The 72089-nt window shown below is 38.9% G+C and overlaps 1 protein-coding gene and 1 pseudogene across 1 annotated transcript; both read left to right on the top strand.

The window, feature by feature from the left end:
• The first annotated feature begins 49012 nt into the window (after positions 1-49012).
• On the top strand, positions 49013-52160 carry LOC145146174 (vacuolar cation/proton exchanger 3-like). The gene is made up of 10 exons (XM_079074984.1): positions 49013-49356; positions 49839-50111; positions 50210-50277; positions 50371-50596; positions 50694-51041; positions 51138-51254; positions 51328-51381; positions 51488-51604; positions 51703-51796; positions 51878-52160. Exons 2-10 carry the CDS (start codon positions 49839-49841, stop codon positions 51886-51888), a joined length of 1308 nt encoding a protein of 435 aa, XP_078931110.1. The 5' UTR covers positions 49013-49356; the 3' UTR covers positions 51889-52160.
• Positions 52161-54372: 2212 nt separating this feature from the next.
• Positions 54373-55770, top strand: LOC145146158 (mitogen-activated protein kinase kinase 5 pseudogene; annotated as a pseudogene).
• Positions 55771-72089: the final 16319 nt, after the last annotated feature.

Below are 72089 nucleotides of genomic sequence, written 5' to 3'. Positions count from 1 at the left end.
GATCCTAACCTTGATATTTTATCTTTGGGTTATTATATTTAGGTATCTTGAAATCTAACTAAAACTTTCTTTCTTTTCAGATGTCTACTCCTGGAAACACTTCTGCTTCATCCTCCTCCAACCAGAACTTCTCTTTGCTCAATATCTGCTCCAAAGTCGTTATGGATGGCTCAAACTATAACGATTGGATGCGCAACATCAAGATGGCTCTTCGTTTTGAGAACAAAGAATATGTTCTTGAAAAGGAGCTCAAAGAGCTTGATGAGTCTGAAGCTACTCCTGAAGATCTTGCTGCATACAAGAAACATTACGATGATGCTACCAAAGTGGCGTGCATCATGGTGGCAACCATGTCCCCAGAACTGCAGAGGTACTATGAGGACTACTGGCCTTTTGAGATGAACAAGGACCTTATGGAAAAGTACCATAAGCGAGCTCGTCAAGAAAAGTTTGAAGTAGTCAAGTCACTCATGGCTTGCAAGATGAAAGAGGGGGAGTCGGTTGTGTCACATGTGCAAAGAATGCAACGCTACATAGAGCGTTTGGTCAAGCTCAACATTCACTTTGATGAGGAATTGGCCATTGACATGGTCTTGAACTCACTACCTGATTGTTATGGTCAGTTTATTCTAACTTACCATTTGAACAATACTGAGCAGACTTTGGCCCAATTGCACAACTTGTTGCAGACAGCTGAAGCAGGGATGAAGGGTAAAAGTATACCCTCCACACCTGCAAGTGCCCCTGTGTTGGCTATTGGACAGGGAAAGGGGAAAAAGAGGAAAGGTCCTCCCAAGCAAAATTGGAAGAGCAAGGCTCAAGCTGGGTCGTCTAGTAATGGCCCAAAGGCTAAGCCCAATGGTTCCACTCCCCATGTTTCTGATCCAAAAGAGGCCGTTTGCTTTTATTGCAATCAAAAGGGGCATTGGAAGAGATCTTGCCCACAATATCTGCAAGATATCAAGGATGGCAAAGTGAAGCCATCTTCGGCAGGTATTTACACTATTTCTGCTAATAACTCATTATCTTCTCGTTCATGGGTCCTTGATACAGGATGTGGTTTTCATATCTGTTCTGATTTGCAGGGACTAAAGGAAAGTGAGGAGATAGAGCGAGGAAGGATAAACTTGATCATGGGAAACAGAAAGTCTTCACCACTGACCAAGATCGGAGTTTATCAGCTTCTGCTTAGCAATGATGTTAGATTAGATTTAATAAATTGTTGCTATTCGTCTGAGATGACTAGAAACATTATTTCATTTCATGCATTGTTCAGACAAGGTTTCAAATATTCTTTTAATGATTTGAATGGTTCAATTTATGTTTATAAGAAAGGTGTTTTTATGTTTGAAGCTTTACCTTGTGATGGTGTGTATGAAACAGTGACTTGTGTTGATAGCTTAGGAAATAGTGTACTTAATATTGACTTGTCTAATAGTGTAGACAAGGCATGCTTGTGGCATTGTCGTCTTGGACACATTAACAAGAAATGCATAGCCCAACTCCAAAAGGATGGAGTGTTGGAATCATTTGACCTAAAATCAGATGATATGTGTGAATCTTGTCTTTTGGGAAAGATGACAAAATCACCATTCACAGGGTCTTGTGAAAGAGGTGAAGGTCTGTTGGATCTCATACACACAGATGTGTGTGGGCCCTTCAGATCAACTACAAGAGATGCTAATCGATTCTATGTGACTTTCACTGACGATTATAGCAGATATGGATATATCTACTTGATCAAGCATAAGTCAGAAACTTTTGAAAAGTTCAAAGAGTTTAAGCATGAAGTCGAAAATCAATTGGGCAGAAAGATAAAGATACTTAGATCTGATAGAGGCGGGGAGTATCTTAGTATCGAGTTTAACGACTATCTGAAAGAATGTGGGATAGTCTCACAATTGACTCCTCCTAGGACACCACAGTTAAATGGTGTAGCTGAGAGGCGTAATCGAACCTTGTTAGACATGGTTCGTTCTATGATGAGTCGGGCTTCGCTTCCCATTCACTTCTGGGGGTATGCCTTAGAGACAGCCGCCCACATCCTCAATCTTGTCCCTACAAAGAAGGTTGCCAAAACACCTCATGAAATGTGGACAGGGAAAGCTCCCTCGTTAGCACATATTAAAGTCTGGGGTTGTGAAGCTTTCGTAAGACGAGAGACTCACGACAAGCTAGCAGCTAGAAGTGAGAAATGTGTTTTCATTGGTTACCCAAAGCAGTCTTTTGGATATTTGTTCTACAGGCCTAGTGAGAACGTGGTCTTTGTAGCACGAAGAGGAGTCTTTCTTGAAAGAGAGCTCATATTCAAAGAGGACAGTGGGAGCACTATTGACCTTGAAGAAATTCAAGAGTCAGCCAATGAAGGAACCTTAGATGACACTAGCACTCAACCAGAGGAAACAGTTCCTGTTGAACCAATCGATAACTCATTACCTCTTAGAAGATCCACTAGGGTGAGTGTGCCACCTGAGTTGTATGGTTTTCATATTACTTCAGATGGTGACACATTCATAAGTGACAGAACACTGGTAAACTTAGATGAACCAGTCACTTATAAGGAAGCAATGGCAGGCCCAGAGGCTTCCAAGTGGAAAGAGGCAATGGACAGCGAGATTAAGTCCATGTATGACAACCAAGTTTGGAATTTGGTTGATAGTGCACCAGGTCGTAAGACAGTTGGGTGCAAATGGATCTTCAAGAAGAAGACAGACATGGATGGAAATGTGCACACATTCAAGGCTCGACTGGTTGCAAAAGGTTTCACTCAAACCCCATGGGTTGACTATGATGAGACCTTCTCGCCAGTGGCTAAGATTAAATCTATTAGGATATTGCTCGCCATAGCTGCTTTTCATGATTATGAAATCTGGCAGATGGATGTCAAAACTGCTTTCCTTAATGGGAAGTTGGCTGAAGATGTTTACATGAGTCAGCCAGAGGGTTTTGTTGATGCAAAGTTCCCCAATAGAGTGTGCAAGCTTGAGAAATCCATTTATGGATTGAAACAAGCATCTCGCAGTTGGAATCTTTGCTTCCATGAGAAAGTCAAAGAGTTTGGTTTCTCTAGAAGTGAAGATGAGTTATGTGTGTATATCAAGGCTAGTGGGAGTATAGTAACTTTTCTGGTGTTGTATGTCGATGACATATTACTCATTGGTAACGACGTTCCAACCTTCAAAGAAGTTAAGTCTTGGCTTGGAAAGTGTTTTGCCATGAAAGACCTTGGAGAAGCTGCCTATATTCTTGGGATTAGAATATTGAGAGATAGAAAGAAGAGACTAATTGGACTTAGTCAGAGCACATACTTGGATAAGGTACTAAAGAGGTTTAGTATGGAAAATTCCAAGAAGGGAGAGCTACCTATCCAGAGCAATACCAAATTGAGTAAGACTCAATGCCCGAGTACAGATGTTGAAATAGATGACATGAGTCGTGTACCTTATGCTTCCGCTGTCGGATCGATCATGTACGCTATGACATGTACTCGCCCTAATGTGGCATTTGCTTTGAGCATGGTCAGTCGCTATCAGGGAAACCCAGGTAGAGCTCATTGGATAGCAGTTAAGAATATACTCAAGTATTTGCGAAGGACAAAGGACTGGGTCCTTGTGCTTGGTGGCAGTGATACTTTGAGAGTAGATGGTTACAGTGATGCCAGCTTTCAGACGGATAGAGATAACTTCCATTCTCAGTCGGGCTGGGTGTTTTTACTGAATGGAGGAGCAGTTACTTGGAAGAGTTCCAAGCAAAATACGGTGGCTGATTCTACTTGTGAATCAGAGTACATAGCAGCAAGTGAAGCATCGAAAGAAGCAGCTTGGTTGAGGAACTTCATCGGGGATCTCGGAGTTGTTCCAACCATCCAGGAGCCTATGGAACTGTTCTGCGATAATGAAGGAGCGGTTGCCTTGACAAAGGAACCGAGAGATCATGGTAAGACCAGACATATCGACAGAAAGTACCATTTCATCAGACATAGAGTTGAAGAAGGCCATCTTATAGTAAAGAGGGTGTCATCTGAAGATAACCCAGCAGATCCCCTCACAAAGGGTCTGAGTAGGGCTAAGCATATTCAGCATGCTCGGAGCATAGGACTGAAAGATGATATTAGTTTTAGTAGTTAGATTAGTTTTGTTCTGAAACTTGTAACAAAGTAAATGTAATTGACTTTTGGTGATTAAATAATAAAGTATTATTTATAAGTTTGGTTTCTGCCTTTTGTCAATTGTTTATTATTGTGTTTCATTTTTGCATGTTTTACTTCCCGAATAATAAGATTATTCAAACTCCACAGTCGCTCGTACTTTTGGAAGTGAGTAGTGAATTAAGACTGTCATGAACTAGATTGTAGATTGTCTGAGGATAGACATGGCAATAGAATTGCTGCAATGTTCATGAGTACTCAGAAATTCAGATTTGAGTATTGGATAAACCCTCGCTCAGAGTATCACTTCATGGAATTCATCAAGAGTAATACTGAGACGATAATATCTTATAATTTTGAAACGAAGATATATGAGTTGTGATTTACAAGTCGGTCATGCATTGGTGATACGAAAACGCATCAGTAACTTGGTGTTATAAAACGTATTGTCATGCATAATTTGATGAGTAAAAGATACAAGCATATGAGTCAACGTTTATTCGTTCCTTTTGCCCTAACAGGAAAAGTGATATCTGTGGGCCCCTCGATGATTTGGTGTTGACTTATGTGTTGGGCCCAGCCAGGACTAAATTGATGTGTTCAATTAGAAGTCCTACATCATCACAAATCAGGAATCGGGAAACATAGATTCTGGACAAAGAGATTGATTACATTCCATGTCTTTTGTTTAGGGATATCTAGCAGAACGAAGGATTATATGATCACTTATCTTAGGACACGTAACTGACTGGGTCAGAGTTCGGCAGCAGCTTTTGGAAGCTACAATTTGCTGGTCAAATTTAGAAGGCATACTAGCAATTATAGTTACAGACTTATCCAAGTGGGAGACTGTTGGATTAGGTGTCTAAGCCCATAACTATAATTGGTATGTACTTGAATTGATAGCAGCACAGTCCTTTTGGGTTGCCCTCAACCTAGCAACTGGACAAGGAAATTATGAAAGGAGAAATATTAATTTATAAGATTAATGAATTAATATAAATGATTTATTAATATGTTAAAAGATTAATATATTAATTAGAAATCATTATGTTTAATTAATAGTTAGCCAGAAATTAATCAGAATTAATTTTGGGGTTAAAAGAATTAATTATAAAGTGCAGGGACTAGTTTGCAATTAACTAATAGTTGAGTGGAAGATTCCAGAACCCCCTTGGAAGGAGGTGGACGAAATTCTTAGGGGAAACCCTAGAGATTTCGTCCAAGGGGTCCAAATAAGGCCTTTGGATCTTGCTTAGGCCCTAAGCAAAGGAAAACTAGGGTTTTCCTTAAACCCTAGATCCCTCAGCTATTTAAGGAGCCTCCTGGCTCACATTTGAGGTCACTGATTTCTTTGGAAGAAACCCTAAGGCCGAAATTGCATCCTCTCTCCTCCAAGTTTCCTTCTTGCTAGTTCTTGGGTGTGATTCCATTAGAGGCATTACATTTGTGGTGCTAAGCTTCCAAGAAGATCAAGATCAAGATCAAGAGGATTATCAATTGTTTGCTATAACAATTGAAAGGTATGTAACTCCTAAACCCTAGTTTGTTAATTTCGAAATTAGCCTCTCTCCTCTAGGGTTCTTGTTTTGCAATTTAAAGTTATATGTTCAATAGTTAAAACATAGATCCAAAGTAGGTTGCATGTGAACTTAGGAATTGTTTTCTAGTTTATTTGTTTTACCTAAAACCCATCAGTATTGTGATGCGATCAAGCCGACCATTTCCCCTTCGAGCTAGAAGTACCTGAAACCAAAATTGAAAACCGTAAGCACAAAGCTTAGTGAGTTCCCCCATCATACCACATACCATACGACAAATACATTGCCAAGCATATCTGGGTGCCGGCCTCCCCTTCAGTGTATTTCAACCGGCAACTGCCGAGCATATCTGGGTGCTGGCCTCCCCTTCGGTCTATTCCAACCGGATACTGCCGAGCATAACTGGGTGCTGGCCTCCCCTTCGGTCTATTCCAACCGGATACTGTCGAGCATATCTGAGTTCTGGTCTCCCCTTCGGTCTATTCCAACTGGATACTGGCGAGCATATCTGGGTGTTGGCCTCCCCTTCGGTATATTCCAACTGGATACTAGGTCTATTTCACCCCTACCACTACCACATAATATCATAGCAAGTAATCACATAAAACATAACAGATAGTGGTATACCAGAAAATTATCACAAAGACAATCATCTCTACTACAAACAACTACTAGTGGGTCAGAATTGGTGCCTTTGAGTTCGACCCACTCATCTAGGAAGGTAACTCACCTCAACTGTGTATGTTGAAATTGTACTCCTCGGATGGCTCGGGACTCCTCTCCCTAAAGCATAACAAGTCCCCTAGTTAGTTATTGGGTCCAAGTATAACTCTCTTAAGGCCCAACTTCTAATTCATGTCCCAAGGCAAGGTCCCCTAGTCATTTCCCTAATGGGCCTTTTCCCCTAAGGCCCAATCCATAATCAATTAAAGGCCCAAGTCCATTACTTTAAGCTTTAGAGCCTAATTGGGCCCAAAAAGGCCCAATACCATAAATTTCAGTCATAGGCCCAGAGGCCTTACTCCAGAGTGGGCCATGAGGCCCAACAAATCCAGGCCCAATCTTTTAAGGCCCAAAAACCCATGTTAACCACTCTTCATGCGTACGCACGATGTACCTGCCACATACGCCCAACGTAAGCTGGTCTTGACCACTTCGGGGAGGTTGACCTAGTGCGCGCAGCGTACCAGCAGTACGCCCAACGTACTGGCCAGTTTCCTTAGAATTCCTTTTGTGACTTAATCCATTAAGTTCTAACGTCCAAAACATAGATCCAGGTCCTTTAAGATGTTCTAAACCATAAAGTTACAAACTTTATGTCTTTTCATGCATGGATGGGGGTTAAGACATGATTTAAGTGTTGGATTAATGTCTAAGTCCATAACTATAATTGGTAAGACTTGACCCGACCCGGCATGGTCCATTTGGGTTGCATGGCATCATGCATTTGGATAGACTATAATGAGAGAAATAACACTTAAGGTTGGTTAATATATTATAAGTTCTAATATATTAATAAGGTTATTTAATTAGTATTGATCAAGAATTAATTTGGAATTAATTAAGTGATCAAAAGGAGACTAATTAAATATATGGGTTGATTGTGTAAATCATTCATTCTTATATATGTGGGCTTGTGATCCAAGATTTCTTATGTTGGACTAAGTCCATGGGGTGACCCATGGATACTCCATGGAGGTTAAAATCCATGGAGCATAAGGAATGGGTAAAGTTATGAGTTACATGGTGTAACCCTAATAGCCACCATATAAAAGAATCCCATGGCTCAAGAAATCGTGCACTAATGTGTGAATATGAGCGCTAGACGATTTCAAGGAGTGTTCCATTTCTCTCAAGTCATTCCATGTGCATTTGGTGTTGTGTGAACCATTTGAGGTGTCACACTTGGGGCACTAGGCACTCAAGCTTCATGGAGACAAGCTACATCAAACAAAGGTATGTATTCTATCCATTTGATTACCCAAGTATCAAGTATTGTATGCTAGATAGGGTAATACCTTGGAAAGTTCATAATTGCATGTATAATAGAGAAAACATAGATCCAAGGTATTTAGGGTTGCATGTACACTTAGGAGTGTTAGAATGCTCAAAACCCATCAGTGGTATCAGAGACAGGTTTGTTTTCTTGTTATACTTGCAAAATTAGCTGAAAAATCGAATTGTATTAGTTTAAAAGTTATGCTAATTACTTGAAAAAAATTTGATGTGAATTATCTTTGTTCATATGAGTTTATTAGATTAATAGAAAAGTTAATTGATTATGTGTTTTCAATCCATTTTAATCTAAGAGTTGATTCTAAAATGTGTTTTTGTAACTTGTCCTCAAGTTATATGAAAAGTCACATTTAAGTTTCATAAAACTCATAAAAAGTTGGCAATGGTTACAAAAATGAAGAGTCTTGTCCTCATTAAATGGTTTTATGACTCCATAACTTGTCCTCAAGTTATGGAGGTTCAAGAGTCACTTCATTAAATGATAAAATGTGTAACCTTAATTAGTTCCATAAGTTACAAAAATAAAGAAAAGTTACATTCTTTTATTAGTTTAAAGTCTTCCATAACTTGTCCTCAAGTTATGGAACTTGAAGAGTTTTTTTTTTTTTAATTAAAACTACTTTAAACACATAAGTTATGGAATTAATTAGTTTTGAATATTTTCAAAACTTGCCCTCAAGTTTTGGAATTTGTAAAGTTTTCCCCATGAATACTTTAATTCCAAGTTAGCCCTTAGAATTTTAAAAGTTAAAATTCAACCCTTATACTTTATAGTATTATAAGTTAATAATAAATATACGTATAAGAGCAAGTCAGTCTTACCGTTAGTAGGTCTCATTCACGAAGCCGGTCTATAAGGGGGGTATAAGGTTACTGCCTATAAAATGGCAGTTTAATGGGTGTCCACTCTCACCCACCGCTTCCTTGACTGGTGGAGGGTCGTTAGCCGAACGGGTAGGACAAGGACTATAATTCTCCCTTCATTAAAAGTATTAATGATAAATACTAAGTAACTAAACACTTATAAATTCCCAATCTTAGTTACTTAGAAAAATGTGAATAAGGTGCTAATCCATGAAATTACACTTTGCACTTTGTTTAAACCGTTAGTGGAGCGTGTGTGGTTAACCGACACACTAACCTGGATTTAACAAAGTAGGCAAAGGGTAACTTAATATTTATCATAGTATCGGTGGATCTCGTGTGGTTAACCGGCACATCGATTGAGGGGTAAATATTAAGGGTACCAAGTATATTTGCATGGTTACTTCACACCTTGTTTTGTGATCCTCGGCATCCCAGTCACAAAACCTGAAGGGCACACTCGAGATTGAAACATGTCATTGAAACGTTCAATGAATCTCAAAAGAATCTGGGAGTTTCAAATCCAATTAAAAACCTAATTACATTATTTCGTTTTTCATGGTGGAAATTGGTAAATCGTCATTTACCTACCTTCAACTATTTTATAACTCGGATTACGACATCCCTCTTCCAGTTATAAATAGGTTGTTGGATCCTAGCCTTAATATTTCATATTGGGTGTTATATTAAGGAATTTAGATCAACTATCTTGAATATCTCCCAAAAGATGTCTAGTTCAGACATCTATGATCTTCCCAAATCTCTTGGAACTTTACTTCCTCCACCTCCTCTAATTATTCTCCCTAACCCACAAGTTCAAGGTCACTCAAGCCCTAATGGCAAGCAAGTTCTATGTGTGATCACATCTTAGAGATGAAGTCACATATTGACAAGCTGGGAGAGTTGGGTGTCAAAGTCTTGAGAAAGTTAGATGTTCAATCACTTTCTAAGTCACATAGTGAGTTCCTTTGGGACTACTATGAAACAGACTATGACCTGAACCTTAATAATCATATCTATTTGCTTGGTGCTGCTGAATCAGCAATGATTTGGAACGATAGTAAAGCAAATTTGATTACAAGATCAACTTCCCAAAAACTTTATGGACAGTGACAATGGTGACACTGGAAATCCAGAAAAAGCATTCTCTTCCCAATGGAAAGGGATTGGCCATAGTCAACCCGGTTGACCAAATGCTAAAGAGAAAGGCTAAGTCAGAGATAGTCCCATTACCAAAGGGTCCATATGTTTATTTTGCCAAAGGAAGGGGCGTTGATTGCAAAGCTGCCAAATTTACCTAAGGATGTTAAAGTCAATAAGTTTGACTCTACATCAGGTAGAGCCCATTATCTAACTCTGTTAAGTTCTATTCTGAGATCCTCATTACATGATGTGACTGGGTCACATGTTGATGTTTTAAGAATCAAATAATAGAGAGAAATCTTAAAGGAAGTATATGCTGATTCTGATCGCGAAGGTGGATTTCGATCGCATCAGAATTTTGAGCAGTTGCTTAAGAAGTTATGATATATTGCTAAGGAATAGATAACAACAATTTTCCATGTGGATTGTAAGGATAAGTTTTTCCGCAAAGTTTTAAAATAAAAGAAAATTGTTTAATTTTATTTATTTGAAGTATCCTTACAATGGCATTTGTGGAAAATTGTTGCTTATATGATTCCACTGACAGCAATATTGGAAAATGGATTTGATTCTTTCATTTGTGGTAGTGTCTAAATTTACCAAATCAGGAAAGTTCCTCATCACCCAAGTTTCAATTGGACCGAAACTTGGAATCATGCAAGTTGAATAGTATGATGAATGAGAACTTTCAAGCATTGGAAAATCAAGATAATTACTTGTTCACATGGATGTGTGAGTCAAGTGAAGGACTAAAGGGATCGAGTACACATTCTTGTGCACTGGTCATGTCCACCACAAATCTCGTTAAGACTATTTGATTTACTAAAGTTTAGTAAATATGGTTATACTTACAAGTTTAAGTATAATTCTGAAACATTGGAAAAGTCTCAATGTATGGCAGAACGAATGGGAAGAATCAAATTAGGCAGAAAGATAAAAGTTTCTCAAATCTGAAAAGATGGGAGAGTACTTTAGTATCATGTTTGTGATCATCTTAATGATTTAGAAATCATATCACAATTAGTCATCTAAAGGTCATCTTAGTGCATTCTTATGACTAAGAAGAGGAGTCATGAATTGTTGAAATGGTTAGATCAGGAAGATGAGTCATACTTCGTTCCAAAACAATTCTTAGAGTCATACTCCAAGATTGTAACTTGAGTGACATATATTAAAGAAAGGTTTAAAACACTTGTCAAATGTAAGAGTAAAAGTGTCCTACTCTTGTACATTTGAAATTGGTAAGTTGTGATGTTTTGGATAAAACAAAGACCAACTAAGGCCAATTGTGTGAAGTGTTTGTCTTGATAAAGAATCCGCACTATCTCTTGAATATTTGGCAAGATATTCTTATATATCAAGAGGATAGTGGGAGTCTTAAAGATCCTAAAAAGAATTTCAAGAACTAATCAAGAATAAAACCTGAGGTTCTTCACTAGCACACAACTTGAGGTTTATAACCTATCGTGTTGACATATTCTGTGCCCATTCCAGTTAAAGTTGGCTTTGCATAGGAGTTCTGAAAGTTCTCAATTGGTTGCATAACAACTTGGAAGCAATGGCAGAACCTGTACTGCCAGGTGGCAAGAAGTTAAGATTGCATAAGTTCAGTCCATATGAGTTTGGATTTGTCATTATCCTTGTCTTGTGACTATGGTTTTGACGATTCACATGGATAAGAACACATACACCATAAAATCTAAGGGTCATAAGGTTTCTCTCCGATTCATGAAAATGATGGTGAGGAAACACTTCCACCAAGTAGATTTGAAGCAGATGGCAAAAGGTCTAAACAATTGAGACTATGATTACGGCATCCCTTTTCATAGTTCTGAAATTGTTTAGACACACATGCATGTTATCTAAGGAAAGGTGTATGATTTTGATAAAGTTTTATCAAAGCATCTCGTATCAGAAATCTGAACTTTGGTAAGAAAGTCAATAAAGTATTGATTTCTAGAAGTCCAGCTGATTTCTGTGTACATGTCAAAGCTAGTGGGAGCATAAGTGTTATGCTAATAATCATCATGTTAGTGGGAGCATGATAATTATTATTAGTGTTGCAAGTTAGCAATGTTAATTATAGAAAACAAAAATTTCAATTCGTGAGGCTGTAGGGATTGAAAAAGTTGTTTTGCTATAATTAAGGGAGAGGATATACTTCATTTCAGTTCTAAAGGCTTATATATATTTATATGAATTTCATGTTGGATTGGTTCAACTTAAGGAAATTCTATATATTGCGTTCTCAAAATTCGATTATGATTACGGCATCCCTCTTCATAGTCAAATTTTGAAAACATGGCAAATAAAAATATTGTAGCAAAAGACTGGTCTAGAATCATGTCTTTATGTGAGACATCATGAATCGTGTACCATTTGCTTTGGGTACAGGATCGATTGCATGTGCTATAATATTTGTCATTTCTAAATTTTTCCAAATGCCCAGAGGCATTAAGAAGGGAAAAGGTCTAGAATTGGATATGACTAAAATGATTAAGCAATTGTCGAGGACAATCTGAGGTTTACCAAAGATTGGTTGCTCAGGGACAGTTGGAAGTATAGTGCTAATTTTGGAAGGACCATATTGACATATTCTGAAAAGAGGCATCTCTTATTCAGAAGTGATAGTCAAAATGAGAATATGGAGTTGTCTCCATAGGTGGAAGTTATCTGTGTAAGATTAGAAAACTTAATGCAAGAAGCATGTCCAAAGCAATGTACTTTGAATATGAGACTTAGTTTCCATGGAGTTGATCTCCATTGGAATACCTTATAATGACTGTTGACAAGTCTTTGTGACTTTGTACATATTCATTACAGGAGGGTCAGTGCATATAAGTTTAAAATCTAAACAGATTTCGATAAATGATAGGAATTTGAAATTCTCACATTTTTCGATAAGGATTTGGGAGTGTGAAATTAGAATCATTGAAATTATGTTCAATTGGTTTATTTCACAAAGTAAGGATCATAGACAAACATAGAGTGCATACTTGGTGTATGGCAAAGCTATTGTTTAAGAAAAACATAGTGTACATGCTTGGAGCATGGGACAACTAGTGTTTTTAATTCAAGTATAAAGTTGATAAAACCGAAACAATGAATAATGAGTAATCAGTATGGTGATAAATAAAAGTGTTTATTTATATTCATAGGGTTTGATACCATATTTGATTCATTTATTCTTGTGTTTCACTTTGCATGTTTTGACTTCCAGAATAACTAAGTCGCTCTTCCTGAATGATTAAGTTATTCAAACCATCCACAGTCGGTCATATGTTGGAAGTAGATATGAATCAAGACTGTCATGGGTTGGTTTGTAGAGGTCCAAGTTGGTGGACAAAGTGGTGCTACAACACTCATGAGTGCTCATAAGTTCTGAGTATTGGATTCAGCCCGTGCTCATTTGAATCACTTCATGGATTTTATCACGAGTGATCATGAGATGATAATATCTTATATTCTTCAAACCTAGAGATATGAGTTGTTACTATGAGTTGGTTATACATTGATTGCACGAAAACGCATTTGGTAAGTCGATGTTATAAAACGTGCCTTTGTGTATGATTCAACAAGTAGTAGAACAAGCCATATGATTCAAAGTTTATCCATTCCTTTTACCTTCGGGATAAAAGCGATATCTGTGGGCCCCTCGATGATTTAGCGATGACACATGTGAGTGCTTGGCCAAGCCAGGACTGATTTAATTTGTTCAATCAGTCAGCCATCATAAATCGAAAATCGGGAAACAACAAATGGACAGTGAGAATGATTATAATCTATGTCTCAGTCCATATGATATCTAGAATGGAGGAATATATGATCCCTTATCTAATGGACAAGTCATTGACAAAGGTCAGAGTTCATCGACAAGGTCAGATTTCGACAGAAGCTTTTAAGAGCTACGATTGCTGATTGGTTCCTGAAGTCATACGCAATAATAGTTTTAGACTTATCCAAGTGGGAGACTGTTGGATTAATGTCTAAGTCCATAACTATAATTGGTAAGACTTGACCCGACCCGGCATGGTCCATTTGGGTTGCATGGCATCATGCATTTGGATAGACTATAATGAGAGAAATAACACTTAAGGTTGGTTAATATATTATAAGTTCTAATATATTAATAAGGTTATTTAATTAGTATTGATCAAGAATTAATTTGGAATTAATTAAGTGATCAAAAGGAGACTAATTAAATATATGGGTTGATTGTGTAAATCATTCATTCTTATATATGTGGGCTTGTGATCCAAGATTTCTTATGTTGGACTAAGTCCATGGGGTGACCCATGGATACTCCATGGAGGTTAAAATCCATGGAGCATAAGGAATGGGTAAAGTTATGAGTTACATGGTGTAACCCTAATAGCCACCATATAAAAGAATCCCATGGCTCAAGAAATCGTGCACTAATGTGTGAATATGAGGGCTAGACGATTTCAAGGAGTGTTCCATTTCTCTCAAGTCATTCCATGTGCATTTGGTGTTGTGTGAACCATTTGAGGTGTCACACTTGGGGCACTAGGCACTCAAGCTTCATGGAGACAAGCTACATCAAACAAAGGTATGTATTCTATCCATTTGATTACCCAAGTATCAACTATTGTATGCTAGATAGGGTAATACCTTGGAAAGTTCATAATTGCATGTATAATAGAGAAAATATAGATCCAAGGTATTTAGGGTTACATGTACACTTAGGAGTGTTAGAATGCTCAAAACCCATCATTAAGTCCTTAAACACACTTTGTGACTATCTAACACTTGCATGATTGTGGCTTAACGATCAAGGCTCAGTTTTTATGACTTTGAATGCTTCCAAGAGCCCAGAAGGACATCTCTTATGGGCTGGAACTACCAGAACACAATAAATCTCAACTATGGAGTCAAAATGTCACATAAAACACCCCAAAACTACAACTAAATATGAAATGGTCAAGTTTTAAACTTGATACCTCAAAAGAGTCAGAAAAGATGCTAAACTCCTGGATCTACAAGCTCCTCCCACGTTCTTGCTCCTTCTTCTAACTTCTTCTTCTTCAAAACCACCAAAAATCACTCACAAGTGCACCAAATTAGCTCACAAAGCATGCAAGAGGTTTAGGGTTTGATTTTTACTCTTTAGGGACAGTGGAGGCTGAGGGAATGAGGTTTGGGACGAAGTTAATGTCTTTATATATGGTGCAAACCCTAAAATTTAGGGTTTGCAACTAGACAGGTTACGCCCAGCGTACACCTGGGTACGCCCAGCGTATGTAAGGCTTCCCCCCCCCCCCCCCGCTTCGCGCCTCGATCGTGTATGTCGTGCGCACAGTATATACGCTCAGCGTACAGTCTTTCTCACAATTATCGTATATTATGATTAATTAAATCGAATGAAAATACTTGATGACTCGGATGTTACAAATGAAGGCGGGCAGGTTAGCTGCACCTGATCCCACATCCGCTGGGAAGGAGAACTAAGCATTCCTTAAAGGGGTGTGGACACCTTCCCTGTCACAACGCGTTTTAAAGTCGTGAGGGCAGTAGATCCCATAAGAACTCTACAGTTAAGCGTGCCCGGGCGAGAGCAATCCATAAATGGGTGACCTCCTGGGAAGTTTTCATGTCGGGAGCCCAAAGTGGACAATATTGTGATACATGCCAGAGGGGGATGTTACAAATGGTATCAGAGCTGGGGCACGGGTCAATGTGTTCGACGGGAATGTCGAAACCTATAATGGGGGGTCAAGGCGGGCAGGTTAACTGCACCTAATCCCACATCGGCTGGTAAGGAGAACTAAGCATTCCTTAAATGGGTGTGGACACCTTCCCTTTCACAACGCGTTTTAAAGCCGTGAGGGCAACAGATCCCATAAGAACTCTGCAGGTAAGCGTTCCCGGGCGAGAGCAATCAAGGGATGGGTGACCCCCTGGGAAGTTTTTGTGTCGGGAGCCCAAAGAGGACAATATTGTGATACGTGCCAGAGGGGGATGTTACACCTTAATCACCACAACTAACAATGTCATCCTTTTAACATGTATCACACTCATGATATCCAACAAATAATGAAGAATGTTCAGCTTGGATGTAACACTCGAGAATTTGGTATGTTTCCTTTAGCCCCTTAATACAAAAATCATCTCATTTTAGTCCTTAGCTAGTACGCGGGGCGTACTCTGAGTACGCTTAGCGTACTAGCTCATTTCCAGATCGTGGGTTCGCCTACGCACGTGGGGCGTACGCTTGACGTACGTGGTGTAGGGTCAAACCCTAATTTTTAGGGTTTGCACCCTATTTAAACAACTTATAACACATTTGGACATTCTATTGATCAGCCTCCATCACCCTATGCCCTAATATCGAAATCCTAAGTGTATTTGGTGAGATTTGAGCTTGAAAGTAAGTTTGTTGGTGTTTTGTGGTGAAGAAGAAGAAGATGAACACTTGGAGGTTGCTTGGGAGTAGCTTGAGCTTATATATCCAGAGTTATCTTCACCTTAGCAAGTCTTTTGAGGTAAAAATCTCTCATCTTGATGGTCCTTTATGCTAGATCCATTTTATGGTGTTATTTATGCATTTTGGGTCTTTTAAGTCATATATGAACTTATGGTCTACTCCAAAAGCTATGGATGTTAGATCTTTGCTCATGTGAGGTCCCTTGTCCATAAATATACAACCTTTATGGGTTATTTTGGTCCATGCAAGTGTTAGGGTTCTTAATATGGTTCCCTTTTATTTTTGGGTCTTAAGAAGTCATGCATGTTGGTAAAGTTGCGAACTTTATGTGTTAAGTCACCTTTTAGAATCAGATCTGAGAATATGGCATGTTGGTTTAACCAAATAAGTGCTTAATGGATTGGTTTGGTTGCATGCGGAATACGCGGGGCGTACACAGCTTGTACGCGGCGCGTACTAGTCCCGGATGTAGTACGCCAAGCGTAAGCCTGAGTAAACCCAGCGTACTCAGACGTTTGACTTTTGGGTTGACTTTCGCGAGTTTGGGCCATATTTTAGGCTTTTAGGATTTGGGCCTTATTAGGCCATTGGACTTCTGACTTTGGGCCATGGATAGACTATGGACTTTCTTGGAATTAGGTCCATGATGATTTTTGGGCCCAATTTGGAAGTTAGGCCTTTTTGGGCCTAGTAATGCTATTTAGGAATTTGGGTTTTTGAGCAAACGGGTTGGGCCTTGGTTTTGGGCCAAGTAAGAAAAAGGGTAAAATGGTATTTTACCCTGAATATTGGACAAGTAGCTTAGATTCTTGATTATGGTTTGAGATCCAATTATTAATTGGATATTATTTGATGATGTTAGAGTGTGGATTTTCTGGACCAGCCGACCGAGATTCATTTGAGAGATTCAGCAGCTAGAGGTGAGTTTCAACACCGTTTTTAGCGGGTCGAAGGCACCAATTTCAGCCCATGGTTTGATATGTTTAGGATGCTAGTTATTTGCGTGACTCTTGCATGTGATATGTGTTTATATGTTTAACAGGAAGGGCCCGATGACTATCATGTATGCTATGTATCTTTGTGATTATTCCATGTGTTATATAATTATATGTTTATATGTATATCAGGCGGGGCCTGATGACTGATAGATCTGTTCCGAGCGGGGCCCGATAACGGGCGGGGCCAATTATATGTTTGATATGTATGGTATGTGGTATTTTGGGGAAGTAATTAAGCTTTGTGCTTACAGTTTTCAGTTTATGTTTTAGGTACTTCTGTTTCGAAGGGGAAGAGCCCAGGATGATTGCAGTGCACACACCACATCGTTCCGCATTTTTATATTACTCTGATGTACTTGGATGTTATCGATACACTTTGATTCACCATGGTTTCTATGATGATGTTTTGATACTGGTTTTATTAATTTAAAACTCGAAACTTTTAGTCTAAATTTTTGGGACGTTACAAGTTGGTATCAGAGCCTTAGTTTGAGGGATTCAGACATACTCTCGGGTGTGTCTGGACTCAAACCGAGGGTTTGGTAGAATTTTTTTCAAAAAGAAACGTTCTATAAAAAGGGTTTTCAAATTAAAGAAAAAGGGTGTGGTGCATGCAATCGAACGAGCTCAAGTAAGTTTTCCCAAAATACCCATACATATTTTATGGTATGCTTTGATTTGTGAATCTGTGATTCACATGCTAGTTAGGGCTAAGGATCTGCTCGGGGTTTGCATGATAGAATGCTAGGAGAGATGCCTTTATATGCCTACTATATGAGCTTGTAGACTTGCATGCTAGAACTGATCAGTCAGTGATAGGATGTCTTGTTTAGGTTATGATTGTTCCGATTACTCAACACTCGAATGCTGCTTGATTTGTGCTTTTTAGGAGTTCCCATTAGCTTCAGCTAACTAGTAAGAGAATATACTAAGTTACATATTGTTGAGACTAAATAATTTTAGAAGGTTAGGTTTTAACTCTATTCCGCAACTCTTGTTTGAGTCCAACCGTTGTAGTTTAAGACCTTTCATTCGAAAAATTATATGGTGTCGACGATATGTAATTGTGTTCATAAGCTAGTTAGAGGAGGTTAAGCGAAGTTCCTTCTGCAGCTGATGGCGGAGAGTAGTGTGGTGATTTCCCTAGGAAAACCTAGGTAGAGATTTAGTGATGGGAGCCTTATCTTGTTGAGGATTGTATGTGTGGTCAAGGAGTGACTTGGAGGATTCAAAGAGATCCTTGAGAAAAGTACGGATAAATGTGGAAGGTAGTATGGGCCCGTACTACTGGAAGCAGAAGATTCGTGCGTACGAGGTCAACCACCCCCGATGGTGGTCAACATGTGCGTAACGTCCCAAAATACGAAGGTAAAAATTTCATTTTTAAAACAACCAAAACACTCATTTATCATTTACTTAACCACTTTGTAGCACCTGGTTCCTGGTACGTATTTTATTTAAGTAATTTGCATTTTTGGCCTGGGACTCGGCGAGTTGAAGGACCAACTCGTCGAGTAGAAACGTATTTGATTCGGGATTTAAATGACGGACTCGTCGAGTCGGCTGCACACTCGATGAGTAGGCTCTGACTGGACAAAACCCTAATATAAGGGTTTGCACCCTATTTAAACATCTCATCCAGCCACCCTTCGTCCTTATTGCTTCCAGAAAACCCCCATAGCAAACCCTAGCCGTTTGTATAAGAGCTAAGGCTTTTGTGATGCTTTTTGGTGATTTTGAATTCAAAGGAGAAGGAAAAGCCTAGAGGAATCAAGAGGAGACCAAGGGAGTTCAAGTTTGTGCACCATTTGCAGTTCACAGAAGGTATAAAGTCGATACCTTGCTTGTTCTTTTGCTAGATCCATTTTTGGGGAAATTTAGGGCTTTTATAAGCCATTCTTGGTAACCAACCATGATTGCAAGCATGGTTGGGGGTAGAGGCTTCGGATCTAGGTCCATGGAGGAATTACAAGGCAGAAAGGGGCTACTTTTGCACCCATGGAAGCCCCCATGCAACTCAAGAGTCCCTTTTAGAGCCTTATAGGCTCAAAGTCCCATGCATGCACGTAAAGTTCGTAACTTTACGTGCTAGATCGAGTTTAGGGACCCAGATCTACCATTTGGACAAGAGTTGTACGCCAGAAATCGAAGAAATAAGACTTGGAATGTATCGACTCGGCAAGTCGTTCTTGGGACTCGGCGAGTCCGAGGGTAGACTCCCCTTTCCTGTTATGGGTCAAGGAGACCCAGTGGAGTGCTGGAAAGGTGTTAGAGGGTCCGGAGGAATAACCTAACGTTTTGGGATAAGCCATAGTCCTGGAGTTCATAGGACTCGGCGAGTGCATGAGCAGACTCGGCGAGTGCATGAGCAGACTCGGCGAGTCCAAGGCAATCTCGCAACTCTTGAGGATGAACTCGACGAGTTGTTCATACAAATCGGCGAGTCGAGGACAGGACTTGTTCATAGGATGGAGATGGACTCGACGAGTTGTTCATACAACTCGGCGAGTCGGATGAAGGTTCATTCGAGGATTGTATGGAAGGAGAACTCGTCGAGTCATTCCTAAACTCGACGAGTAGAGTCGTAGATGAGGTCAGTTAAAAGGATAAGGACTCGACGAGTTGGCGGCCCAACTCGGCGAGTCAGGTCAACTGGAAGTTGACTTTGGCATTGACTTGGACTTGGTCAGGGGTAAAACATTCATTTTACCCTAAAAGTAGGTATCAAATTCTGACTGAGTGTTTTGTGCGGATTATAGTCGGAGGATTTCCGGAGCAGCCGTAGACAGAGATTTCCCGCGCAGGTTATCAGCAGCTACTCGTACGAGGTGAGTTACCTTCCAGTAGCGGTGGGTCTACGGCCACAATGCCGGCCAACCAGTAGGAGTTGTATGATAGATGATTGTCTTTATGATATTCATCTAGGTTTGCTACTACCTGTTATGTTATGTGCTAGTATGATATGATGTTAGCAGTAGGGGAGATAGTCCCCAAGATTTCCGGTCGATAGGGCCGAAGGGGGTAGTCATACCCAGTCATGCTAGATAGAATATGATTATGTGTTACATGTTATGTGGTAGTAGTAGTGGGGTGAAATAGTCCCTCGTATCCGGTCGAGAGGACCGAAGGGGAGGCCAGCACCCAGGTATGCTAGGCAGTATCCGGTCGAGAGGACTGAAGGGGAGGCCAGCACCCAAGTATGCTAGGCAGTATCCGGTCGAGAGGACAGAAGGGGAGGCCAGCACCCAGATATGCTAGGCAGTATCCGGTCGAGAGGACCGAAGGAGTAGGTCAGGCACCCAGATATGCCTGACAGTATATGTATGTTATGTGATTGTATGGTATGCGGTACGATGGGGGAACTCACTAAGCTTCATGCTTACAATTTATAGTTTTGGTTTCAGGTACCTCTTCAGCGAAGGGGAAGGAGCTGGCGCGGTAGCAGCACATCATACACACTCGCATTGATTTTCCGCACTTGAGATATTCTGGGATTGTACTCTGACATGATGCTATTTTATGACTTGGGTTTTCAGACATGATATATTGATTTATGGAATGATATCTTTAATGTGGTTCTCTTATGAATGTTTTTATAATAAGTTAATTAAATATGAAATTTTTGGACTCGAAATTTTGGGATGTTACTGATAGGTTTTATACAAACAATCCTATGTGTGCATGCAACCCTAATTGGATCTATGTTTTCACTATAAGACATACAACTATATGAACACAAAATAAACCCTGGCATGCTTCTATAATTTTTGAAAATCATATAGAAGTGTAGTAGACATACCTTTGTTGTTATATTGCAATAACAACTAGTTTCCTTGATCTCTTGAACTCTTGAAAGCAAGCACCACAATTGTAGTGCCTCTAATGGTTTACAAACACCTTGAAGCAAGAAGGCAATTAAGAGAGAGGGGGAGGATACTAATTTTCGGCCCTAGGGTTTCTCTTGGAATCAAGTTACCGAAAATTGAAGCATAGGGCATCTATTTATATTGTAGGGTGCTAGGGTTTCAGTCTAAACCCTAATGGATAGCTTAGCCACCAAGCAGCCCAAGGAACCTTCTGGAATGAGGCCCTTGGACGAAAATATGATGATCCCTCATCATAATTTCGTTCCTCCTTATTCCATTAGGTTTCCCAGCCCAAAACTCAACTATCACACATTTGACAGTTTATACCCCTTTATTTAATTAATCTCTTTTAGTCACCAAATTAATTCCTAATTAATTTATGACTAATACTAATTAAATAAATATGATTTCTCCTTTAATATATCATTCTTATAATATATTAATACACCATAATATCTTCTCTCTCATATCAAATTACCTTGTCAAGTTGCTTTGGTGAAGGCAACCCAAAAGGACCATGCACACTCGGATCAAGTACACACCAAATATAGTTACGGACTTAGACACTAATCCAACAGTCTCCCACTTGGATAAGTCTAGTAACTATATCTCACATATGACTTCCGTATCCGATTAGCAATCGTAGCTTTCAATAGCCGCTGTCAACTCTGACCAATAATCTGTCCTTCAGATAAGGGATCGTATAATCCTCTGTTCTAGATATCATGCTAACAATACTTATTGTCCAACATTTTGTTTCTCGATCTCTGATTTGTTCGACATAGAACTCAGTTGAACACATCAACTTCATCCTGACCGGGCCTGGCACATAAGTCAAACCAAATCATCAAGTGGCCAAGATATCGCTTTTATTCTCATAGAATAAAAGGAACAGAAAACGTCGACTTATATGCTTTTATCATTTACTAGCTAAGCCACACACAATAATGCATTTTATAACATCAAGTTACTGATGCGTTTTCGCATTATCAATGTATAATCAACTAGCAAACAATAACCATATCTCTAGGTTTAAAGATTATATGATATTATCATCTTGCGATCACTTGTGATAACATTCATGAAGCGATACCAGCAAGTGCGGGTCTATTCCAATGCTCAATACAAATTTCATAAGCACTCATAAACTTTGCAGCAAACCTTTGCTATGTCTAAAAATTTTCAGACAATCTACAAACAAATTTATGACAATCTTCCTTCATATCTACTTCCAACGTATGAGCGATTGTGGACTGTTCGAATAATCTTATTATTCAGGAAGTCAAAACATGCAAAATTGAAACAATAGATAAATAATCAACACAAGATACAAACTTTCTTATAAATAACACACCTTTATTTAATCATCAAATATTGAATATAAGATCATCCATTACAAGTTTCCTACCTATCTAATCTAAACTAATATCGTCCTTTAGCCCTACGCTCCTAGCGTGCTGCAAATGCTTAACCCTACTCAGTCCCTTCCTAAGGGGATCTGCTGGGTTATCTCCGACGATACCCTCTTCACAACGAGGAGTCCCTCTTCTACCCGATGTCTAATAAAATGGTATTTCCTGTCGATATGTCGAGATCTGCCATGATCCCTTGGTTCCTTGGTTAAGGCAACCGCTCCTTCATTATCACAGAAAATTTCCATGGGCTCCTTTATGGATGGCACAACTCCAAGGTCTCCAATGAAGTTCTTCAACCATATAGCCTCCTTTGACGCCTCGCTCGCCGCAATGTACTCTGATTCGCACGTTGAATCAGCTACAGTTTCTTGCTTGAAACTTTTCCAAGTCACTGCTCCTCCATTCAGGGTAAAGACCCAGCCCGACTGTGATCGGTAATTATCCCGATCTGTCTAGAAACTAGCATCACTGTACCCTCGCACCCTTAAGTCATCACTCCCACCGAGGACTAGAAACCATTCCTTGGTCCTTCGTAGGTACTTAAGAATATTCTTGACAGCAATCCAATGTGCCCTACCAGGGTTCCGTTGATATCTGCTGACCATGCTCAAAGCGAAAGCCACATCAGGGCGAGTACAAGTCATAACGTACATAATCGAGCCAACTGCAGAAGCGTAAGGTACTTGGCTCATATCAGCTATCTCTGCCTCTGTACTCGGGCTCTGAGTCTTACTCAGTTTGGTATTGCATTGGATTGGTAACTCCCCTTTCTTGAAATTTTCCATACTAAAACGTTTTAGTACCTTTTCCAAGTATGTATCCTGACTGAGTCCTATCAGTCTCTTGCTTCTGTCTCTCACTATCCTTATTCCCAGAATATATGCAGCCTCTCCGAGGTCCTTCATAGCGAAACACTTCCCAAGCCAGGACTTGACCTCCTGCAATGTTGGGATGTCGTTTCCTATGAGTAGTATGTCATCGACATACAATACGAGGAAGCTCACTATACTCCCACTGGCCTTGACATATACACATGACTCATCTTCATTTCGCAGAAAACCAAACTCTTTGACCTTCTCGTCAAAACAAAGATTCCATCTGCGAGATGCTTGCTTTAATCCATAAATGGATTTCTCAAGCTTGCACACTCTATTTGGATGCTTCGCATTGACAAAAGCCTCTGGCTGATTCATGTAAACATCCTCAGCCAGCTTCCCATTTAGGAAAGCGGTTTTTACGTCCATCTGCCAGATTTCATAATCATGAAACGCAGCTATTGCAAGCATTACCCTAATAGACTTTATTTTCGCAACTGGTGAGAAGGTCTCATCATAGTCAACTCCAGGAGTTTGACTAAAGCCCTTCGCGACCAATCGCGCTTTATAAGTGTGCACTTTCCCATCCATGTCTGTCTTCTTCTTGAAGATCCACTTGCACCCGACTGTCTTACGACCTGGTACATTATCAACCAAATTTCAAACTTGGTTGTCATACATGGACTGAATCTCGCTGTCCATTGCCTCTTTCCATTTAGCAGACTCTGGGCCTGCCATGGCTTCCTTGTAGCTGTTAGGTTCGTCCAGATTTACTAGTGTACTATCACTAATAAACGTATCCCCGTCAGTAGTAATATGGAAACCATAAAACTGGGGTGGAACAATAACTCTACTTGAACGTCTAAGAGGTAAGGACTGGTCAATTGGTTCAACAGGAGTTTCCTCCTCATCTTGAACGCCAGTGTCAGAGGTTCCTTCTTCTCCTGACTCTTGAAGCTCTTCAAGGTCAATCTGACTCCCACTGTCTCCTTGGCTTATGAGTTCTCTTTCTCTGAAAACCCCTCTCCTAGCAACAAAGACAACATTGTCATTTGGTCTATAGAAGAGATAACCAAAAGACTTCTGCGGATAGCCAATGAAGTAACACTTCTCACTACGAGGTTCTAGCTTGTCGTGAGTCTCTCGTCTTACGAAAGCTTCACAACCCCAAACCTTGATATGTGCTAACGAGGGAGCTTTCCCTGTCCACATCTCGTGAGGTGTTTTGGTAACCTTCTTGGTGGGAACTAAGTTAAGGATATGGGCGGCAGTCTCCAAGGCATACCCCCAGAATGAGATTGGTAACGAAGCACGACTCATCATAGAGCGAACCATGTCCAACAAGGTTCGATTACGTCTCTCAGCCACACCATTCAATTGTGGCGTTCTAGGAGGCGTCAATTGTGAAACTATTCCACACTCTTTCAGATAGTCGTGAAACTCAAGACTTAGGTACTCTCCCCCTCGATCAGATCGAAGCATCTTGATTTTCCTGCCCAACTGATTCTCCACTTCATTCTTGAACTCTTTGAACTTTTCAAAGGTTTCTGACTTCTGCTTGATTAAGTAGATATATCCATATCTGTTATAATCATCTGTAAAAGTCACGTAGAAGCGACAAGCGTCCCTTGTGGTGGATCTAAAGGGTCCACATACATCTGTATGTATGAGATCCAATATACCCTCACCCCTTTCACATGTGCCAGTAAAGGGTGACTTGGTCATCTTCCCAAGTAAACAAGACTCACACATGTCATCGTCCCTAAGGTCGAATGACTCCAATACTCCATCCTTTTGGAGTTTGGCTATGCGTTTCTTGTTAACATGGCCAAGGCGACAATGCCACAAGCATGCTTTGTCCAAACTTGTGGACGAATCAATATTCAAAACATCATTTCCTAAATTTTCAATAACTAACACAGATTCATAAATCCCATTACAAGGTAATGCATTGAAATAAAAGACACCATTCAAATAAGCATTAATAGAACCATTAGTATTATCAAATGAATATCTGAAACCTTGTCTAAACAAACCATGAAAAGAAATGATGTTCCTTGCCATATCTGGCGAATAGCAACAATTATTTAAATCTAGTCCTAACCCATTACTCAACACTAAGGAATAAACTCCGATCTTGGTTACTGGTGAAGACTTCTTGTTTCCCATGATCAAGCTTATCCTTCCATGCTCCACTTCCCTACTTCTTTTTAGGCCCTGCATATCAGAACAAATGTGGTAACCACACCCTGTATCAAGAACCCATGAAGTAGCAAATGATGAGTTATTAGATTTAATTAAATACATACCTGCAAAGGTGGGCTTTATCTTCCCATCCTTAATATCTTGCAGATATTTAGGGCAGCTTCGTTTCCAGTGGCCCTTCTGGTGGCAATAGAAGCACTCTGCTTCCTTGGGGTCAGAAGAGGGCTTAACAGAACCTGCTTTGGTCCCACTAGAAGAGGAACAATCTTGGGTCTTACCCTTATGGTGGTTCTTGGAAGGAGCCTTCCTCTTCTTTCCCTTTCCTTGGCCAATTGCCAACACAGGAGCAGTTACAGTAGAGGATGATGCAATAGATTTGTCCTTGAGGTTGCTCTCAGCTGTCCTCAGGAGCCCTTGAAGCTTACTTAGGGTGACCTCTTCCTTATTCATGTGGTAGGTCATTCTGAACTGGTTGTAGCAGGAAGGCAAGGAGTGGAGGATGATGTCGATAGCCAAATCCTCATCAAACTTAACATTAAGTTTGAGAAGACGATCAACATATCTTTGCATTCTTTGCAAATGAGCAGTTAGGGATTCTCCACTCCCCATCTTAGCGGTGATCATGTTGGTGATGATCTCATAGCGCTCTTGCCTCGCGCTCTGGTGGTACCTGTCCAACAAATCTTGGTGCATCTCATATGGATACATGTCCTCATAGGACTTTTGGAGTTCGAGGTTCATGGTGGCCAACATGATGCAATGAACTTTCATTGCATCACGCTCGTGGGCCTCAAAGGCGGCCATCTCTTCAGGAGTAGCTTCTTCTGGGTTGATCTTTTCTAGCTTCTCGTCGAGGACATATTCTTTGTCCTCGTAACGAGTTATCATGCGAATGTATCTCATCCACTCGTTGAAGTTCGAGCCATCAAATGTCACTTTCTGACATAGGTTCATCAACGAGAATGACCCAGAAGTGTTGTTGTTTGCGTTTGCGTTTGACATCTGAAATAGAAAGGAACAAAGTTTGATTAGAATGAATCCCCAATTAAACACCCAAATGAGAAATTAGGGCTAGGATCCAACAACATTATTTACAACTTAGAAAAGGGATGCCGTAATCTAAAAGTAAATAATTTGAAGGTAAGTGAATGACGATTCACTAATTTTCACCATGAAAAACGAAAGAGGTTAAGTTTTAAATGTATTTGAAAATTCCTAGATTTCTTTTTGAGATTCATTGAACATTTCAATGGCATGTTTAAATCTCGATATGCACTTCAAATTTGCGACTGGGATGCTGAGGATCGCAAACAAGTTTGTGAATAACCATGCGAATCAACGTGGTGCACTCAATGTTTTCATCACCTAATTAATGTGCTGGTTAGCCACGCACGCTCCATTGATCTATGATAAGACATCGAGCCACCCTTTGTCACCAATGTCAATCCCAAATTAGTGTGCTGGTTAACCACGCACGCTCCACTAACGTTTGACAGGGGTACAAAGTGTAATTCCATGGAATAGCATCACTTTCACATTTTACCCTAAAGTAACTAAGAGTGGGAATTTGTAAAACAATGTAGTTACTTTAATATTTCCATTATACTTATAATGAGGAATTAAGTGCCCTATCATATCCGTTCGGCTAACGACCCTCCACCAGTCAAGCAAGCGGTAGATGTGAGTGTACATCCATTAAGCGCCATTTTATAGGCAGCAACCTTATACCCACCTTATAGACTGGCTTCGTGAATGAGGCCTACTAGCGATAAGACTAGCTTATTCTTATACATATATATAATAATTAATCTTATAATATCATAATTGTATAAGGGTGTATTTTAAAACATTTCAAAATACTAGTGTCTTAATTGTATTTAAAATTTTCGAAAATTAAACCTTTTAATTTAAAATTTAAACATCAAAAAAAACTTTGATTTAATAATTATCAAACTTAAACAATTAATTTAAACTATTAAATCATGAAGGATAATCATAAAATTAAACTATTAATTTACCTAATCCTTTTTATCCCCTAGATTTTGAAATTTATGGAAAGGATAATTCAAGATCTTCAATTATCTAGTTTAAACAATTAAATTGATAATCACAAAGATAGCAATATCCAAATCCCTAAAATTTTGGGATCTTGTCTTGGGGGGCAAGGGATTTTCGAAATCCCTAGGGTTTCATAACCCTAATTTCGAAAATATGGAGGCTAGGCAAAAGGGTTTAAGAACCCTATCAAAATCGCCAACTAGGGTTTTGCAACCCTAATTGCGAAAATCACCAAGCCGTAGGGTTTACTTGCCATAAACCCTAATTTGTCAAGTTCATAATATATATCAAATCCAATTGAAAACAAAAAAAACAAAGGCTCTGATACCACTGATAGGTTTTATACAAACAATCATATGTGTGCATGCAACCCTAATTGGATCTATGTTTTCACTATAAGACATACAACTATATGAACACAAAATAAACCCTGGCATGCTTCTATAATTTTCGAAAATCATATAGAAGTGTAGTAGACATACCTTTGTTGTTATATTGCAATAACAACTAGTTTCCTTGATCTCTTGAACGCTTGAAAGCAAGCACCACAATTGTAGTGCCTCTAATGGCTTACAAACACCTTGAAGCAAGAAGGCAATTAAGAGAGAGGGGGAGGATACTAATTTTCGGCCCTAGGGTTTCTCTTGGAATCAAGTTACCGAAAATTGAAGCATAGGGCATCTATTTATACTGTAGGGTGCTAGGGTTTCAGTCTAAACCCTAATGGATAGCTTAGCCACCAAGCAGCCCAAGGAACCTTCTGGAATGAGGCCCTTGGACGAAAATATGATGATCCCTCATCATAATTTCGTTCCTCCTTATTCCATTAGGTTTCCCAGCCCAAAACTCAACTATCACACATTTGACAGTTTATACCCCTTTATTTAATTAATCTCTTTTAGTCACCAAATTAATTCCTAATTAATTTATGACTAATACTAATTAAATAAATATGATTTCTCCTTTAATATATCATTCTTATAATATATTAATAAACCATAATATCTTCTCTCTCATATCAAATTACCTTGTCAAGTTGCTTTGGTGAAGGCAACCCAAAAGGACCATGCACACTCGGATCAAGTACATACCAAATATAGTTACGGACTTAGACACTAATCCAACAGTTACACACTTAGATGTATTTTATAATAAAAACGCTTATCAGAGTACAATCCCAAAATCTCAAAGTTGCGGAAAATATGGGTGTATGCGCTGCGATCAAGTCAGGCCCTTCCCTTTCGAACCGGAAGTACCTGAAACCATAAACAACAACTGTAAGCACAAACCTTAGTGAGTTCCCCAAATACCACATACTAAACATAACATACGAGTCATACATATCAAACATGCAATAGGAGGTGCTATGTGCCAACCATAGTCTTGTCATTATGCCACGAGTCGTATCATGGTCTTTACTTGCCAGGCTGGGGGCCAAAACCCTGGGTCTTACAGACAAGTGCTAGGAGCCACCTCCTGGTCTTCCATGCTAGCATCACAAAGACAACTAGCACACAATCTACAACTACTTATCTACTTAACTGTCAGAGTCCAAACTCTGGTCTTTCATACAGATTTGCTACGAGCCACCTCCTGGTCTTTCATACAAATGCCAAGGGCCACCGCCTGGTCTCCCTACAATACACAAACCAACAGGCCGACATTGGTGCCTTCGACCCAATAGTACAGTGAGGAGACTCACCTCACACAGCTGAAACCCACAGATAAAACTCTAACTGTAGACCCGCTAAAATCCCCGCGCTATCAAAAACAAAAATGATGAACCATTAATAACTAGATCCTGACTCACACGAAGAGTCTAAATTAGGGTAAAATACCATTTTTACCCTTCCTCAAACATGGCCCAAAGCCAAGGCCCAATCCAATTGTCCAAAAGCCCAAAAATCTAAAATAACACCCAAGGCCCAACTACGGCCCAATTTTCCAAATTGGGCCCAATCCTTCTCATGGGACTTCACCCAATGGAGTCCACTAAAATCTCTATAGCCCAACCATAACATTCTGATGGCCCAAACCCAAGTCTGCTGAGTACGCGGGGCGTACTCAGCTTATACAATCAGCGTACTGCATGGATGGCTTGTATGTGCAACACACAAACTTGTACGCCCAGTGTACTCACCAATCATGGACAACTTTTCCAATTCAGCACTTAACCCGTTAAGAGGATGCTAATGCTGGATCTCAAAGCCCTCTTCCAAATAATGAATCTTCAAGCTTCACTTTCCTCCTCTAGATGCACAAAATCATCCACAAGAGCTCAAATCACCAAACATAGGCTAACGAACGAATTAGGGTTTTCAGGGTATGGAGGTTGGCTAGGAAATGATCAAAAGAGGCAAACATGTGGCTTATAAAGGGTACACTTGAAAAAAATAGGGTTTTCTTACTGAAGGGAGTACGCCCCGCGTACCACCTAGTACGCCCGACGTACTCATGAAACATGCACGATGCCTTAACCCACTACGCCCAGCATACATGGTGAGTACGCCCCGCATACTCAACCATGCTCCAAAAACCCATGATCTTTAATTGGCCATAACTCTTTCGTATTAGGTCCATTTCCAACGAACTTTATATCCACAGAAAGGTGACAAGAAGCCCTACACTTCTGTCAGCTCACCCATACCATAAAACTTCCCGAATAAAAACCCAAACTTCATAAAGAACCGAGCTGCCAAATTATGATAATACCCTTGGGCTCTGAAATACAATCAAACACTTGGAACACTTAGTCTACAACACCCGCATCCAAAAAGGGCCAATTCCCACCTTCCCCAAGTACCTAAGCCTTAGGATGACCAATGATCGGGCCACGGCCCTGAATAATGAAATGAGTCAAAATCGAGTGTTACAACTCTCCCCCACTTAAATTAGATTTCGTCCTTGAAATCATTCCTTATTCCCGACACACCATACAACTTGAACAACACAATCATAATCCCACGCGAACAACAACCTTCCCAAAGTCAACCAAACCCAACCCTAGCAGAACTCTCCAACCCGAAGAATAACGAATCCTTAATCCCATGCAGAAAGCCACCTGTACTTTCCCCGAAATCTGAAATCTCGAATTGGTCTGAGTCCCCGACAGACCGCTCATGTTGAACCACTACCAGGCAAACCCTCATTGAAGTCCAGGCTTAAACGGAATGCTTCCAACCCTTGATGACTTGATGCTTCTATTGGGAACAAAATCACTGACCATTATTGCTGCAGAATACTTATACTTGACAAAAGGCTCCGATAATCATTTGAGTAGAAGACTCATCCCTGCAATGGTTAGACTCAGACGAGAGCTGCGCAACAGGGTCAAATCATTTACTCTAAGATTATTCAATCCAAACTGCAAGTGACTTAACATATTTTCCGAATAACAAGCGACTCCATACACGAGTCCCAAATCACAATACCACCTTGACTTATCTCGGTGCCCCCTAGCTGCTTTCCAAAAGCAGCCGAGACCTCCCTGGTCCCAACTTATCTGCCAACTAATTGAATCACCAGATTCCCACCCGGTTGCTGAGTCAAAAGGCATACACAGTCGCCTCATGCGACTCCTGAATGAAAGCCTCATCTGGCAATAATTGCCCTAGCTATCCTGCTACTCATGGACCCAATAATCTTTCTAATCCAATCGATCATAACAGCCCAAACCAACTGGTGCCGCCAAAACCCATGCTAAAAGTGAATGCTACATGACCAACTGTAGTCTTATATCACAACCGGCCTCCAACGACTTACCACTTCCTGATTCCATGAATGTTTTGGCCCTCCCACATTCTTACAAACTGATCCACACTGGTCTAGTCCATCTGAAGAAATCCATGACTAATCATGGATTTGCCACACCCTCATCGTTGCACAGGGACCGGTGAATGCTATGGGTCACCCCGCAGTCTTACAACACTCCCACACTAACTGCCAACCTAGTGAATGCTACGGGCCACCCCACAGTCTCATAACACTCCTATCTTGCCATGGCCACTACTCATGGTCTTACTACTCATCGATCAATCCATCCATACTCATCTTGCGTCGAACACGCACCAGACTAAGCGCCCAAACCGGGGTTCAGATCATGTTTGGAACCCCAAACCGGGTCCATCAAAAGCCTGCTATCCATCACCAAGAAGGGGCGAACCATCTGCTGGAAGTTTCCTGAACTCCCAAATCACACAATCCTCAATCTAGACGGCTACCTCAGTCATCTTCCCCCAATGGGAATGCGAAACTCATCCTAGTTTCACGACTGATCTTGCTCTCGGAAAACTGAACGGTTCTCCCCCACTTCGGTTCAATGAAGTTCTCCCAGCCCACAAAGTCTGATGGATTCCCAATCCATCTTTCCTCCTTATGGTCGAACCGCCGACAACCTGCGCTTACCAAAACTAGTGTTCCTTCACTAGCCCATCCCAATGTCCGCACAACTCTTGAAATCCATATAAACACTCCCCGAAATCTTAGCAATTTCGATGGCCCCAGGCGCTTTTAATGATACAACACCCAAATTCTGAAGTCCTCTATACGGTGAAAAAAACTGAAACCCCAGCAATAGATAAATTCCCTTGGCACTCCCGGTGACTAACCAAGCTCACATGCTAAAACCACTAAATCCCGACTATAGTGGAGAACTAACCCGCTGAACTTGATCATAGACCTTCCAAACAATACCCCTGAATTGATCGCAACAAAGAACTGGAACAACAACCGAACACATTGAAACCCGCTCAACAAGATACAACCCCTTACTGACCCACTAATGATTCATGGCATGAAAAAATGGCATATAGCAATTCTTGATGATACTACCCATGCAATTAACAGAGAATTAAACCAAAGATAAAGCTTACCGAAACCGATACAAAATTCCAAGCAACATAAATACTGAAAACAACCAAAGAGAAAGCAAAAGATAACATACCCACAATATCACCTGCTGGAGTCCTGGCCTCATCTGTTTGACATTGTAATGCCCAGCTCTTCTCTGTTGGGGCTCCTACCCTACCCTCACGACCATCAGTGATCCTGAAAGTAACCGGAGCAGGTGAACTCACTGCTCCTCCCCTCATCATCGGGCAGTCGGCCTTCTTGTAGCCCACTTGATTGTAGTGAAAACATAACGGGCTTGCCCCCTGAAGACAATCCATGTTGGCATGACCAACCCTGCCACACTTGTAGCATCCCATACCCCTAGAACTACAAACTCCATCGTGCAGTTTCTCGCACGTGCTGCACTGACCCCGACCATGCTGGCCCCTCAATCGCTCATCCGAAGTCTTGGGTCTCTTCCCCGGACCCTCCACTGCCTGCACCTGATCTGGCCCCCTCTTCCCCAGGTGCTCCAAATCGATCTCTTGCTCTCGGGCTCTAGAAATCATATCATTCAGGGTCTTACACCCCGATATACTCACAAACTCCCTGATATCATCCCTCAGCATATCATGATACCTTACCTTATTCATTTCCTCGTCCGCTACATAGTGCCGAACCAATAATCCCCTCTCCCGTAACTTAGCAGTGATCTCTGCCACAGTCTCAGTAGTCTGGCGGAGATTCCGAAACTCTCGCGCCAACTGTTGCACCTCAATCACCGGTGCAAACTCAGTTCGAAACCTGGTCGAAAAATCATCCCACGACATCGCATCAACAACATCATCACCCACCTCACGCCCTACCTCCTCCCACCAATCCCGTGCCCTGTCCTTCAAATGGCAGGAAGCAAATCTGACCTTCGACTCCTCGGGGCAGAAACTCATCCTGAACGCGTTAGCCATATCCGCTAACCACCTCCTACTGGAAATGGGGTCCTTCTCTCCATGGAACGCGGGACCTCCACACACATGAAACTCATAGAAAGAAAGAGTGCGAGCTGCTACAATAGCCATAACCTCAGCACGGAATGTGCCCAAGCTCTAATCCAAAATCTCTAGAATCCCCTCATTGACCGTACCAAAGATCACAGGAGTCTGCTCCAAAATACCGCGGGTAATCTCCGACGAGATGAACTCCCACATCTGCTCGCTAATCGGCTCAGTACCTACACCTGAGCTGAAACCAGAACCTGAACCTCCTCCTTGCTTGCTCATCACCAAACTGAAATACAACATGAAAATAATCAGAACATACTCAGGAATCCTCATCCCATCAGCTTCCTAGATTCTACAAGACTCTCCCCGATTCGAGTATGGATCATGTGATTTCAGTAGCATGGTCCCAATACTACCTTCCACACATATCCATACTTTCCTCACAAATCATCCCGAATCCTCCAAGTCACCTTCTCAAACTGATGCACCCAATGATCGCTAAACAACACAACTAAACCCACTACAACATTTCCTAAGCTCTCTAAGGTTCCCGACCTCACCCTACCCTCAGCTGCTGAAAAACTCTCACCAATGTCAACTAACTACCTCATGAATATAGTCACATGCATCAGAGATCAGATAATCCTTTGAGTAAAGGACTCCACCCTATAATGGTTGGACTCAAACGAGAGTTGCGCAATAGGGCCAAATCCATTACTCTGAGATTATTTAACATGTGCAACATGTGACTTAACATATTCATTTAGTAGCTGATCCACATCACTAAGAGTCCCACAAAGCACAAAGCAAGCAACATTCACGCAACAGAAAAATCTAACTAGCTTACACTAATCAAGCCATTCTATCCACTTATCTAAAAACCAGACTAGCAGGCAATTCTAAAAGCTCATACAATCAGGCATATAAAGGCATCTCTACTATCATAAAATCCTAAGCACATCCTTAGCCCTAATCTAGCATGCAATTCTCATAATCATATCATATATCATAATAAACATGTATTGGTATTCTGGGAACCACTTACTTGATCTCGGCCGATTGCACGCATCACACCCCTTTTATTGATTAGAAACCCCTTATAAAACATTTATTTTATAAAAATTTTCACCAAACCCTCAGTTTGAGTTCAGGAACACCCAAGAGTATGCCTGAATCCCTCAAACCAAGGCTCTGATACCAACTTGTAACGTCCCAAAATACGAAGGTAAAATTTTCATTTTTAAAACAACCAAAACACTCATTTATCATTTACTTAACCACTCAAATGTATTTTATAATAAAACAGTTATCAGAGTACAATCCCAAAATCTCAAGGTTGTGGAAAATATGGGTGTATGCATTGCGATCAAGCGGGCCCTTCCCTTTTGAACCGGAAGTACCTGAAACCATAAACAACAACTGTAATCACAAAGCTTAGTAAGTTCCTCAAATACCATATACCAAACATAACATGCGATTCATACATATCAAACATGCAATAGGAGGTGCTATGTGCCAACCACAGTCTTACCATTATGCCACGAGTCGTATCATGGTCTTTCCTTGCCAGGCCGGGGGCCAAAACCCTAGGTCTTACAGACAAGTTCCAGGAGCCACCTCCTGTTCTTCCATGCAAGCATCACAAAGACAGCTAGCATACAATCTACAACTACTTATCAACTTAACTGTCAGAGTCCAAACTCTGGTCTTTCATACAGATTTGCCCGGAGCCACCTCCTGGTCTTTCATACAAATGCCAAGGGTCACCCCATGGTCTTCTTATAATATATAAACCAACAGGCCGACATTGGTGCCTTCGACCTAATAGTACAGTAAGGAGACTCACCTCAGACAGCTGAAACCCACAGATAAAACTCTAACTGCAGACTCACTAAAATCCCCGTGCTATCAAACACCAAAATGATGACCCATTAATAACTAGATCCTGACTCATACGAAGAGTCCAAATTAGGGTAAAATACCAATTTACCCTTCCTCAAACATGGCCCAAAGCCAAGGCCCAATCCAAATGTTGAAAAGCCCAAAAATCTAAAATAATACCCAAGGCCCAACTACGGCCCAATTTTCCAAATTGGGCCCAAACCTTCTCATGAGCCTTCACCCAATGGTGTCCACTAAAATCTATATAGCCCAACCATAACATTCTGATGGCCCAAACATGGCCCAAAAAAATCAAGCCCAAACTTAGACCAACACCGAAGCCCAAAACAAAGAAACCCAAGTCTGCTGAGTACACGGGGCATACTCAGCTTGTACGCTCAACGTACTGCATGGATGACTTGTATGCGTAACGTACAAACTTGCATGCCCAATGTACTCACCAATCATGGCCAACTTTTCCAATTCAATACTTAACTCATTAAGACTTTGATCCAAGCTCAGATTTGACTTCCACAAGGTGGTGAATCACATAAACTTGCCAACTTTATGTGCATGCATGGCTAAATGGGGCTCTAGCGCTCAAAGGAGCTTAATAATTGACTTAATACATGCATGGGACCAAACCACCATAAAGTTTGCACCTTTGTGCCCAAGGAACTCATAATATATCCAGATCTATAAGATTGAGCTCCAAAAACGACCCTAACTCCCAACCATCAACCAAAAGGACCAAAATGACCAAAAATGTGCCAAGAAGTAGATCTATGAAGTGAAATGGCAAGCTTTGGACTTTATACCTTCCAAGCCACCAAAAGAGGATGCTAATGTTGGATCTCAAAGCCCTCTTCTAAAGAATGAGTCTTCAAGCTTCACCTTCCTCCTCTAGATGCACAAAATCATCCACAAAAGCTTCACAAGAGCTCAAAATCACCAAACATAGGCAATGTTGTCACCCTATTGGTTGTCTTATTTGACATAAATTGCTGAGGAAAGCAATGTTGTCACCTTATTGGTTTTTTATGTTAGGTTGTCTTGTTTGACATTATTTGCTAAGGAAAGCAAAGTTGTCACCCCATTGGTTGCCTTATTTGACATAAATTGCTGAGGAACCCCCGAAGCAATGTTGTCACCCCTAATGAAAATCCTTAGGCTAGGTCCCTTGTGATAGTTGTTTTAGGGACGTAAGGTGAGGATAACGGGAATGGGTAATTAGGGTTGTTTTTGGTTGATGAAATTAATAAATTATTTGTTGATTGATAAACTTAAAGAGTTTATTATTTATTGTGGGTTGAAAACCCTATATGCTCACCAGGCTTCCAAGCCTGACCCACTCAGCTTTTTATATTACAGGTAGTGGACCCCGAGCATAGTCGGATGATGACAATGAGTGATTTTTGGATTATAGGCCAGTAGTTGTAAATAACTGATGTAAGGCTTATAATGTCTTGTTTATGCTTTTGATCTGTATCGGAACATGACATCCCGAGGTTTTAATATAAAATGAGAATATATATTTCTTAAAGAAAGGTTTTGATAAATTTTTATCATGTTTTGTTTTGGGAACAAATTCCGCAACATCTTTTAAAAAGATTTCTCTGATTTTATTTTAAAAAGCATAAACGAAATCGGTCTTTTCTGGCTGTGAAATTGGGGATGTCACGGTTGGTATCAGAGCATTAGTTTAAGCAAACTAAGAAATTGTAGGATTTCTAGACTTAAACTTAGAATGCTAAGTGATGATTGTGAGATGAGTGTCTACCATAATTTAGACACGAGCACTAGTTTATTTTAGGAAAGATGCCTAAAATGCTTTTATGTGCTAAATGCTATATGTTTGCCATATATGCCATTATTTGTTCGGATCTATGGTCTGTTGCCGACCGGATCTGGAAACCTTATGTGTGTAGGATTCTAAACGTATGACTACGATATTAGAACTAACATATAAACGTTTCGGAGTAATAACGAAGATTTAACGTCTATCGAAATTAAAGATCTAAATTCACCTACGATTGGTGTATAGATCGAAATGACGAGCACGCAAAGTGAATTCGGAAACGATAATCCGCAGCCTGAGCCAATCACGATGGCTGGGGTGCAGGCAATGGTGTGTACGATGTTGGATCAACAGATGGAAGAAACAAAACGTTTACTTCAACAAAGTAAGGATGAACTTACTGTGCCAATACGTCAGGCATCTGTTCTTGAGGCAACTATTAGGGTTGCTAAGTCTATTGAAGAAATGATCAATGACAGGACCGCCAACAAGGTTGAAGTTGGCAATAAGAGGAAATTTGAGGGGTCTTAAAGGCCCATCAAGAGCAACATATCCTCAAGGTCTGGCAAAAGAAGAGGTAAAGGAAGATGGTGCGGAAAGTGCAAAAATAAACACTCTGGGAATTGTGACGGGAAGGTGAGGTGCTTTAGGTGTGGAGAAATAGGGCATTACGCCAATCACTGTACGATTCCCAAGAGGGTGTGTTATGTATGTAAGGAAGAAGGCCATATTTCTAAGGACTGTCCGAAGAAAAATGAAGTAACAAGGCCAAGTGCACCGCCAACGCCAAGGGAATTTCAGAATATCCTTGATGAAGCAATTAATAATGCTAGGAAGTAAAAGTAAAGACTTGATACCCGAAGATCAAGTTACGAAGTAATAATGTGAATAGTAACAAGTGGTTTAGCCTATTAGAGGCATAGTATAGGGTAAACTTGAGCCTTTGTGTAATCGTTTCAAGGAAATAATATAAACCCTGGTTTTGTCATCTGATGAATGGAATGGTTGGTGTAATTCTTGAAGTTGTCCCAATCGTCTGGAATTTCCATCACCAACCAAGTTGAAGCAGAATTGATGATTGAAGATACGCATGGAAGAAGTCCTAGTAGAGTCTAGGAAAATTCTATGATTAATTGGACACATTCGTATGTGTTAAATTGTTTTGTGATTTTAGGACTTGGGGACTGCGAGACAGTAGTTGGGACGAGTATGAGTAGGTGTGAATAGTAGTAGAGATCTATACTACTGGAAGCACAGGACTCACGCTTGGATCAGGGAAAGTCACAAGGTTACCAAGAAACTAGTGATTGATTCCGTTTTATTCGGATATGTCATTACCCTTGTTTTGGTAATGACTAGTAAGATGATTGTTATTCCGACCTTAGAGGTCATATCGAATCGAGTCCGACTAAGATGAGTTTATTATGTGGTTCAGAGAACCAAGTTCGATGTAGTATTTGACTTAAGCCAGAAGATTGAAGTGAGAAATGATCAAAGCGATAAATAAAAGTATCGCACTCATTGTTAAAGAAGTTGGTAGTTAGAAATGATACATGTTGAACTGTGATTGTATCACATTAGAACATGAAGGAAGGTATAGTTTGCTCCGAAATTTGTCCCTAGGAGATCTGAGTCTAAGTAGTGCAGTATACAATGAGAGATCATTAGAACATGACCCATCGGTCTGTTACAATAAACGAAGGAAAATACTTATTCTAAGAAGAAGAAGGAGTCCTCAATAAGGATTTATTTTGTAACTCGAAGGTTACGATTGAAAGTCCTATGGAGATCTGAAGCTTTTTAGGATTAGCTGGATATTATCGCTGATTTATCCAAGGCTTTTCTTCGATCGCGACTCCATTGACAGCTTTGACCCACAAAGGAGTTATCTATACTTGGAATAAGAAGCATAGGAAGCTTTGAGAAGTCAAAGAAGAAGTTGTGTGAAGCACCGATTCTTTCGTTACCTGAAGGAGTTGATGACTTCACATTTTATAGTAATGCCTCTAGAGTTGGGTTAGGTTATGTTCTGACCCAAAGGGATAAAGTGATAGCGTATGCATCGAGGCAATTGAAAGAACATGAAAAGAACTACCCCACTCATGGTCTGGAGTTGGCAGCGGTAGTATTCGCCTTAAAGGTATGGAGAAGGAATTGAACATGAGGCAACAGCGCTGGCTAGAGTTACTCAAGGACTACGACTGTGAGATACTTTACCACCCTGATAAAGCAAATGTTGTTGCTAATGCTCTCAGTCGGAAGGTAAATCTTGAAAAGAAAAGGCCAAGAGTGTTGAGAATTGAAGTTGTCTCGACAATTGTGAAAGCTCAAGAGGAAGCTTTAGAGAGAAATGACCGAAAGGAGGAACGTTTGGGCAAAACGTTGGTGTTTGATACAAACGGTCAAGGACTGAAGGTATTCAAAGATAGGATTTGGGTACCTAAGGCGGGAGGAGTAAGAGGTCTTCTGATTGAAGAAGCTCACAAAACCATGTACTCGATTCATCCCGGCAGTACGGAAATGTATAGGGATCTAAAACCCTATTACTGGTGGCCGACGATGAAGCTCGATGTTGCTAAGTATGTGGCCGAGTGTGTAACTTGTGCTAGGGTTAAGGCACAACATCAGAAACTGTATGGGAGTTTAGAACCTTTACCTGTACCCATGGGTAAATGGGAGGACATTACCATGGATTTTGTGACTAAACTGCCCAGAACAAGGAACGGTCACGACATGATTTGGGTGGTCGTTGATCGCTTCACTAAGAGTGCGCATTTCATAGCAGCCAACGAGAAATGGTCTATGGATAAACTTGCAAATTCTTATGTGAAGGAAAGTGTGAAGCTTCACGGTGTTCCGTTAACGATTGTATCCGATCGTGACAGCCGTTTTACCTCAAGGTGTTGGAGGAGTCTGTAAGAGGAATTGGGTACCAAGTTGTGTTTGGATACAGCTTACCATCCACAAACTGATGGTCAAAGCGAACGAACGATTCAAACGTTGGAGGATATGCTGAGAATGTACCCTAGAATTCCAAGGTAACTGGGATGAACACTTACCTCTAGTATAATTTTCCTATAATAATAGTTTCCACTCAAACATTAAGATGGCACCTTATCATGCTTTGCATGGAGAAAAGTGTCGAACGCCATCATGTTGGCTGGAAGCTGGGGAAAAGCAGTTTATGGGACCTGAGATAGTCCATCAAACTGCTGAAAAGTTGAAAGTAATAAGGGAGAGGATGTTAGCTGCTCAAGATCGACAAAAGAGCTATGCTGACAAGAAAAGACAACCGATATCATTCGAAGTTGGAGATTCGGTTTTACTTAAAGTCTCGCCGTGGAAGGGACTTATAAGATTTGGTAAAAGGGGAAAGCTGAGTCCAAGGTTTATTGGACCATTTAAAGTTCTTCAGAGGATCGGGAATCAAGCTTACAAGCTAGAATTACCGGAAGAACTGGAGGGTATTCATAACACATTTCATGTGTGTTATTTGAGGAAGTTCACGGGAGATGTGCCCGACATAATTCCGATTTCTAAGTTAAGGTTGGATGAAAACAAGTGGTTGATTGAAGAACCTGAGGCAATCGTTGACCGTAAGACTATGAAGTTGCGACGCAAGATGGTTGATTTAGTGCTTGTGCGCTGGAAACATACGAATGGACCAAATCTCACCTGGGAAACGGAGAGTGACATGATAAGTCGCTACCCGCAGTTGTTTGGTGATATGTGATTCCGGGGACGGAATCATCCTAAGGGGGAGAGAATTGTAACACTCATGTTTCTAGCCTAGGCATTAATATTAAGGTGATAGTCTAGGTTAACCTTTGTAACTCATTTTGAAGAAATGAAAAAGGAATTATGTGAATTCTATGTGTTTTATGTGTTTTATGCTTAATTACTAGGAGTTAATTAATTAAGAATAAAAATGAGCGTCGAAAATAAATTTTAGATAAAGCCGATATCTATTAAGAAAGTTGTAGTGGTCGTGACAAGGATTACGGATATATAAAAAATGCCGAAATCCGAGTTATAACGAAGAAGTTATGACCTGTCGAAGTTTCACGACAAAACCGGCACGGTGTCGAATGACGTAAAAAGTGAGTTTTTGATAAACTACGTTTTAGCCTTAGTAATCTAAACGAAACTCGTAGTATTCGTTAAACCGAGAAGTTTGATAAAAAGAACGCCCAAATCTGACTTCGTATGAGGAAGTTATGATTTTTCGAAGTTTCAGCTTAGCAGTAGACAGCTAAAAACTCGAATTTTAGATCGAGTGATTTTTAGCCGACACGACCTAAACGAGAATCGAATGTCTCATCATTAGTAGCACAACGGTAAAAAGTCTGACGAAAACGGACGTCGGATGAAGAAGTTATGATTTTTTAACAGATTTCCTGTCCCGGTCTGTTAAAAATAATAATATAAAAATTAAAGTCAAAATTAGCCGATGAAGTCTAAACAAAAGTTGTAGAGCCTAATTTTACCTACGCGTGCATATAAAGAACGTCAAAAACGGAGCTCGTATGCGAAAGTTATGGATTTTAAAAGTTTTGGCGCGAAAATCGAGAAAATTCGCATAGTCACGTTTTTGCCACGTCACCCTCGCTTAGAACGTGCCACGTGTCCGAAATTGGTGAGTCATGCGAGCCACGTGTCCGAGCTGCTGAGTCATCCGAGCTCCTGACCTGATCCTGTTGGGGTGCAAAGTTCTTCATGTATGACTTTGTAATGGTTTGACTCTTGTAGACCCACTTGCATGTGGTGCATTAGCCTTTAGACCCATGTGTTGGTGAGAGTGAGAGAGAGACATGTAAACACCTCTATATAAGGTGGGTTTAGTCCACTTGTAGAGGTGTGCTTGAGAGATGTAAAAGTGAGTGTGTAAGTGTGTGTTATTTATGTAGTCTAGATCTAGATCCTTTTTGTGTAACACCATATACAATCAATACATCTCTTGAACACCCAAATCACCATGTTCATTGTGCAATCTTTAATTCCGCATGCCAAACCATGTTCTTATGTCGCTACAATTGGTATCAGAGCGGGTCTTCAAGATCAAGGTGATTTTTGAAGAACGATTCTCGGTTTGGCAACATTTGTCACAATTGAAGCAATTTTTGGCGAGTCTCTCTCTATGATCTCTCTTAATCTCATTGAATTCGTGCGTTGCGTTCTTGATTTTGATCATTTGACTCATTGGGTCAAATTTTTTAAAAAAAAACCCATTTGTTATGATCCAATATTTTTTTTCATTGATCTAGCCCAAAGTTTTGATCCGCTAACATCATATTTGAGCCCATATTTCGAATCGTTCACGATCCGTATCAAATATTGATTTGTATTTGATTATCGAGCCCAAACTAATTTCATATCTTTTACTGTTCATCCGATTAAATTCAATTACTCAAATCGGTTGCTTTTTGAATTCTTTCTTTACTTGTCATCGAATCCAATCCATATTCAAAGCCCAATATCAAATCTAATGGTACATCACTGTTTATTCAAAGTTGAGTTCAAATTTGTTCCAATTATATACTGACGGACTTGATTTTTGAATATCTTTCATCGATTCATTCAAATCTGATTTTGATTTCAAATCGAAATCAAATAAAACGTGTTCGCTAGAATTACTTGGAGTCAAAATTATTTTTAATCGTTGTTGTTGATTGTATGCGTATGTGAACAAACTCACAAAGATTGTTAAGTTGAATCGAGATAGTTGAAAGTCAAAGTTCGTTTTTGTTTCACTTATGTCTGTTTCGTTCGCTTCCAAATATCGTTGATTGAAATGATTGATTTTGATTGGAGTCAATTCTTGTATTCGATTTGGTGTTTGTCGTTTGATGAATTGAAGAGTTAAAACAAAAAGTCAAAATTGTTGTTCTTGGTTCAACTTGTACGCATGCTTCACTGAGTTGTACAATTGAATTATCATCGTGTGATTCTTGGTTTGATGATTAATATCAATTTTTGGTTGTTGGTTGATGATATTGGAAGTCAGTTTATAACGAAGTCCTGTAAATTCGTTTTTGGCTGATCGATTTGAGAGTTGGACTGAGAACAATGGCATGCAAAGTCAAAATTGCATTTGGAATCCATTGTTTGAGAAAACACTGAGAATAACGATCTCAGATGATCGTTCGTTGGGTTTGAAGATGTCACGATTGTGTTGGAATCGATTTCAATTGTGTGTTGGGATTGATTTACGATTGATAGCCTTTGAGAAGTCGATTGATAACGAATGTTTGGAATCGTGATTTGGACTGAGAAAAAATTTCGATTTTGGGGTCCCTGTAATGAATCGATAATCGAAGATTGAGTCGGTGTTTGAAGGATTGGGTTTGGGAAGACTTGATTTTGTGTTACAGTGTATTTGGAATAAAGGTGTCTATCTGGGTCAAGAATCGAATGGACGAAATCGGTGATATACGAAGAGTGGATGATTATGTCGACTGGGTTTGATTTAAGAACGAAGGCTTTTGGAATCTGTATTCACGAAAAATTGAATGATCAAGGTCGACTGCAACGAAAGGAATTGAAGAATCGATGTGCAAAAACTTGTTTTCCTGTATGGTCGATGATTTGGGAACGAACAGTTAATTGTTGGTGTTTTGGATTGATGAATAAAAGGAAGAGTGATGAACGAAGTCTAGCCGGTTGATGTCAAAGAACGAAAATTTGATTTTGGGTTGAATGTACGAAGTGAGTTAATTCGATTCAGAGGTTGGACGATTAAGAGGTTACTGTTCATTAAGAGGCTTCGAATGCTTCGAATTCGTGTGTTTGGATTGTGATTTCGTGTGAATTGAGGAAAAAGAAAGAAATATTTTCGAAAATGGTCCTTGAAGATTCGCATGTTTGTCACCTGATAATTTCGTACGAAGCAAGGCTTCGTATGAATTGATTGAAATTTCCAATGTTTTGATCAAAAATGGAAAATTTTCGAAAATCACCCCTAAACTTTTGAATATTTGGCAACCTCATCAATTAATTGAAGTTTCGAATGTTTGACACTTTTTACCCAAATTCGAATATTTTCTGAAATTTCGAATGTTTGGTCAACTCTTCGTATGTTTGGAACATAAATGGCAGAATTTTCGAAAATAGTCCCTGAGGCTTCGAATGTTTGGCGGTTCATACCCAAATTCGAAAAAGGACTGTTTTTGCTGAAAATTGAAGAAAATACATTTTAAGCCCCTGTAGTTTGTGCAAATTGCCGCTTTCTACCCAGCTTTGGAAAAGGGGGAGAGTTTTGCATATTTTGTTGTTTTGGGCGCACCGGGTCACTGCAGAATTTTGAAATTGACAATTTCTACCCATTTTTGAGAAATTTTGTCAAAGGCGATCCGTGAACGAAGCTAAAAATTCAATATTTTTTGGATTTTCCGGATTGAAGCACAAAGTTTATGCCACAAGTTAAGGGGGAGTTTTGACACGAAAAATTTCAAATATAGCACGTTCTCTTTCCTTGAAGGTTTTATAATCAAGTTTCGATTATAAAAAGGGGGAGAAATTTATATGGAAATTCAAACTTGAATTTTTCATATTACGCGGATTTGAAGACCGAAGTGACCTTAATTTTTGAAGCTTACGAAATGATGCAATTGGATGTTCGGAAGTGATGTATTCGAAATGGGTTTGGTTTTATTGAAGATTTTTGGGGTGTGTTTTTATGCTCAACTTTAGGGTGATTATTTGGAGTTTGGGATACTCTTGATCATTCGTTGATTCTCGGATTGTATGGTCTCACATCCTAGAGCCCAAATTGAAGAATCATGGAAGAATTGAAGATTGAAGTTCGTTTCGACATGTGTCACCTTTAAGGCTCGGATCGCGTAGTTGCTCGATTTTGGAAGATTTGAAGTGGGTCATCCATTCCTAACTTTGAGGGGGAGAATGTTGGGGTGCAAAGTTCTTCATGTATGACTTTGTAATGGTTTGACTCTTGTAGACCCACTTGCATGTGGTGCATTAGCCTTTAGACCCATGTGTTAGTGAGAGTGAGAGAGAGACATGTAAACACCTCTATATAAGGTGGGTTTAGTCCACTTGTAGAGGTGTGCTTGAGAGATGTAAAAGTGAGTGTGTAAGTGTGTGTTATTTATGTAGTCTAGATCTAAATCCTTTTTGTGTAACACCATATACAATCAATACATCTCTTGAACACCCAAATCACCATGTTCATTGTGCAATCTTTAATTCCGTATGCCAAACCATGTTCTTATGTCGCTACAGAGAACATGGTTTGGCATACGTACCCACTTCCCTGAGAAGGAGACACGTACCCACTTCCCTCGTGTCCGAACCCTTGCAAGGCTGCCACGGAACCCCTACTTCGGACCTAGACCTCGGTCCAATCACAAGAGGCCAGCAACCCTTCGCATGCGCAGCCATGTGCGAGCCCTCCCCGCGAGCCCTCGGATCAGCACCACCTGGAGGCTTCTCAGTCGTCCGATCAGAAGCTCATCCCTATAAATAGAAGACTGCGAGCCTTCCCGGGTAACTTTGGAAATTTGCCACCTTTCACCATAAATTTCATATTTCTTTCATTCTAACTTCCCCCAAAGCCCTGGTATCGATTATAAGCCCCGGAATACGCCACGAAGTGCCCGGGAAGCCCGGAAAATTTATCTTTTCGGTTTCGAAGCCCGACCCTTTGCAGAGTCCGGTTTCTTAATAAAACTCCCGGTTTTATTAGAAACGATCGTTTTTAGGAAACGAATTGCTGCCCGATTTTCATTAATCAAGTGAGTGTGTAGTCACTTTCATCTTACACATAGATATGAAGTATTTTTTATAAAATACGTGATATGTGTATATATGTTGTTTGTTTATTTGAGATGGGTGTTGAATGAATGTTTTATACATGTTTAAAATGATTTAAAATGCATAAATATTTTATCTTCGAATATGTTGGGTAAAACATGGGTAAATAAAGTATGAGGGATAAAAGTACAGTATAGATGTACGTTGGTAGCTATGAATTTAGTACAGTATAGATGTACGTTAGTAGCTATGAATTTAGTACAGTATAGATGTATGTTGGTAGCTATGGATTTAGTACGTTGGCAGCTATGGACTTAGTGCCTGTTGTGTAAACCTTGGCGACGATATGACTTCGTGCCTATTTGATATAAATTTCTAAGGAAAGCAGTGTTGTCACCACGTTGGTTGTTTTATTTGACATAAATTGCTGAGAAAAGCAATGTTGTCACCATTTTGATTGTTTTATGTCAGGTGGTCTTATTTGACATAAATTGCTGAAGAAAGCAATGTTGTCACCTTATTGGTTGTTTATTTGACATAAATTGCTAAGGGAAAAGCAATGTTGTCACCCCGGTGTTTGTTTTATTTGACATAAATTGCTGAAGGAAAGCAATGTTGTCACCCAGGTGTTTGTTTTATTTGACATAAATTGCTGAAGGAAAGCAATGTTGTCACCCCGATGTTTGTTTTATTTGACATAAATTGCTGAGGGAAAGCAATGTTGTCACCCCGATGTTTGTCTTATTTGACATAAATTACTGAGGAAAGCAATGTTGTCACCTTATTGGTTTTTTTATGTTAGGTTGTCTTGTTTGACATTATTTGCTAAGGAAAGCAAAGTTGTCACCCCATTGGTTGCCTTATTTGACATAAATTGCTGAGGAACCCCCGAAACAATATTGTCACCCCTAATGAAAATCCTTAGGCTAGGTCCCTTGTGATAGTTGTTTTAGGGACGTAAGGTGAGGATAACGGGAATGGGTAATTATGGTTGTTTTTGGTTGATGAAATTAATAAATTATTTGTTGATTGATAAACTTAAAGAGTTTATTATTTATTGTGGGTTGAAAACCCTATATGCTCATCAGGCTTCCAAGTCTGACCCACTCAGCTTTTTATATTACATGTAGTGGACCCCGAGCATAGTCGGATGATGACAATGAGTGATTTTTGGATTATAGGCCAATAGTTGTAAATAACTGATGTAAGGCTTATAATGTCTTGTTTATGCTTTTGATCTGTATCGGAACATGACATCCCGAGGTTTTAATATAAAATGAGAATATATATTTTTTAAAGAAAGGTTTTGATAAATTTTTATCATGTTTTGTTTTGGGAACAAATTCCGCAACATCTTTTAAAAAGATTTCTCTGATTTTATTTTAAAAAGCATAAACGAAATCGGTCTTTTCTGGCCGTGAAATCGGGGATGTCACAGTCTGAATGCCAAAATTCCCATAAAGCTCTTATTACAGAAAGTTAGCTCCTCAAACTTTCAAGATCTCATGCATGGGGGTAGATGGGGTGATCAAGCTCTCAACTTTATGATTCAGAAACCCCAAAACAACAAGAAATGATCATCAAGAGGTCTCAAGTAGATCATACTCACAAGATCTAAGGTTTTGGGATAAAAACATACAAAATGCATAACTAACTAGATCTAGCATGACAGATTGCTAAGATGGAAACTTTATACCTCCAGGAGGCGGACAACAAGGTGAATGATTTGGATCTATAAGGCCTGGACTCTTAGATGCTTCAAAGCTTAGGATATTTAGAAAACTCATTTGCATATTTGGTTTGGAATTGTTCAAGACACTTTGTTTGTTATCTCTTAATAAGATTGTAATACTTTTATATACCTTTCAAAAAATGTATTTGTGTGGTTTGTTGTTTTGGGGCTTTATTCGCACTTAATACTAAAATATGTTTAAAACTATTGAATGATGTAATTTAAAGACAATTTCAAACTCGAGTGGTGTTGTGCAAAAGCCCTAAAACACCCTCTAGAAATGGCCAAAAGCAAGGAGGCACATTAGGGTTTAAGACGAATACTATATCCTTATATAGAGTATATATTGAGTTTACTTGGGGAAGGGTCGTGGCCGGCCCCCTCCCCTTATTCATGACAAGGCCTAAAAGACCATATACACATTTTCCTTGCTTAGGATATATATTATAGGAATTAGTGATGAAGAGATAGGAAAAGTTTTTCTTTGCTTAGGATATGGATTGAGGGAATTGTTGATCAAAGGAAAGGGAAGACCTCAATAAAGAAGATGAACAAGAGCTAAATCAGCAAGACTAAAGCCCTATCAAACTTCTACAACCCAGTTAATCTTCAATTAATCTTTATTTATTCTTTTAGCTACTTCCAACGTATAACGAATTATAAGTGTGCAATTAATATTAGATAACAACTATATCATCCACTGCTTTATCTTTCGTGCGGTCCTAATATCATCACTAGATAAGGTGACAATGACATCGACATGTTATGATTATGTATAATAACACTACCAAATTTTATCTTAATAAATCCTTTATGCCAAATATCTTAACGTAAGTAATTAGTGGTAATAGTTTAAGGCAAATCATGTTTCTAAAATGAATTCAAAACATGTTTGGTCATTGATAACTAGTAACACCGTCTTTTTTCTTTTTTTTTTTTTTTTTTAGATTTTTGTTTCTTTATCCAATACTATTTTAATCTTTGCTCTTTTTAGATTTTTGTTTCTTTATCCAACACTATTTTGGAATAACTTTGATATCGTAAATAAGATGTTTCCTACATTCAAACATAAAATCTATTTTCTAATTCTATCTACAAAAAATCCTTCGTCTGATATTTCATATAACTTAGAAACCTTGTACTCTTTTTGATTCGTATCATTATAAGATGATCTTATTTTTCAACACAAATGTTTATCCCAAAGATTTTTAACATGTTATTTTGGTATTATTGTATTATATTCATTCCAAATTCAAAAACATATTTTAATGGTTTTAACTTGTAAGAAAACACACAAAAGACCCAACTTGTAAGAAAACACACAAAAGACCCAACTTGTAAGTTGTAACGCTTTCTTCATGTTCTAACCAACTGTTGACCACCTTCATGAGTCAAATCCATGACCCCAATCTCAATTACAACTAATCTCCACCGTTGAATTCTTGATCAATACCTCTAAAAAAACTATATTTATTTATTTATTTATTTAAGTTGAAAGATTAAGAACTCTCACGATAAGGAGGAAGCTTCCTCCTGGCTTCTGCTCCTACATGCCGCCTTGCCCACTTCAACTCCCCACCAATCTCCGCCCTCCCTCTTCTCTAATCTCTACCTTAATACCTTTCTTCTTCTTCTTCTATCAAATCAAACCCTCTTTCAATTTTCGATTTTTCTCCTAATTTCAATTAGTTTATTACCTTTCACCAATCATTGATCCGTTTTACGAATTTGCTGTCAAGATTTCACTTACCGCATCATGTGATCTGCTTATGGATTTAAATCTCACTTGGACTTCACCATCTTCAACCTTCTTCCTTCGACTTTGAGTAGTCAAGGTGAGTTCGCTTAATTTCTGGTTACTTACATCCCTTGATCTGTGAATCACCCATCTTGCATTCAACCCACTTCGTCTCTTATTGGTTTGCACATCATCTTTCGCAACTTTAAGTTTGGATTTTGTCTTACTTCAACGATAACAAGATCTGTCCTTTTTTGCTTCAAGATCACTTATATTTCTCCGTCAGATGTGGGCATTGTTGTTTGATTTCATTACTGTTTTGCTCTCAAGTTGTTTTTATGTATTATTGCACCTTGTTTCTAGTTTACACTTAATCTTAGACATTATTCCCACATAGTCTACTCTGCTTCTACTGTTCACGATAACGTATATTCTAAAAATTGCCAATTTCAAAGTCTATACCATGATTTAGGATCCGTTAATGGTAGAAATTTGCACGCCATTAAGCTGTCTGATGCAGAAATTAGCGAATCCATCTTCAATCAATCCAGTTAATTACAGAGTTTATCAACCTTGCAGATGGGATCTAGCAAGATGGAATCAACACTAGAGAAGATTGATTTTGAATCTGACGAAGAGAGCCCGTTAACTTTATCACAATCCGCAGGTGCAAAGCAATCTTTTCAGTTCGAGACATCATCTCATACATCTGTCCCCAAATTCCGCACCCTCAGAAAGCTTCAATTCACTGCTTTTCATAGCGTGTATGTTGTCTTATTCAAAGCAAAGATCAATGTCTTGCTTCCTTTCGGACCTCTGGCAGTATTGATGCACTACATGACAGGACGACATGTAAGAATCTTCTCTCATCTCTTTTTAAGCTTCTTCTCCATGACTCTGAAACTGAAGATTAAATCTTAATGTACTTCATCTTCAACTTTTCTTTTCAGGGATGGGTTTTCTTTTTCAGCTTACTGGGAATTACACCTTTAGCTGAACGGCTAGGTTATGCAACTGAGTAAGAACTAAGAAGTTCTTCATTTCTTTGTTTGTCTTCTCCTTTCTTCTTGAATATGCTGTATATATCAACTCTTTTTTTCATATGTTTCAGGCAGCTTGCATGTTATACAGGGAATACAGTTGGAGGTCTGCTAAATGCCACATTTGGCAATGCAACAGAAATGATTATTTCAATATATGCATTAAAAAACGGGATGATTAGGGTTGTTCAACAATCATTGTTAGGATCCATCTTATCAAACATGCTGTTAGTTCTTGGTTGTGCTTTCTTTACTGGTGGCATTGTGCATTATCCAAAAGTTCAACGTTTCAACCAGGTAATTCACCATTTTTGAATCTGATTCCATTCCTTTGTATGTTGGAATTTAGATACCTGGAATCACTCATTTAGTCATCATTTGTGACTGTTTACAGACAGCTGCAATAGTTAGTTCAGGGCTGCTGCTGATGGCTGTAATGGGAATCCTCTTTCCAGCTGTTCTTCATTTTACACATACAGAAGTTCATTTTGGGAAATCAGAATTAGCACTTTCAAGATTCAGTAGCTGTATCATGTTGGTGGCATATGCAAGCTATCTTTTCTTTCAGCTTAAGAGTCATGCTAATCTTTATGATTCTGTTGATGAGGAAAGAGAAAATGATGGTGATGAACCTGAGGAAGAAGAGGTCCCTGAAATTACTATGTGGGAAGCAATTGCTTGGCTTACCATTTTAACATTGTGGGTGTCTGTATTATCTGGATATCTTGTTGATGCCATTCAGGTGACATTTCATAATTCATACTATTATAAGTTTTATACATTTTGTCTTCCATAGATTAGATGATTTAAGTATATAATGTTGATTGTAATTTTTCAGGGTGCATCAGACTCATGGAATATGCCAGTGTCTTTTATTAGTGTAATCTTGCTTCCTATTGTTGGTAATGCTGCTGAACATGCAAGTGCCATAATGTTTGCCATGAAAGACAAGCTTGTAAGACCAAATTTCACAATAATGAGTTTATTAGCAACAATAGAATTTATATGTAACCCTTTTTTATTTATAGGACATCACACTTGGAGTAGCAATTGGATCATCAACTCAGATATCAATGTTTGTGGTAATACCATGAACCCTTTTCTTCTTATTGTTTCTAATATTACAATAAGCTTAATAAATATTAATAATGTAATGTGATATATTTTTCTTTCTTTTTTCACGTATAGATCCCATTTTGTGTGGTTGTGGGGTGGATCATGGGTCAACCAATGGACTTGAATTTTCAGCTCTTTGAAACTGCTTCTCTCTTTATCACAGTGTTAGTCGTGGCATTTATGCTACAGGTATTTAATTCAGTTTCTCTGTGTGTGTGTGTGTGTGTGTGTTTATTGGATAAGTTAATAAGTAATGATTTGGTGTATGTGTGTGTGTGTGTGTGTAGGAAGGAACATCAAATTACTTCAAAGGGTTGATGCTAATTCTGTGTTATCTCATTGTTGCTGCAAGTTTCTTTGTACACATTGATAATAAATCGGGTGAGTGTCAATATTTTTAATATAACAAGCTGTGTATTTGTAAAGATTTGATTTAACTTGGTTTTGAAATTATTTATGTAGATGATGACTAGGTAGGTGGAGATGATGAAGGGTTGTAATTTTGTGAGGGGAGGCTACACATGTATGTTCATATGGGAAAGAGCATCAAAAAGGAAGGATATGGTGTGTAGTAAGGCTAAGGGTAAAACTGTCAAAATCATTTATTAAATGAAGCCGAGCCTGCGTCACATGTTTCTTTTAATTGTTCTGTTATCCATTGTCAAGTACATGTAAAAATCCGCATGTTTCCGTTTTATACAACACAATTTAATGCTAAACATTTAATAAACTTCTTTTTTGGTTCGATTCTTTGGTAAACAATCAATTTAGAACTCGTTAATTATCCAATATTAATGTTAGGTTAAAGCTATTTCTTGAGTAAATTATGAAATTGGGTTCGGGTTTGGTCTGAGTTTTGTTTTTTATTCTAAAAGCTTCTATGTGGTTTCAGTTTCAAAAATCTGGAATTTTGGATATCTGAATTATTGTATTTGGGTTCAGATGCCATTTTACAAATTATCTCGGATATTAGACATCAGACATCTGAAATTTTTGATTTTGTTATTAAAATTTATATATTTATGATTACTTTAATGAATCTGTTTTATATACATGTGTTCAACACTTCATGTTTTGTTTACTGTCAAGTTTTTTTACCTAAGAAATGGATAGTTGTTTACATAACGTATATAAAGCAGTGTAAAGAAACATGAGATAACACACAGTGTTATCTTTAAAAAAAGTTGATCGAAAAATACGACATTTGTTTTATAGTATTCGGGAATCACTAGACCAAAAGGTATTCACCCCACATCCTTTACTTTCTTTTTGTCAAAGCAATTCCACATGATTTTTATAGAATCTCTTCTCATCTAGGAAATGGTCACACTTCACTTTCATTAGTTTTTTTTAATAAAGTATATAATTCATTTATAAGTAAATTCAAAATTAATAAAAAGATGATTGTCATTATTTCATGTGACTATATGGTAAATAATACTCATATTGATAGAAAAAAAATGCATGATGTGTCTGTTAAAAGTGTATAAACATAATTTTAATGATTATGTGTGACTCGTATTAAAACTTTTTTGTATCTAAATGATAGAAAATAACACATTAAAAGTAAATACATGTGGTTGTAAGGTATATAGTATTCATGATAAAACAAAATAGTGTATATAGTTTAAGTGATGCTTTATGGCTAAAAGGTAAACAATAGCTATGTAAATACATATTATTGTATATGAATAATAGAAAAAACCATGATGAAAATAAATTCATGTCGTTATGAGGTAAACAAGATACAATGTTAGAAAATAAACACTTAAATTGTTAAGAGTGATAATCAAGATACATGTAGCTAGTCATTCCTAAATCCTAAATACCTAATCCTATATAGTAATTTTTTTTTTTTAATATAAGAGTGATAATCATTCCGTATAATAGGTGACAATATCATAGATAGAAAATAAGTCTGTTATACCGTATAATTCAGTCAAATATATTTTCTTCATGTTCCTGATTTTATGTCGTATCAATACATGATAAGATTTAGGGACTAGATATCAATTTTTGACATCATCTCATTTACTCTCAAATATGTTTCCTTTGACTCCCTTTTCGTTATATGAGTCCTTGATATGATTTTCAAGGACTAAATATCAAACTCGGATACATATTCAAATGGAGTTCACACTAATATTTTTTCTAAAACAAATTTTGTAAAACAACTCAATTCAAATACCAATGTAGTATTTACAAGTTCTATTAAAAACAAAAAAAAAAGTTCATATTAACACTAAATACAAAGTTCATGTGTCTGATGATTGGATAAGAAGAAGATATGTCTTCAAAACTCTCCATCCTCAAAGCACACTGGAGAGCGAGGGGAAGAGAGACGTGGTGATTGAGGCAATGTATATATGGTGTGAAAATTGTTCTTCAAATCTAGATCAAATCGGTTTCATATGTCATTTCTAAGTTCAAAAGATATTCCATGTTTTTTATTGCATTAAAAACACAAACAATCATGCATGAAGTATTGTTGTAAAAACAATAATTTTGTTTATTTTATTTTATCCGGACACTCAAAAGGTTTATATATTAACGATGACCACAATTAACTAATAAATACCTAAAACAAACAATACCAAACACCGCCTATTTTGGTTGATATAATTTCTTATTGTTCAATGTATAATTTGTAACAGAGTATGTATTTACTCTTTGTGTCAAAGTTTACGAAGTGTTCTAAATTGTGTATAAGTTCTTGTATAAATGGTTTTATATTAGTGTCGAAATTAAAATATGTTATGGGAGGTAGATGTAGTAGTAACGAAAAATACTTATGTAAATGATAACGAAAAGATTTAGGTGTTGGTCAATTATGGAAAACTAAAAGTAGATAGACGAATGGGTTTATTGTTATTAAACAAATATTTCTTGGACCTACAACAAGACCATTTCTTTCTATGACTTCCACTCTCTCCCAAACACATTTGAATATCATCTTCCACGCTTCGTCTTCATCAACTCTTCTTCTCAGAAACTTCAAACCCTATAAACCATTCTGTTTCTCACTTTCTCATCTGGTTATATATACATGCATACACATCCATCATCTAACCCAAACACCAATGAATGCGAATGAAGCCCAATCACATCGATCAATACTCGCCCTCGCCGTCGTCCTGACGTACCCTTACCCCAGTCCTCTCCCACCCTCCTCCGCCCGGCCCTATGTCAAACCAACAACAACACCTTGACTTGTCAGACTTCGAACGCATCATCAGAATCGGAAACGGCTCCTGGGGTCCCGTCTACAAGGTCCTCCACCGCCCCACCGCCACCCACTTCGCCCTCAAGGTAATCTACTCAAACCACGATGATGATTTCCGTCGCCAGATCCTTCATCAAATCAAGCTCCTGCATGGTATCGATAACATCAACATCGTCAAGTGTCATGACGTGTTCGATCGTGATGGTGAGATTCAGGTTCTTCTTGAATACATGGACTGTGGATCTCTTCAAGGCACGCACTTGTCCGACGAATCCTCTTTGGCCGACCTCACCCGTCAGATTCTCTCTGGTCTCCACTACCTCCACCGGAATAACATCGCCCATCGTCATATCAAACCTTCAAATCTCTTAACTAATTCCAAAAAAGAAGTGAAGATTGCGATTTCTGGGGTTACGAGGATCTTGGAACAGACGACGCATCCTTGTAAAGATTCAGTGGGTACGATTGCTTACATGTGCCCTGAAAGGATAAATACGGACCTAAACCAAGGAAAAATCGACGGGTACGCTGGAGATATATGGAGCATGGGTGTGAGCATTTTAGAATTGTACATGGGGATTTTACCGTTTGAGGTAGGAAGATCCGATGATTGGGCGAGTCTTATGATGGCGATTTGTATGTCTCCGCCACCTAAAGCGCCGGCGACTGCTTCCACGGAGTTTCAAGATTTTGTGGGACGGTGTTTGCAGAGGGATCCAGCAAAGAGATGGACAGCAGCACAGTTGTTGGGGCACCCGTTTGTTACAGGGGAAGCCATCGCAGACATATCTACAACTACAACTATTTCCCTTGAGGGTGCCTCTACTCAAATATAATCATTCCATATATAGGTTTTCTGTTAATAATGCCCATGTCTTTTACAATACATCCAAACTATATACAACATAATTTTTATAACACAAAAGTGCTTTCAAATATGCATTAAAATAGAAGTGCTTCAAATATGCATTAAAATAGAAGTACTTGAAATATGCGTTAAAATAGCCAGCATTGTTAGGAAAACATAGCAGAAAATGTACAAAGAACAAAAACATAAATTGTTACTGAAGTCATGGTCAGCAATCCGCTCTTACCCTTGATGTCAAAGGGCCAGTTCCTTTCTTGTTTTGCCCAAAGGTTTTCTTTATTCACATTAGAGAAGCGTCCTTAAAACAAATTTGTCCGATATGAGGTGTTCGGATTAGAGGAAGAAAATAATGGTTTATTTGGGTGTCTTAGTCGGTTACTGAATACACATCAAAATGTAACTGATCATGCCTTAAAACACTAAAATGTATGTGCATGCATAAGAGAGCCTTTGTATTATAAAACCTACAATGTTAAGTAGGACCGTAAACGAACTGAAAAAACACGAATGATGACTTGTTCATGTTCGTTCGTTTAAGTTAGTCAATCAAACGAACGAACATGAACATAAACGAACGAGTTTTTTTGTTTATGTTCGTTCGTTTAACAAATTACATTATTCATGTTCATTCGTTTATGTTAGTGAACATGGTAAACGAATATAAAAGAACGAAGATAAACATACATAATTTAACAAAATATGAACATAAACGTACATTCAATATACTATATAGTAGTGTAATAAGACACAATTGAACATAAAATAAACTTAAATGAACGAACAAACGAGACCATTATTTTTGTCCGTTCGTAACTAAACGAACGAGAATTTGTGTTAATGAGAATTTGTGTTCATGTTTGTTCATTTATTACATCGACAAACATAAATAAACTTTCCGTCGAACGGTTCATAAACAGTTTGGGGAACGTTCGGTTCGTTTACAACCTTATTTGCCAAGAACCAGTTGTAGTTATAAACTTCTTTCCTTTTCATACTCCTACCTGTATGGGATTTAATAAAACTCATTTAACCTATTTGTTATTTTCTTTCAAATAACATACAATTTCCAATTCATCTTAAATACGTTTTGGACGTATGATATATCAAAATAAATGTATCACAGAGGAGAACACGAAATATAACTATTTGTCAGTTTTCATTTCGTTTTGGGGTTCAAAATTCATGCTCAAAAATAGAAAAAAAATCCATTTTTTTTAAATTGACAAAAACCATTTTTCCAACAGGAATTGCTAGGAATATTCAAAATTGGATATTTTAACATTTAAAATAATTGATTTTGATATCCTTATTATATTCGTAATTCAAAAACTTCGAGAAAAGTAGTTTTGTATTTCTTTTTTCAATCCAATGAAGCAATAAGAAAAATAAGCAACAATTATACAATAATCAAACCAAAAAACATCTTAGACCATGGGGTATACTACCAATGCCGTTGACGTGAGTTTGCTGGAAAATATCTCGTTAATGTGACCATCAAACTATTTTGTAATGTTTTTATGTGTTTGACACATGTAAATTATGTACCATAATATTTTCCATATAACATGTCAGGTCTTCGGGGTTTATTATTTGTAGTATGATGGATATGACATATATCCGTAATTTAAGGGACCAAATTTGTATGGTTCTAAAACTTTCCCCTAAGATGTAATTGATTAACTAAAATTAAAGCATGCATATGACGGGACATACATTTTGAGAGATACATAAATGAGTTTTCTCTTAATGTTATAAGACCTCTCTATAAACATCGTAATCATGGGTGAATGATCCATCATAATCGTCCAGTTACACACCAATATGGGAAGTGAAAGAATCATAATATGAAGTTAGTCATCTTCAACATCAATGATATATCATCTTCTCCAAGTAAGTATTCTTCAATTGATTTAGGGTTACTCTTATTTATGCATAAAATTGATCTTGGATCATACATAAATCTCAATAGAGTTTTCTTCCAGATAAGCAAGATAGAGGAAGAAAGAAGCACCATATCAAAGTCCGTGTACTCCCAACGCTGGTATACTTAAGAAGAAGAGAGAGGAAGAGAGAAAGAATCAAAAGAGAGATAGAGAGACAAAGATAAGGATTCCACCCGATTGAGTGTGACCTTGGTGATATATATAACACGAGACATCACGAGCGTTGCACAATGTCACCCCGAGGTGGTGTGCATGGTTGTGACATCTATGCCACCTAGCCATGAGAGCTCATCATGCCATGTATACTCATGACCTTAGGGTTACACAATAGTCAACTCAAAAAACATATTAGCGTTTGGGATCGTCAAGCAACATTTTAAAAAAAAATTATTGGATTATTTGATGTCAAAAAGAAATTCTATTATTTCTTTTTGAATTAGTTTATCTAGTACTAAAACGTAATAAGTTAATATGTTGTTTTTTATATTTAACAAATTCTGTTTATTTGTATAAAATGACCGAAAAAAATCTTGTTTATTATTAACCTTTTTATTTCTTAAATATAACAATTTATTTTATTATCATTTGTAACTGTTAGTGTATTTCACATTAGTGCGACAAAATCCTATAAGTTTCTATATATAATGAAGTTTCCCCTATCTACATAAGGCTAAACGGTGTGGGGGAATGGATTGTCATTGACATCCTACATGGGCAACATTGTTGGCCACGAACACCTCCCCTCAATAATCACAAAGTTTGTATGTAATCTTGACCGACAAATATTTATCCGTGAGAATGTGGGAGTCAAATGCTTTTATGTGTTTTTCTCTCTCTTCTCTATATTATAACCACCCTATTATATAGACATCAAAGAATCAATTTGATTTATGTGAAGCTTAGACCACACATAAGAATAATTAGATCTACATATTGAATTTCTACTCCGATTTTCAGAAATAGTTTTTTTTTCAAACAACATATTTTATTATAACACGTTCGCAAAGAACTAACGAGAAAAAAAACAAACACCAAAATGTTCAAAAAAACACACATCAAACAACTAAGCTAGGATTGGAAAGCCAACCGACCCAACTAAGTTTTCTCCCCTTAGTTCTAGTAGACACCCATATATATAAACGATTGTGTTATAACTTTATCCCACAAATCTCTCTTCTTAAAACGGCCCGAATAAAAAACCGAAGAACTCCTTATCAACCAAATGAACCACAAGTCGTGAAAAAAACTCATTCCAAATAAATCTTGCAAGAAGACTTCAACCAAAGAGAACCAAGCAAAGACGACCAATCATCCAAAGTATCAAATCCCGAAATAATAACATTCTGTCAAATTGCTATCTTCTCAAACAAAGCAACCATCAAATGACAACGAAAATGTAACACTCGTCTTTTAGGTATTTTCAATTTGAACCTTATCATATTTTATTTTTGCAAAACTGGTCCTACGTAGGGCATAGGGTTGCCCTCTACGCAGGGCGTAGAAGGAGATTGGGGGTGGGGATTTAATATCCTACGCAGGGCTTACGTAGCCGCTACACAGGGCATAAAGCTGCAATGCTCAAACCCTAATTTTTAGAGTTTAAACCCTATTTAAAGGACCTTAAGTCCTTGAGATCCTCCCCATGCTCAACCTCCACCCTCCTTTACAGAAGCAACGAAATCCTAGCCACCTTGTGAGGATCTTTGTAACATCTTGATTTCCAGGTATTTTCTATTTGACCCTTGATTTGAGTTTGGTTTGCAAATTTAGTCCCAATGGGCATTTTCGTAATTTTTGGGCAAGGCTTGTGTACGCTGGGCGTTCGTTTCGTACGTTGGGCGTCTGTTGCCAGGGTGTAAAACCTAAATTTTAGGGTTTGGACCCTATTTAAGCATCATTATAGCCCCATACCCTTCCTTATCTTGATCCTCCATCCTTATCTCGAAACCTTAAAGTGTGTGAGTGTGTTTTGAAGCTTGGAGAGCCATTTTGGTGTCATTTTAGTGCTCTTGGTGGTGAAGGAGGAACCTAGAAGTTGTGGTGTTTCACTCAAGGCTTTAGATCCATCAACTACTCGTTCTTTTGCATCTCCAGGAGGTATAAAGCTCCAACATTGATGAATATTTCATTAAGATCTAATTTAGCTTAAAGTTGACACCTTTTTGTCCCAAATATTGATCTTTGTGAGTATGGCATACTCCAGGACCTTTAAGTTGTCCTTTCAGATGTTTTAGGGTATGTGAAGTCATAAAAATGTGATATTGGACAGTAGTTTCTTTCCATGCATGATCTAGGTTGTCTTAATGGGTCAAGAAGCTAGGGTTTTTGATGTTAAGGTCTTAATGGCCATGCAAAACCATAAAGTTAGAAACTTTATGGTTAAGAACACCTTTTAGGGTCTAGATCTGGATTATGGACATAAGTGCTTAAGCATTAAGCACTTAATGGGTTGAGTGGGTGGCAGCCGTGTATGTTGTGCTTATGTGGTCAGCCCTTTGTTGTTTGTTCAAGCATGCAATACGCCCCTCGTACGTGTTGAGTACGCCCAACGTACTCATCGAGTTGACCCAGTGACTTGGATTTTGACCAAAGTCGACCTAGGGGTATTTTGGTTATTTTGATATGTATTCTGAGTTTTGGTCACTGTATTCTTAAAAGTGACCAATATAGTTGATTTCAGAGCAACGTGTTGTTTCAGTTTCTCAAATGTTTGTGAGGTGAGTTTCCTCACTGTATCTATGGGTCGAAGGCACCAATGTCGGCCCATTATTCAGTTATGTAGAATGCTAGTTGCTATATGATATATATTTGTTTATGTGATCGGGCTAAAATACACCCCAAAGCGAGGCCCACTATGGTATGCCAGGTTGAAATATACCCCAGGGTGGTGCCCACTATGACATGTTTGAGATGAAATATACCCTTGGGCGAGGCCCAGGGCGGGGCCCATATTTGTTTATTGGGTTGAAATATACCCTGGGGCGGTGTACTTTTGGGAACTCGCTAAGCTTTGTGCTTACAGATTATGTTTACGGTTTCAGGTACGTCCTATTCGAAAGGGAAGGGCCCGACGTGATGACATAGCATCCTCCCTACATGATTTCCGCAATTTGAGTAATTGTATTATGATGTTTTGAATATTATGATTTGGTGTTGGATTTGAAACAATTAATGAATGATTTGATAGACCTTAAAATGAAAAATTTTATTATTGTTTTTGGGTTGTTACAAGTTGGTATAAGAGCCTTGGTTTGTGGGATTCAGGCACACTTTCGGGTGTGCCAGAACTCAAACTGAGGAAATGATAATATTTTTTTAAAAAGAAAAATGAAATTGAACTTCTAAAAAGATTTTTACTAAGAGAAGGGGTGCGATGCGTGCAATCAACCGAGCTCAAGTAAGTGGTTCCCAAGATTACCCATACCTATGTATTATGAGTAGTATGCTTGATATGAGAATTGCATTCTAGATTAGGGATTAGGATACCTTTAGGAATCATATGATAGAATTACCTGATTTGTATGATGCCTTATAGCCTAGGAGGATTGGATGCTATGTATTACTTGGAATTGATATCGACTCAGTTAATTGCTAAGTGTATGTTTTCAAAGTTGTATACGATTAGGACTATATAGCCCTAGAATAATCGATTTGGAATCATTTACCGTTCCTTGTTTGGTTGTGGACTTAGGATAAAATCATCATTTGACAGTCTATGTGATCCTATTTTATGTCTAAATTGCATGCATAAGGCAACCAACGGTGTTGATTGAGGTTCTTGGTATTGCGGGTGGTGGGAGTTGAGACTTCTTAGGAGAACCTAGGATATGTATGATATTAGCATAGGGTTGGCATATGGTTTTAGTGTGGTGACTTAGAGGAATCAGGACTGCCCTTGAGGAAGGTACAGGTAGGTGTGAAAGGTAGTATTGGGCCTGTACTACTGGAAGCACATGATATGTACCTAAGACAAGAGTAGACCTGGAAACTCTAAGGAGGCATGTATAGTGAGGATGTCTTCGAGTTATATATTGATTATTTATATGTTTGTGTTTCAGCTTGAGTATAGTGATGACTACTCGAGGAGGTTTTGGCTCTGGTTCTGGTTTAGGTTCTATCTTAGGAACGGAACCAATTGATGGGAGATTACACGAGTTTATTTCGACTAAGGTTACTCGTGGTATCTTGGATGTGTTGGATATAGTGTCTAAGTCCATAACTATATCTAGTATGTACTTGACCCGACCCGGCATGGTCCATTTGGGTTGCATGGCATTGCAATGCTTGGATAGACCAAAAATGAGAGAAAGGACACTTAAGGTTATTAATATATTATAAGTTCTAATATATTATTTAATTAGTATTAATCAAAGAATTAATTTGGAATTAATTAAGTGATCAAAAAGAGACTAATTAAATATATGGGGTTGATTGTGTAAATCATCTATTCTTGTATAGTGGGCTAATGATCCATGGTTTGTTGGATTGGGCTAAAACCCGTAAGGTGCTCCATGGATAGTCCATGGAGGTTACAAACCCATGGATCATGGAATATGGAAAGCCATGACAATTAGGGTTTACATGGTGTAAACCTAATTGTGCCACAACTATAAAAGGATCCCTAGACTAGCAAAATCGGCACTTGTACAAGCAAGAAAGAGGGCTAGCCGGTTTTGAGGTGTTAGTGAACTTCTCTCAAGGTTATTCCAAGTATTGTGGTGTTGTGTGAGACATTTGAGGCATCAAACTTGAGGTGCTAGGCTCACAAGGTTTTTCAAGGAATCCAAACAACATAAGGTATGTTCTACAACTAGCATTTATGTTTAAAAGTTCCCCATGCTATTCTAGATAGGTTATGAACCTTGGAAATCAAATTTTCATGTATCATAGTAAAACATAGATCCAAGGTTTCTAGGGTTGCATGTACACCATAGGAGTGTTAGAATGCTCAAAACCCAACAGTGGTATCAGAGCCTAGGCTTGTTTGTTTGATACTTGATGCAAACTTGTTGAAAAACTCAGTTTTCTGCATTCTGCAGCATGAACTCGCCGAGTCCATGGGGGGACTCGACGAGTCCATGAGTTAATTCATCCTACTCGTCGAGTAGGTTCTTGCACTCGACGAGTAGGAGCCCCTGAATGCAGATTTTCAAGTTTTGCTGTTGGAAATGGACTAGAAACATTACCCTAAACTGTTTTGGTGTTTTAAAACTTGTTTTAGATGGTGTAATGCTTATGCTAATCCATTTACAATGGCTAATATCAAAATTCCATGTTTTATATGTGTTAATATGATTCTTGAAATTTTGATATGAATGTTCATGTTCTTATGAGTTTTAGAAGATCATAGGAATTATGAGTAACTTGTTTGTTAATATGATTCTTGATCTTAACGCCTAATGATGGAGTCCATAACTTGTCCTCACGTTATGGATAACCAAAAGTCACTTCTTTAAAAGTGTTGTTAAAGAATAAGAGGTTACATAAAATGAAGAGTCTTCATTTTAATGGACCATTAAACTCATAAGTTATGAAATGAAAAGTCTTGAATAGTTTCAATACTTGCCCTCAAGTTTTGGAATTTGTAAAGTCTTTCACTCAAATACTTTAATTTCCAAATTGAACCTTAGAATTTAAAAGTTTAAAATTCAACCCTTATACTATTATTATATTAAAAGTTTAAATATATAGATATGTATAAGAATAAGTCGGTCTTACCGTTAGTAGGCCTCATTCACGAAGCCGGTCTATAAGGGGGGTATAAGGTTGTTGCCTATAAAATGGCAGCTTAATGGGTGTCCACTCTCACCCACCGCTTCCTTGACTGGTGGAGGGTCGTTAGCCAAACGGGTAGGATAGGACCTTAATCCTCATTAAAAGTATAATGAAATTATAAAGTAACTAAACCTTTATTAAATTCCCAGTCTTAGTTACTTTAGGAAAATGTGAAATAGGTGCTAACCCATGAAATTACACTTTGTACTTTACCAAGTCGTTAGTGGAGTGTGTATGGTTAACCGGCACACTAACAAGGACTAGTAAGAGTGGCAAAGGGTAACTTAATTTTATCATAGATCGGTGGAGCGCGTGTGGTTAACCGGCACATCGATTAGGTGATAAAAGTTAAGGGTGCCAAGTCAATTTGCATGGTTATTCACACCTTGTTTGTGATCCTCGGCATCCTAGTCACAAACTTAAGAGGGCACAATCGAGATTCAAACATGCCATTGAAAGTTCAATGTATCTTAAAAGATCTAGGAATTTCAAATCCAATAAAACTTAATAATCTATTTCGTTTTTGTGGTGGAAATTGGTAAATCGTCATTTACCTACCTTCAAATATTTTATAGCTTGGATTACGGCATCCCTCTTCCAACTATAAATAGTTTGTTGGGTCTTAGCCTTAATATTTCATTTTGGGTGACTTATTAAGGACTCTTTATCTAATAAAAATTGTCTTTCTTTCTTTCAGATGTCTTCCAACACTACTACTGGCTCAAACCCTACAGGCTCCTTTTCCCTAATGAACTTGTGTGGGAAAGTCACTTTTGATGGTTCCAATTTCAATGAATGGATTAGGAACATCAGAATGATTACTCGCTATGAGGGTAAAGAGTATGTCCTCGATAAGGAGCTAAAGGTTATCGATGAGTCGACTGCTACTCCTAAGGAGATTGCTGAGTACACTACCCATGAGAAAGATGCCACTAAGGTGTCTTGCATCATGTTGGCCACAATGACAGCAGAACTCCAGAAATCATATGAAGATTTCTACCCTTTTGAGATGCACCAGGATCTGATGGATAGGTACCATCAGAGTGCTCGTCAGGAAAGGTATGAAATCATTTCCTCCATGATAACAGCTAGGATGAAGGACGAAGAATCCCTCACCGGTCACTTGCAGAAAATGCAAAGGTTCGTGGACCGGTTATTAAAGCTTAATGTGGACTTCCCTGAGGACATGGTTATTGACATCATTCTCCATTCCTTACCTCCAAGTTATGATCAGTTTCGTATGACTTATCATATGAACAAGGAGGAAGTCACACTAAGTAATCTTCAAGGACTTTTAAGGACCGCTGAAAGTGGTCTTAAAAGTAAATCAGCTGTTACTCCTACTCCTACTACTGCTCATGTCCTGGAAATTGGGCAAGGAAAGGGGAAAAAGAGGAAGACCCCTTCTAAGGGTACCAAAGGAAAGTCTCTTGATGGCTCCTCTTCAAGTGGAACCGAGAAAGGTTCCATTCCTCCTTCTTCAAACCCAAAGGAAGCACAGTGCTTCTACTGCCAGGAAAAGGGGCACTGGAAGCAAAGCTGCCACAAATACTTGCAGGATGTAAAAGATGGGAAAGTTAAACCCACCCTATGCAGGTATTTACATTATATTGTCTAATAACTCATTGCATACTAACTCTTGGGTGCTTGATACAGGTTGTGGTATTCACATTTGTACTGATTTGCAGGGCCTAAGAAGAAGTGAGAAAGTGGAGCACGGGAAGATAAACTTAATCATGGGGAATAGGAAAGCATCACCTGTTACCAAGATAGGAGTTTATTCTTTATTGCTTAATAATGGGTTAATGTTAGATTTGAATAAATGTTGTTACTCGTCTGAAATGGCGAGAAATATTATTTCCTTTCATGGCTTGTACAAACAAGGGTTTACTTTTTCATTTGATAATGATAATGGTGTTATTAATGTTTATTACAATGATGTATTTTTCTTTAAAGAATTACCTTGTGATGGTGTATATGAAGCTGTTAATGTTGTAGATAATCTAGGAAATAATGTGTTGTGTATTGATTCTTCAAATAGTTTAGACAAAGCATACTTGTGGCATTGTCATCTTGGACATGTTAACAAGAAGCGCATGGGCCAACTCCAAAAGGCTAGAGTTTTCAAATCATTTGACCTAAAGTCAGATGATAGTTGCGAGTCTTGTTTACTTGGAAAAATGACAAAGTCACCCTTCACTGGTACTTGTGAGAGGGGTGAAGGTTTGTTGGACCTTATACACACTGATGTGTGTGGACCCTTCAAAACCGCCACAAGAGATGATAATCGATATTATGTGACTTTTACTGATAATTATAGTAGATATGGATTTATCTACTTAATCAAGCATAAGTCAGAAACCTTTGAAAAGTTCAAAGAGTTTAAGCAGGAAGTGGAGAATCAACTGGGCAGGAACATCAAGATGCTCCGATCCGATCGGGGAGGAGAGTATCTTAGTATCGAGTTCCTTTACTATCTTAAGGAATGTGAGATTGTCTCACAATTGACACCTCCTAGGACACCACGCCTGAATGGTGTGGCTGAGAGGCGCAATCGAACCTTGTTGGATATGGTTCGTTCCATGATGAGTCGAGCTTTGTTACCAATCTCATTCTGGGGGTATGCCTTAGAGACTGCCGCCCATATCCTGAATCTAGTCCCTACTAAAAAGGTTGCCAAAACACATCATGAGATGTGGACTGGGAAAGTTCCCAATTTGGACCACATCAAGATTTGGGGTTGCCAGGCTTTCGTGAGACGTGCGTCTCATGATAAGCGCGAACATCGAAGTGAGAGGTGTATTTTCATCGGTTACCTACAAAGATCCTTTGGTTACCTCTTCTACATACCTAGTGAGAATGTGGTCTTTGTAGCTAGAAGAGGAGTCTTTCGTGAGAGAGAGTTCATAAGCCAAGGAAACGTGTGGGAGGCAAATTGATCTTGAAGAAATTCAAGAGTCGAGTGGTGAAGGAACCTCAAACCCAAGCAATCAACCTGAGGAGGAAACTCCTGTTGATCCGATTGACGAGCCCATACCTCTGAGGCGTTCCACGAGAGTTAGGAATGAACCTGAGCATTACTATGGTTTCCATATTACTACGGAAGGTGATACGCTTATCAGTGATAGTACACTGGTAAGTCTGGATGAACCTAACAGCTACACGGAAGCTATGGCAGGCCCTGAGGCTGCTAAATGGAAAGAGGCTATGGAAAGCGAGATACAGTCCATGTATGACAATCAAGTTTGGAACTTGGTTGACAATGTGTCAGGTCGCAAGACAGTTGGGTGCAAATGGATCTTCAAGAAGAAGATCGACATGGATGGTAATGTAAACACTTATAAGGCACGACTGGTTGCAAAGGGCTTTTCATAAACTCTGGGAGTTGATTATGATGAGACCTTTTCACCAGTAGCAAAGATTAAGTCTATTAGGGTTATGCTAGCCATTGCTGCATTTCATGACTATGAAATATGGCAAATGGATGTCAAAACCGCTTTCCTTAATGGAAAGTTGGCTGAGGATGTTAACATGAGTCAACCAGAGGGTTTTGTCAGTGCAGAGTACCCTAATAGAGTGTGTAAGCTTGATAAATCTACCTATGGATACTTGCAGATGGAATCTTTGCTTCGATGAGAAAGTCAAAGAGTTTGGTTTTTCGAGGAGCGAGGATGAGTCCTGTGTATATGTTAGGGCTAGTGGGAGTATAGTTAGATTTTTGGTGTTGTATGTGGATGACATACTACTCATAGGAAATGGCATCCCAACCTTGCAGGAGGTTAAGTCCTGACTTGGGAAGTGTTTCTCTATGAAGGACCTTGGGGAAGCTGTTTATATGCTAGGGATAAGGATTTTGAGAGACAGGAGTAAGAGACTAATTGGACTTAGTCAGAGTACCTACTTGGATAAGGTGCTGAATAGGTTCAGCATGCAGAATTCCAAGAAAGGAGAATTACCGATCCAGAGTAACACCAAACTGAGTAAGACTCAGAGTCCGAGTACAGAGGCTGAGATAGCTGAGATGAGTCATGTACCATATGCTTCCACTGTTGGCTCGATCATGTATGCTATGACTTGTACTCGCCCTGATGTGGCCTTTGCCTTGAGCATGGTCAGTAGATATCAAAGGAACCCTGGCAAGGCTCACTGGACTGTGGTAAAGAACATTCTCAAGTATCTGCGAAGGACTAAGGATTGGGTCCTTACCCTTGGTGGCAGTAATGACTTGAGAGTGGCAGGATATAGCGATGCTAGCTTTCAGACTGATAGGGATAATTTCCGCTCTCAGTCAGGCTGGGTCTTTATCCTAAATGGAGGAGCAATTACTTGGAAAAGTTCCAAGCAGGAGACGGTAGCTGATTTAACTTGCGAATCAGAGTATATAGCAGCAAGCGAGGCAGCAAAAGAGGCGATATGACTAAAGAACTTCATTGGAGATTTTCTGTGACAGCGAAAGTGCGGTTGCTTTAGCTAAGGAACCAAGGGATCACGGGAGATCCAGACACACTGACAAAAAATACCATTTCATTAGACATCGAATAGAAGAAGGACTCCTCGTGGCAAAGAGGGTATCATCAGATGAGAACCCAGCAGATCCCCTCACGAAGGGACTGAGTAGGGTTAAGCATTTACAGCATGCGAGGCGCATCGGGCTGAAGGATGATATTAGTTTTAATAACTAGATAGTTCTGAAACTTGTAAAATATAATTGACATTTGATGATTAAATAAAAGTTGTTATTTATTTATGAGTAAAGTGTTACTATCTTATGTTAATCGTTTACTATTTTTTCAACTTTGCATGTTTTGACTTCCAGAATAATTATTATTCAAACTCTCCACAGTCAGTCATACTTTGGAAGTAGGTATTGAATTAAGACTGTCATGAATTGGGTTTGTAGATTGTCTAAGGTGTATTAGACATAGCAATGGTTGCTGCAACATTCATGAGTGCTCATAAGACCTGAGTATTAGACTCAACCCACGCTCACTTGTATCACTTCATGGAATTTATCTCGAGTGATCGTGATACGGTAATATCATATAAATATTCAAACCTAGAGATATGAGTTATTGACTATGAGTTGGTTATACATTGATTGTACGAAAACGCATTGGTAACTCGATGTTATAAAACGTGCTTTTGTGCATAATTCAACAAGTAGTCAGTACAAGCATATGAGTCGAAGTTTATCTGTTCCTTCTAGGGTTAGAAGCGATATCTGGGCCCCTCGATGATTCTTTTTTGACCTATGTACCGGGCCCGGTCAGAACCTAATTGATGTGTTCAATTTAGTTCTATGTCAAACAGATCAGAGATCGAGAAACAAATGATGGACAATAAGTAAGACCATGTTCCATGTATTTGTCTGGCTGATATCTTGAGAGCAGAGGATTATATGATCACTTATCTTAAATGGCGTATCATCATTATCTCAGTTCCGCGAGACCTTGAAAGAGCTACGATTGCTAGTCGGGTTCTGAAGTCATATCTGCAACTATAGTTATTAGACTTATCTAAGTGGGAGACTGTTGGATATAGTGTCTAAGTCCATAACTATATTTGGTATGTACTTGACCGACCTGGCATGGTCCATTTGGGTTGCATGGCATTGCAATGCTTGGATAGACCAAAAATGAGAGAAATGACACTTAAGGTTATTAATATATTATAAGTTCTAATATATTATTTAATTAGTATTGATCAAAGAATTAATTTGGAATTAATTAAGTGATCAAAAAAAGACTAATTAAATATATGGGGTTGATTGTGTAAATCATATATTCTTGTATAGTGGGCTAATGATCCATGGTTTGTTGGATTGGGCTAAAACCCGTAAGGTGCTCCATGGATAGTCCATGGAGGTTACAAACCCATGGATCATGGAATATGGAAAGCCATGACAATTAGGGTTTACATGGTGTAAACCTAATTGTGCCACAACTATAAAAGGATCCCTAGACTAGCAAAATCGGCACTTGTACAAGCAAGAAAGAGGGCTAGCCGGTTTTGAGGGGTTAGTGAACTTCTCTCAAGGTTATTCCAAGTATTGTGGTGTTGTGTGAGACATTTGAGGCATCACACTTGAGGTGCTAGGCTCACAAGTTTTTCAAGGAATCCAAACAACATAAGGTATGTTCTACAACTAGCATTTATGTTTAAAAGTTCCCCATGCTATGCTAGATAGGTTATGAACCTTGGAAATCCAATTTGCATGTATCATAGTAAAACATAGATCCAAGGTTTCTAGGGTTGCATGTACACCATAGGAGTGTTAGAATGCTCAAAACCCAACAGGATGCTACTCCTGTGATGTTCGGTACCATCAAGGAAGGGATTGTGGAGGTGATGGATGAGAGGCCCAGGTATTTTCGAGTTAAGATTGTTGCGGGTCAGATAGAAGCTCGAACTCCCTCATTCTGGGAGTTCAAGGCATGTGGAGCTCCTGAGTTCTTTGGGGTTAAGGACCCCATCGATAGCCGACGTTGGATCGCTGACATGGAGAATGCTCATGAGACGATTTTTTTCCCTGAGGGGGAAAATGTGGGATTTGCATCCTGCCTGCTGAGGGACCGAGTACGAGACTGGTGGGAGGAGGTTAGCCGAGTTGCAGGGTCAGCGACTGTGGCAGTCATGACCTGGGAGGATTTTGTTTCGAGGTTCCAGAGGGAGTTTGCAGCGGCTATTGAAGTGCAGCAGCTAGCGAGTGAGTTCCAGGACCTTCGCCAGAATACGGAGACTGTGGCGGAGATTACCGCCAAATTCAGGGAGAGGGATTTGTTGGTCCTGCAATATATTGCGGATGAGGAGATAAAGAATACGAGGTATCATGACATGCTGATAGATGATATCAGAGAGTTTGTGTGTAACATCCCAAAAATTCATAGTAAAATTTTCATTTTTAAAACAATAAACCAAACAAACGAGTTGTTCCAAAACCAATCAAAGTGAATATATTATTTAAACATCAAAGTAATATTGAAAATTGCCAATGCAGAAAACTCTGGTGGATGCGATGCAGTCACGTCGGGCCCTTCCCTTTTGTACCAGAAGTACCTGAAACCGTAAACGTAAAACCGTAAGCACAAAGCTTAGTGATTTTCCCAAAATACCTCATACCTTGCTCTCCATCTTCTTTAGAGGGTAAAAAGCTCTCACCTTGGTGGTTCATTTGTTAGATCTTGTTAAGTTTGTGGGTTTTTATGTGTCTTTATCACTTGACTTTGGTTTTTGTGAGTATGAGCTACTTTAGAACTCTTGAGCACCATTTCTAGCCATTTATGAGCTTGTGAAGTCATAAAAATGGGAACTTTGACACTCCCATTCTTCCATGCATGAGATTTTAGACATTGGAGAGTATTTTGGATCTAGGGTTTGATTTTATACTCTATTAAGCCATGCAAAAGCTTAAAGTTGATGGCTTTATCAGTTAAGACATCCCTTAGATAAAGATCTATGAGTTGGACGTTTAGTCTTTAGGCATTAAGGACTTAATGAGAAAGTTGATGAATCAGCGAGGTTATGTAGAGCGTAAACCTGGCTATGCACGGTGTAGCCTGTTATTTTCCCGACTTCAGGATAAGGCTCTACACAGGGCGCAGAGCTAGGTGTACGCCATGCGTAGGTCAACATGAGTTTAACTGTTGACTTTTGACCTGTGGACTTTTGGTTAACTATGAGGATTTAGGATTTGGAAGGGCAAAATGGTCTTTTTCCTAAATAAGGAATGGTCTTAGTGTTGGACTTGTTGAGTTGGGATAATTATCATAAATATTAATTAGGGTTTGGTTTGATATGTATAGTGTGAGGAGGTTCTCGTACCAGCAGCTCGGGTGTGAGATTTATCTGTTATCGATTGAGGTGGGTCTCTTCACTGTACTTGTGGGTCGATGTGACAACCCGAAATTTCTATCTTGTACAGTTATTCAATTCAATCAAAGTCATACTCGTTTCTGCTATCATTTAGCATTGTTTAGGGTCTATTTGAGTGTTCCAAGTATTGTACATTCAAGGATAGAGTATAGGAATGAGATACCAAAGTTCATAGTAGCAAAATCGGGCCAAACACTCCTTCATGAGGAGTGTACGGCCATACACATGGGTGTACGGCCGTACACCCCCTCATGGCCGTACACTCCCACCTATATAAGTGGTACTTGGCCATTTTTCAACACTTTACACACTCCTAAGCCAAGATTTCGGGTTTTCTCTCATCTATCATCTCATTTCTTTCCAAGATCTTCAAAGATGTAAGTGTTTCCCACCTTGATTTGTTGCTACATTACTTTACCTAGTAGTGAATCCATGTTTTCAGCTCATTAATTTCATCATTGGCTAGATCTTCATCCTTTACCAAGAACACCAAGAACACACACTAGTTCTTGGTGGCTGTAAACCCTCTTCAAGCTTCCAAATCGTGAGTAACTGCTTCCTATGCTTGTTACCTACTAGAAACACTTGTTTTTCACCTTGAAATCGACCAACTTAGCATGAACATGAAGGGTGTATGGTCGTAAACCCAGGTGTACGGCCGTACACACCTCATAGGGTCGTAAAACCTCTTTGATGCTCATTATTGGCCTTAAACTTGCATTAGAAATAAGCATGGGACCTAGAACACTCCCTTGATACTAGTTAGGACCTTAAAAACACCTCAAATGCACACTTCTTCATGAGTGTACGATCGTACACTCATGAGTTGTACACCCATGGCCGTACACCCCTCATGGGTCGTACACCCATGGTCGTACATGCCTTTGTGTGGTCGTACACCTCCCTCGTTCAATCACATATGATTTTAACACTTAGTTTCAAGTGTTTCCAAGTTCCTAGGGTGGTTTCCTATCATAACTAGTTGTGATATAC

This window comes from Lactuca virosa, chromosome 1 (assembly GCF_052849685.1).
Source record: "Lactuca virosa cultivar CGN04683 chromosome 1, Lactuca_virosa_CGN04683_v6, whole genome shotgun sequence".
In the NCBI taxonomy this organism is placed as follows: Eukaryota; Viridiplantae; Streptophyta; class Magnoliopsida; order Asterales; family Asteraceae; genus Lactuca; species Lactuca virosa.
This window is presented reverse-complemented; position numbering and strand designations above follow the sequence as displayed.

What these genes read in the sequence shown, in the direction of transcription:
- LOC145146174 (XM_079074984.1), top strand. Translation starts at nt 49,839, where the DNA reads ATGGGATCTAGCAAGATGGAATCAACACTAGAGAAGATTGATTTTGAA. An exon ending in ACTACATGACAGGACGACAT is followed by an intron (nt 50,112 to 50,209) that starts GTAAGAATCTTC and finishes TTTTCTTTTCAG; the next exon opens with GGATGGGTTTTCTTTTTCAG. An exon ending in TTGCCATGAAAGACAAGCTT is followed by an intron (nt 51,255 to 51,327) that starts GTAAGACCAAAT and finishes TTTTATTTATAG; the next exon opens with GACATCACACTTGGAGTAGC.